Source organism: Siphateles boraxobius, unplaced genomic scaffold (genome assembly GCF_051911475.1).
Source record: "Siphateles boraxobius isolate OS27281-9 unplaced genomic scaffold, OSU_SipBor_1 74, whole genome shotgun sequence".
NCBI classification, from domain to species: Eukaryota; Metazoa; Chordata; class Actinopteri; order Cypriniformes; family Leuciscidae; genus Siphateles; species Siphateles boraxobius.
This window is the reverse complement of record NW_027509202.1, coordinates 968557-1040645: the sequence shown is the minus strand read 5'-3', so window position 1 is coordinate 1040645 and position 72089 is coordinate 968557. Positions and strand designations below refer to the sequence as shown.

General features: G+C 37.9%; 5 protein-coding genes across 11 annotated transcripts in view; 2 read left to right on the top strand and 3 right to left on the bottom strand.

Moving 5' to 3' along the window:
* Positions 1-9867, top strand: part of cdc14b (cell division cycle 14B) — a 24944-nt gene extending 15077 nt beyond the window's left edge. For 4 of the 7 annotated variants that reach the window (XM_077217578.1, XM_077217577.1, XM_077217579.1 and 1 more), the window contains exons 13-16: positions 2740-2787; positions 3929-3982; positions 4082-4262; positions 9629-9867. In XM_077217578.1, the coding sequence (XP_077073693.1) occupies positions 2740-2787; positions 3929-3982; positions 4082-4262; positions 9629-9631 (286 nt within the window). In that variant the 3' untranslated portion in view covers positions 9632-9867. Of the gene's footprint in view, positions 1-2739; positions 2788-3928; positions 3983-4081; positions 4263-9413; positions 9480-9628 lie in introns of all 7 variants that reach the window. The other 3 variants (XM_077217583.1, XM_077217582.1, XM_077217581.1) reach the window with 2 other exon arrangements.
* Positions 9868-11389: 1522 nt separating this feature from the next.
* Positions 11390-20971, top strand: znf367 (zinc finger protein 367). Its single transcript, XM_077217571.1, has 5 exons — positions 11390-11897; positions 14744-14894; positions 14981-15100; positions 17491-17629; positions 19560-20971. Exons 1-5 carry the CDS (start codon positions 11622-11624, stop codon positions 19789-19791), a joined length of 918 nt encoding a protein of 305 aa, XP_077073686.1. The 5' UTR covers positions 11390-11621; the 3' UTR covers positions 19792-20971.
* Position 20972: 1 nt separating this feature from the next.
* slc35d2 (solute carrier family 35 member D2) lies at positions 20973-25375 on the bottom strand. Its single transcript, XM_077217570.1, has 12 exons — positions 25006-25375; positions 24865-24898; positions 24687-24773; positions 24540-24607; positions 23764-23835; positions 23342-23410; positions 22989-23091; positions 22648-22740; positions 22509-22576; positions 22345-22423; positions 21329-21411; positions 20973-21249 (listed from the first exon to the last, which is right to left on the bottom strand). Exons 1-12 carry the CDS (start codon positions 25149-25151, stop codon positions 21129-21131), a joined length of 1023 nt encoding a protein of 340 aa, XP_077073685.1. The 5' UTR covers positions 25152-25375; the 3' UTR covers positions 20973-21128.
* Positions 25376-28692: 3317 nt separating this feature from the next.
* ccl27a (chemokine (C-C motif) ligand 27a) lies at positions 28693-32632 on the bottom strand. The gene is made up of 3 exons (XM_077217576.1): positions 32550-32632; positions 31203-31329; positions 28693-29108 (listed from the first exon to the last, which is right to left on the bottom strand). The coding sequence occupies exons 1-3, from the start codon at positions 32611-32613 to the stop codon at positions 29015-29017; spliced, it is 285 nt and encodes a 94-aa protein (XP_077073691.1). The 5' UTR covers positions 32614-32632; the 3' UTR covers positions 28693-29014.
* Positions 32633-37419: 4787 nt separating this feature from the next.
* Positions 37420-54091, bottom strand: avp (arginine vasopressin). The gene is made up of 3 exons (XM_077217556.1): positions 53972-54091; positions 45628-45832; positions 37420-37565 (listed from the first exon to the last, which is right to left on the bottom strand). The coding sequence occupies exons 1-3, from the start codon at positions 54089-54091 to the stop codon at positions 37426-37428; spliced, it is 465 nt and encodes a 154-aa protein (XP_077073671.1). The 3' UTR covers positions 37420-37425.
* Between the last annotated feature and the right edge of the window lie 17998 nt (positions 54092-72089).

Sequence of the window (72089 nt, the reverse complement as noted above, 5' to 3'; positions counted from 1 at the left end):
CAGCTCTCAGAGAGGCGGGGCTTAGAGAGACTGAATCTTTGATCGAAGCGTTTCAGACACTGAGGCGATTTTATTTCTAACGACTTTATTTCAACTATTGATTTCCTTCTCTGTCGGCTTGAGTGAGTTCACTAGTGTAACAGCGCAGCGCTTCTGTGTTGTACGCTATCACACTACGCTAACTCACTCGAGCCCACAGAGAAGGAAATGTACAGGTATAGTTGAAATAAAGTCGTTATTTTTGTTTGTTTTTGCGCACAAAAAGTATTCTCGTCGCTTGATAAACTTAAGATTGAGCCACTGTAGTCACTTGGACTATTTTAACGATGTCTTTAATAACTTTTCGGGGAACAAGTTTCAATCCCTTAGAAGCCTATGGAGGAGTGATCCAGCTCTCAGATTTAATCACAAATATCTTAATTTGTGTTGCGAAGATGAACGAAGGTCTTACGGGGTTGAACAACAATTACTGACAGAATTTACATTTTTGGGTGAACTAATTTTAATAGCATAATAAGGGCACTTTAAAGCACATGGTTCATGTTGTAATGAGGCAGAAATGGAGTGAATGTGGTTTTGACTACAGATCCGTCCAGTGTGCAGTGATGGGAAAAGACTTCTGTCTTCCTTCCTTGTTTGTGTTGTGTTCTGAATTTCGCCCCTGTGTTTAGATGGCCGCTAGCTTTGCTGCTCTCTGCTCTCTGTAGCGTTGTCTTCTGCTGGATGTTGTTTGGCTTCCCTTCCGTCCATTACTGTATAGACGGGGTGGGATTGTAAATGATTTCTCCCGTCACTCTCTTAGCCCTTCTCTGGACTGGAACGCTGTAAGTGTCTCGACAGATCATCCTTTACAAATATCACAGGCGTCCTGAAAACTGAGACGGCAGTGTTTTATTCCTTTAGGAACATGTCGGTTTGATTTTACGAACGATAAGCTCTATTTTCAGCATTTGTGGTTTAATGTTGAATATAACCAACAATAAAGTCCCTCTGTAGCCAATAATTGTATCCCTTAAAACTCATCCTTGATCTCCAAAATTACATATTTAAAAGTTTTTTCATTGAAAGTAATTTCTTTATGCCTTAAAATATCTTGAATGTAACTCGACACCCTTGCCTCATTTAGTATGCACGGTTCTATGAATATGCAAATGAGCCCCGCCTCCACTCACTCACTCACTCAGAGATCCACTCGTTGACGATCACACGTTGATCTGATTGGTTACAAGGTAGTTTGTGACGTCAGAAACACCAGCGATTTCAAAGCGTGTTTTTGAGACTGTCTTTGGTTCACTGCAGTTTTAAGCAGAAAATACTCAGCAATGCTGTCGACTTATGAATTTACACATGGTTTGTCTTAAAGCATATTAAAAACACCACATAGACATATAAACAACATTAAAAGCTGGATTCTCAACACAGGGGGACTTTAGTCACATATAATCAGAATTCCAGTAAAGAATTTGCAATGCCAGTAAAATTTTCAACAAAAAAATGCCTGTTTAGGTCATGATTATGAGATAAAAAGTCGAAATTATGACTCACTCAAGTCAAAATTGACGACACACTTGAAATTGACACAATTGTATTTTATTTCAAGTAATGCATTTTTTTTTCTTTTTTTATGTACATAACCAGGTTAATAAGTGACTTTTGTGGCTGTACTTTTTAAAACTGTGCAACCCAATTTTTTATTTAAATTTTGTCTTAAATCTGAGGGACAAGTGATGTATTTTCTGTGGTAATGGACATAATGACGCACATGATGCTGTCAATAGAGCTTAAAACATGTTAAACCTGAAACAATCCTTCAACTTCACTAGAGGATTATTATTATTATGATCTTTTGAAATCAGATTCATGAGGTTCATCTAATGCTTCAGTTTGGTGTGTTGAGTTTTACGAGGGTGAATATGATGTGGTAACTGAACAAGCTGAATTTTGTGAATATGTCATAAATGTAATGCATTGATCCTTGTATTTTTCCACTTTGGAGTTTCAACAAATAATTCTGCATGTTTCAGGATTTCAATAATTATCCTTTAATCCGCCCTTTTTAACACTGCACAGTACACACTTCAACAATTAATTCTGAAACATGACATATACTTTATGTAACTGGACAGTTTTTGACGTATGTACATGTGTGTTTTGTGTCTCTCCCTCTTTATCTAAATGTCTTATGGAGGTTTTCTCCTTGCTTTAAAGCCCTAAATGAGCTAATATGACATAAAGCTGCTTTGAAACAATGTTTTGTGGGAATGAATCCACATATAAACTTCTATATTACAACGACACCAAAATCCATTTGCATTATTCCTATACATTTCACAAAAGCTCTTTTAATTGCACCAACAAAATCATAATGATAAAAACAATATCAAATAGCAATGAAATGTAATGCATATTGAAGTGTAATCACTTCCTCTATAATCACTAAAAAGCTGTCAATCATCATAGTTCATCGCGATCTCACAAAGTTCAGTTATAATCAATGAAGCTGACTGAACTATTATTTCTGAAGATAATATGGTATTTAAAGTTACTCTTGTAGAGATCATTGTTCCTATGAGCTGAAAATGTTTCGTTATGGAATGCGTGAATGCCCAAATCCACAGAAATAATGTTTTTTTGCTCTCAATAATTAAGTTTGCTGAATGACGTACAATAACGTACAGCGGCGGCTGTAGAGAATGCTTTTAAATATTTATTAATATTTTTTTTTTTCTTTACTTGCAGGTTGGAAGAAAATACAATTCACACCAAATCAACATCAAGGTCATTAAGGTAACTTTTCTTATTTATTTGAATAAACCTGTGTACTCTGTAATTATATCCTTGTTAAAAGAAATACAGAGAATATTACTTTTGCCAAATCTCTAACATGGGGCGATATCATATTCCTAAACAGAATTATTTTGCAATTACGTATGCAAGGTTGTAAGTTGAACCCCTGAGATTAGTTAATATATCAATAATAATACAATAATCAACACATTCACATCATCTCGTTATGTAGCTGAACAAATAAAACGCTTTTTTTTTTTATTTACTTACATTTTTAATATTGAATTATTTATAGCATTGGTGTTCGATTACTGACAAATAAATTTGTTACTTATTTAAATTTTTTATTTTCATTTTAAAATGTATTGAAATTTTCAATAATTATTTTGAGCATTGGTATTCGATTACTGACAATCAATTTGTTTTAAGTGAGTTTATTTATTTTGATTTGTTTTTATTTTAAGATTATTTAAATGTAATATTTAATTATTTAAACCATTGGTATGCGATTACGGAAAAACGATTTGTTTTTAAGCGAGTGTTTTATTTTGATTTATTTTATTTTAAGATTATTTATTTAAATGTAATAAATATTTAGAGCATTGGTATTTTCGATTACTGACAAATAATCAATGTGTTTTAAGCAAGTATTTTGTTTTTAAATTTTTTATATTTTATTAATTATTTATAGCATTGGCGTTCGATTACTGAAATCTTTTTTGTATTTTTTTTAATACTAATTTAAATTTTTAATATTTCATTATTCAGAGCATTGGTATTCGATTACTGACAAGCAATTTGTTTTAAGTGAGTTTTATTTTAAGATTTTTTTATTTAATTTAAATATTTAATTATTTAAACCATTGGTATTTTCGATTACTGACAAATAATCAATGCGTTTTAAGCAAGTATTTTGTTTTTAAATTATTTAAATTTTTTATATTTTATTAATTATTTATAGCATTGGCGTTCGATTACTGAAATCTTTTTTGTATTTTTTAAATACTAATTTAAATTTTTAATATTTCATTATTCAGAGCATTGGTATTCGATCACTGACAAGTAGTGAATTGATTTAAATGTTTATCGATTATCAACTGTGCACATCTTTGATTATAATCTGTAAAATATCTTCATGCAGCTCGGATAAGCGGAAACGAACTCGTGCGTCGCTCGGATCCAACAGGACCAGTAGGTGAGTAATTCAATGAGGTTTATATGCCTTTCTGCATTAAAATCACTAAAGCAACTTGAGCCAAGCTCTAGTGTGATGATTGACGTTTTCCTTTCACAGCCCTTTACATTCAAGGCTCGCTAAATCTTTAGGTAGCTTGCACGTAATGGCCTGTGAAACGGAGGGTGTGTTCTCTGACGTTAGCGCTGGCTCTATGGCCGACAATAATTTCATCAAGCAGTCGAACTTAACGCACTTAAAGCCGCACCGGACTTACTGTGCCATAAGTTCCCTCAGCTCAGTAAGTCACAGAAACCCGTGTGATCGGGGGTGTAAACGCTCGTATTTCCGTCACGTTTTCATCTTTCCTGCATGACTTTGACGGGCTGAGCGTCTCTCGTCTTTGCTTGCACGCTATCATGCTATCATGGATGACTATCATGATTCAGTCTAAATTAGTGCTGGGCAACTATTAGTCGCATCCAAAATAAAAGTAGCATATAATTCAATTCAATTGAAGTTTATTTATATAGCGCTTTTCGCAATACATATAGTTTCAAAGCAACTTTACAGTAAATGCTTGTTTAATGTCTTTATATAACAGAAATATGAAGAGTTTCTCAGTACACTGCAAAAAATTACTGTGGTAATACTTTGTTTAAAGCATATATATATTATATATTATATATTATATATTAGGGTTGTGCAACGATTAATCGCATCCAAAAGTTTGTTTACATAATATGTGTGTGTACTTTGTATAATTATTTTGTATATATAAATACACACACATGCATGTATATATGTATTTAAGGCAGATGTGTTAATAAAATATTTATATATAATATAAATTGTGTAAAATTTATATACATGCAAATATTTTGTTAAATATATACATGCATGTGTGTATTTTTATATGTATGTGTATATATATATATATATATAAAGTAATTATATACAGCATACACATATATTATGTAAACACAAACTTTTATTTTGGATGCATTTAATCGCGATTAATCGTTTCACAGCCCTAATATATAATATATATGCTTTAAACAAAGTGTTACCACAGCAATTTTGCAGTGTACTGAGAAACTCTTTATATTTCTGTTATATAAAAACATGAAACAAGCATTTACTTTAAAGCTGCTTTGAAACGATATGTATTGCGAAAAGCACTATATAAATAGATAAATATAATTTTGGATGCGATTAATCGTTAATTCAGTGTAAATGACTCCTCCAATATCAGTGGCTTGGCCGTAAGCATGAGTCCGGCCCCGTTTACACCTGGTTGATCGTGCGTCTCAAACGTTCTTCAAAAATACAGTAAAAATATGAAATATTATTGTGATTTAAAACAGCTGTTTTCTATGTGAATATATCCACAAGTTTCCTACGTCCCATGAGGCCTTGCGTCAAAAGTGGGCGCGTCTTCCGGTTCGAAGTAAACAAGCGAGACGACACTCGTTCATTCATTCAACAGTTGACCGTCATTCAAGATGTAACGTTAGCGATCCAAACTCGCTAACGATGTGGGAACATAACCTCAACGAAATTAAAAAAGGGTGAAATAGCAGTAACTTAGGCTACTAGGGATGGGCATTCGATTACATTTTCTTAGTCGATCGACTGACGTTATAGGCTAAACTAATATTAATATTAAAATTTATTATTATTTAACTTTTTATTAATTAAAAATACAAATACAGCGTGTTTTTCCACGATGAATTCTTTATTACTAGAAGATCAACTTGTGGCCGTTAAACTGGACGTTCGGTTTGGCTAAACTCTGGAACCTGCCGCTGCGAGCCGGCGTTTCTTAAACAGAGACCCTCGTTTGTTCCTAAATAATAATAAAAAAAGAATCATGTTAAATATGCTGTAACATACGCGATATAAAACCGAAATCGATCCACGAACCTGTGTCGCGGTGTGTGAAGGCAGAATTTCAACTCCAGATCCAATAGGCTATAGCATATCTTTAAATTACTATTAGTTGCCTATTATTTGAAGTTAACATTATACAATACAATACCACAAAAAATGCATTTAATCTATTAAAACTTCTGTTTATATATCATACTCCATTAATAAAGGAGCCCAGACATTAGAAAAATATAACGCATGCATTTTATATTTAATATGAGGGAAATACACATGCGTTACGGACGTGACACAAAAAATCGTAAAGTTTTAGGTGGCAAATTTTTTTTTTTTTTTGTAATTCTGTGAAATGTGTGAATTACACTGCGCAGGCTAAAGTAATACTACCCACTGGATGAAGAACGATTGGCTCTCCACAGAAAATAAAATATTCATTTTATTTTATTTTTCGTGTTCGCATTTATGAGGAGAAAACAATGTTACGGACGTGACAGTTCCCTGAAAGCGTTAGCCTACTAAAAGACTGCTTTAAAACTTTTACAGACCTCAAACAGAAAGCACTAAGCCTTTCTTTAAAGTTAATTCACAATTGTGTCTTCATTTTAATCAATGTTTCATCAACAAATTACCTGGATTTAATAAATAATAAGTAAATATAGCAGACAATAATATCACCACACGGAGGCGCCGGCGCCTGAACTGCAGCTCGTCTCATAAATGAACCGAAACTCAGCGTAGTTGCCTTACGGACCTGAGAAATATATATATTATCTACAGAACGCTTGAAATGTCTTAAACGGAACAATTCAAAACGAACGAAAACTATATAATCCGTATGAAATGTGCGTTTTTCTCCGGCGCGTTCACTACTGTGAAAATCGCGAGTCAGCATCGGCACAGAAAACACTTGTTTATTAATAAGTAGCCTAATTAAAATGTATCATTGCCAGTGTTGGGAGTAACGCGTTACAAAAGTAATGCATTACAATAACATATTACGTTTTGCTGTAACGCAGTAGTGTAAGGCATTACTAATCAATTTTCAGTAATATTTTACTCGGTACAATTTCGGTAAGGCTTGCGTTACAACATACTTTTAGTTTTAATCGTAAAACAAACAAACAAACAAAAAAAAACAGCAAGACCGCCAGACATTAACGAATGAAAGATGCAAGTAGGATAAATTACATGTTCGTGGTCAGTCAATAGCCGCGTGTGAGGTCCAAGTCTGTAATTAAAGACTAAATGGCAGCGTCTGATATATTTGTATAGCGATTTATTTTTGACAGGAGTGCCGTGAGGTATGATTTCAGCCTCTGTGCTCGCGCTGGCCAGAGGAAAAGCAGCTAATGGTGAAGATGGCATGAAGAAGATTATACATTCGCGAGATGGACGTATGCACATTAGGCTATTCGTTCTGTGTTTTCTTTCTAAACAGTTAGGCTATGTTAATGTGGTATTTTTCATGTTTTCATCACGCAATCATGTTTTTGATGCCGTGGTGACGCGTTCATGTAAGGACGGCGGCGCTGCCGATAAAGCACCTAAAAGCTGTCACAAAGAACCGGCAAAAGCAATGATTATGAATATGTCAAATATAGCAAGGAGACATGTTGATTGTTTATTAATAAAGTCGAGATGAAGTTGACGATGCTGACTCGCGATCTTCGCAGTAGGCTAGTGGATGCACCAGAGAGAAATGCACATTTCATTTCATAAGCAGAGAGCAGTCTGTTTTCTTTCGTTTTGAATTGTTCTGTTTACAAGTAGACATTTCAATATAGATATATTTTTCAGGTCCGTACAATTAATACAAAACGAAATTCACTTTAAAGAAAGGCTTCTTGTCTTCTGTGTAAGGTGTCTGTGAAAGTTTTATAGCAGTCTTTTAGTGCCGCTTCAGAGCGGTCGCGTCCGTAACATTGTTTTTTCCTCATAAATGCGAACACGAAAAATAAAATAAAATGAATATTTTATGTTCTGTGGAGAGCCAACCCTTCTTCATTAGATTTGCGCAGTGTAATTCACAAAATTACAACAACAAAAAATCGTTGCCTCCTAAAAGTTAAAGATTTTTTTTTTTGTCACACATGACTGTCGATTTCCCTAATATTAAATATAAAACGCATGTGTAGACTGATATTTTTCTAATGTCTGGACTCCTTTCAGGGAGGAGCCTATGGATAAACAGACGTTTCAATATTTTGGTATTAATGCATTTTCTGAGAATTTATATAATTATATAAGTTTTGACTGCAAGTCTGCAAATGTCATGTCCATAACGCTGGAATTCCCAAATTTTAAATAATTTATCCTCAACTAGTTTTGTGGTGTAGCTCTACATATTTTATAATGTTAAGTTAACTTCAGATAATACTAATAGTAATTTAAAGATGTGGTAGCATTGGATCTGGACGGTATGGATAACGCTGGGAGTTGGAAGGGGTGTGTCGCCATTCTGCAGGTTCATGGATCTGAGTGTCGCGATTTCGGTTTCATATCGCATATCGTTACAGCCCTAGTCATTTTAGAATGTAAAGTTCTACTTCTGTATAGTTATTTTTGTGAAAGTAACTCAAAAGTAATACAGGAGTAATGTAACGCATTACAATTCTGAGACAGTAATATTGTAAGGTAATGAATTACTTTTAAATAACAGTAACAAGTAATATATAATGTATTACAGTTTGGAAGTAACTTGCACAACACTGATCATTGCTATATTTTACATATTCATAATCATTTATTTTGCCGGTTCTTTGTGACAGCTTTTAATGTGTTTTATTGGCAGCGCCGCCCTTACATGTTACATGAACACGTCTGCATCAGCACCGAAAACATGAAGATGTTTATATAATGGGGTAATTGTAGGCTATAATAAAATTGGCCACTGAATTAGCACATGTTGTCCATGAGCTCCGTAACGACATCTCTCATAAAGGTCTGCGACTTAGTTTAAATAGTAAAAAAATGATCCGAAAAAAAGAGAAAACACCTAGCCTCTTTGCTAAATAAACGCCATTGGTATGCTGCTTCCACCTCCTGACCGGAAGATGTTCAAAACAGCGTTTATTCGGAAAATATTCTTTTGTAACATTATAAATGTCTTTACTGTCACTTTTGATCAATTTAATGCGTCCATGATGAATAAAAGTATTCATTTATTTTTTTATTACCCCAAACTGCCTCAAAAATATGAACACTGATAATAATCATAAATGTTACTTGAGCATCAGATCATCATATTATAGTGATTTCTGAAGGATCATGTGACACTGAAGACTGGAGTAATGATGCTGAAAATAAATTACACTTTACTATATATTCACATAGAAAACAGCAGTTTTAAATCACAATAATTCACATTTTTACTGTATTTTTGATCAAATAAAAGCAGCATTGGTGAGCATTAATCTAAATCCCTCCAAACTTTAGACCATTAAAGACGTGTTAATAACACCAGCTGTAAACGGGCCTCTGAAACATTAACCGGGTCATAGATTAGTTTTAGTTTTAATGGGTTTTTATCTTTTCACTGCCTTTGCAATCGTATCTGTAATAGACGATCTCTGTGCAGAAGAAGGAAAGTGCTTCACGCAATGCCATCGGTGCGCTTTCAGAGACCATGGTATCAGGTTTCCTTCGTTTCTTCCTCTTTAGCTTCCTTCTGCTTTTTAATTATGGAGCGTTCCTCAGCATTTAAAGCATGTGCACATTGTGTTCTTGACATTTTTGCACACATTGGTTTGGTCTTTAAAGCATCTCTTGTTTTCACAGTAACTCCATCTCCAAAGCCCGAGCTCCTCTCCTTCGCTGAGACATCGACTGCGCTGATATTATTACTCCAGTTTTACTTCTCTACGGTTTTCTGGGTTCGTCTACGTGATCTACTGTCAACAAGGAATCAGTGTTTATTGAAAAATCAGCATTTTTATTTTAGAAACTGGAAAAAAAATAGTTGTTTTTTTTTATCAGAGAAAGCTTTAAGCGTCTGTGAAGTTAGACTTTTTATCTCATTGTAAAAATATCATGTGTCAGAAGCTGCCTTTGTTATTATGCATTACTAATATTGTTTTTAATACTGTATCTAGTACTTTATTAATTCTATTAACTGTAAATGATCGAATGTGAATCATGACTATAAGCTGAAATTTGATAGATTTTTTTTTACTGTAAATAATGCATACCTTTATTTTGATGACAATTTAAATCATGATAATTTCACATGTGTATGTATATGTATATATATATATATATATAATAGGAAAGGATTTGAGTCATATCCCTTTCAATAAATCCTTTCTGCAGTTACTTCTGGTTAATGATTGAACGTCGTCATATTTCTTACTGTATTGATTTATAATAAGGGTTTAATCAGATTTACTTTTGGACAATTTCTATAATAAATATAACTCTTCTAGTTATGCCTGATCAGCTCTGAAATGTTTAATTGACTACAAATCAGTGTCTGATGTGATGGCAATCATTACAATTTTTAAAAATCCTTATCTAGCAGCCAAGAACAAAAGTAAAAGAAATTGAAATTCTAGATTTGGTATTCTTGTTTATACTATAGTTTGAAAAGCTAAATCAAATGAAATGTAATAACTTTACAGAGAATTTAAGCATGCATATCTGCCAAAAATCACAATAATTGCAATTCTGTATAAAAAAAACACACACACAAACATGGGTTTATTCTTCGACAGCTTCATCATTTAATCCCTAAATAAAGAATATACCGTAAATTAAAACTATGGAATTCTTTACAGATCGAGATTAGGGAAGAAAAATCTCTTAGCATTTTTAGATCTTACCTTAACATTATTTTTTTATGGTAACTTTTAATTGAATATTTGTATCAATTTTTCATTGTGCATCATTTTTTATGGTGTATTTTTGTTTTATTTGTTTCTGTAAAGCATTTTGAGATGTACGGTTAAAGGCGCTATATGAAAAAAGGGTCATCATACGGCAAAAAGTTTAAAGTCACAATCAGATAGACATTGCTAAAGATAGTAATGGGAAATATGGAAATTATTTCAAAATACTGCAGCTGTTGCACGCAGAAGGGCATTTATCTTAAGAAAACAATAATTAAAGGGTTTTCATGCATCACATTGTATGGAGACAGCTGCTAAAACACAAAAGACGGTTTGATTACGTAACTTTCGCGCCACCGTCATCGCCCGCCTTTCCCTTTAAATCGATGTAAATGTAAACATTATGCGCGGGAGACGTTTAGCAGCAGGAAAGAATTAACAAGAACCCGCCCCTAAACTACACAAGATTTCATGTGATTGGATAACGGTCACGTCTGTCAGAAAGAGCGCGCTCTGCCATATTTAAAAGTGTTGGACAGAACGTTCAGAGTCAAGCAATTGTTCGCGCTCTCTCATTGGCTACTGTGCGCTGAGCGAATCTCACAGCGTGTGCTCATTGGTTGTTCGGCGCGAGCGCTGTAACGTCCTCTTTAACGATTGGCTGGACGCTGCGCTCGGGCGCGATTTCCAACGCGGGAAAATACCGAGTGCGATCGGGTCGCTGTATCAAACTCCTGCCAGTGAGAGCGAGCGGAATCAAAGGCACCGCGCGCTGGAACAGTGATACATGTAACATCGGGAATGACTGACTTTATTATTAAACAACTAACGGCGGCACGTTAACGGCGGGATATTCCTTCCAACTGCACTTACTTTCACTTTGGATTTTTTTATAAATATTTTAAAAACGGTTTTAAGATCCAGGTTTTTTACTGCACTTATTGGAAATGGCTGACAGCAAACATCAAGTGATATTTTGTAACGATTCGCCAAAAAGAGTTTTGGTGTCCGTGATCAAAACGACCCCGATCAAACCGAAAGCGGATTCTCTGATGCCCACCAGCCCCGGATTCAGTGATTTCATGGTTTATCCGTGGCGTTGGGGGGAAAACGCGCACAATGTGACTCTGAGTCCCGGTTCGGGCAGCGGAACCGGATCACCGACCCGAAACAGCGGTTCTCCCGCCGAATCAGATCTCAACTCCTGCCCGGAACACTTAAAGGTGAACTAAATCACTATACCTTACAAGCACTGTATAAATAGCAATGCATTCTGTTTTATATAGGCTAGCCTAATACTAGCACATGGTTATAATTTATTTGCGTTTATTAAATCTAAGCTTTGAGTTTTTATTCTGTTTAACGCATGATGCACATTAATTTCTGCATACTGTATGTAAAACGCGCGCGCTGAATGGGGATTTTAAATTTCCTCCATTGTGAGGCAGCTGGAAGTTTGGCGTGATGACGTCAGACGTGCGCGCCAAAATGTTACCGAATATTGGTTCTAGAAAACTCCACTTGCCACATAATGACACATTTATATGTTTTCATGTGCATGTTATTACGGTAAGTAACCCTTTACAATAAGGTTCATTAGTTAACATGAACTAGGGATGAACAATACTTCTACAGCACTTGTTAATCTTAGTTAATATTCATTTCAATTTTTATTAACTACCATTAACAAAGATTTAAAAACAAATGTATTGGTCATTGTTAGTTCATGTTAGTTAATACATTAATGTTAACTAATGAACCGGATTGTAAAGTGTTACCACTATTGTTCTCTAGTTTCAGTTTTAATCATATTCATCATAATATGTGGCGTTATGTTACTATACTGTTATTATTACATAATTACAATGTGTTTTACATTTGTTTATCAGGTATGGGACTTTTAAAATAACATTATTGTAAAAATAAGTAGGGAAACAACCGAATCAATGATCTAGCTTCAATATCAGCTGTACAGAAGATAATAGTGTCTTTATTCAGTTCAGTTGATTGTCTTTAAAGGGATAGTTCACCCAAAAATGAAAATTTGCCCATGATTTTCTCACCCTGAAGTCATCCTAGGTTTAATGACATTATTCCTTCAGACGAATACAATCAGAGTTATATTAAAAAATGTCAAGCTTTATAATGGCATTGAATGTTTTGAAGTCCTTAAAAGTGCATCTATCCATCATAAAAGTGCATCCATCCATCATAAAAATGCATCTATCCATGATAAAAGTGCATCCATCCATCATAAAAATGCATCTATCCATGATAAAAGTGCATCTATCCATCATAAAAATGCATCTATCCATGATAAAAGTGCATCTAACCATGATAAAAGTGCATCTATCCATCATAAAAGTGCATCTATCCATCATAAAAGTGCATCTATCCTTCATAAAAGTGCATCTATCATCATAAAAGTGCATCTATCCGTCATAAAAGTGCATCTATCCATCATAAAAGTGCATCTATCCTTCATAAAAGTGCATCTATCCATCATAAAAGTGCATCTATCCATCATAAAAGTGCATCTATACATGATAAAAGTGCATCTATTCATGATAAAAGTGCATCTATCCATCATAAAAGTGCATCTATCCATCATAAAAGTGCATCTATTCATGATAAAAGTGCATCTATCCATCATAACAGTGCATCTATCCATCATAAAAGTGCATCTATTCATGATAAAAGTGCATCTATCCATCATAAAAGTGCATCTATCCATCATAAAAGTGCATCTATCCATCATAAAAGTGCATCTATCCATGATAAAAGTGCATCTATCCATCATAAAAGTGCATCTATCCATGATAAAAGTGCATCTATCCATGATAAAAGTGCATCTATCCATCATAAAAGTGCATCTATCCATCATAAAAGTGCATCTATCCATCATAAAAGTGCATCTATTCATGATAAAAGTGCATCTATCCATCATAACAGTGCATCTATCCATCATAAAAGTGCATCTATTCATGATAAAAGTGCATCTATCCATCATAAAAGTGCATCTATCCATCATAAAAGTGCATCTATCCATCATAAAAGTGCATCTATCCATCATAAAAGTGCATCTATTCATGATAAAAGTGCATCTATCCATCATAAAAGTGCATCTATCCATCATAAAAGTGCATCTATCCATCATAAAAGTGCATCTATCCATCATAAAAGTGCATCTATTCATGATAAAAGTGCATCTATCCATCATAAAAGTGCATCTATCCATCATAAAAGTGCATCTATCCATCATAAAAGTGCATCTATTCATGATAAAAGTGCATCTATCCATCATAAAAGTGCATCTATCCATCATAAAAGTGCATCTATTCATCATAAAAGTGCATCTATCCATCATAAAAGTGCATCTATCCATCATAAAAGTGCATCTATCCATCATAAAAGTGCATCTATCCATCATAAAAGTGCATCTATTCATGATAAAAGTGCATCTATCCATCATAAAAGTGCATCTATCCATCATAAAAGTGCATCTATCCATCATAAAAGTGCATCTATCCATCATAAAAGTGCATCTATTCATGATAAAAGTGCATCTATCCATCATAAAAGTGCATCTATCCATCATAAAAGTGCATCTATTCATGATAAAAGTGCATCTATCCATCATAAAAGTGCATCTATCCATCATAAAAGTGCATCTATCCATCATAAAAGTGCATCTATTCATGATAAAAGTGCATCTATCCATCATAAAAGTGCATCTATCCATCATAAAAGTGCATCTATCCATCATAAAAGTGCATCTATCCATCATAAAAGTGCATCTATCCATCATAAAAGTGCATCTATTCATGATAAAAGTGCATCTATCCATCATAACAGTGCATCTATACATGATAAAAGTGCATCTATTCATGATAAAAGTGCATCTATTCATGATAAAAGTGCATCTATTCATGATAAAAGTGCATCTATCCATGATGGATAGATGCACTTTTATCATTTTTACGTGAACTATCTCTTTAAAGTGCTTGCGTTTGCATATGGATCGTTCTGTCATCAGTCTAACATGCTTTTTCCTGGTTCATTATTGCAGGATGGGATCCGGCGTGGACGCCCGCGGGCCGAAACCGTTCGAGAGCTGATCAACGAGGGAGAAAACTCAACCAGTCGCATCCGATGCAACATCTGCAACCGGGTCTTTCCCCGGGAGAAGTCCTTACAGGCACACAAGCGGACACACACCGGTGCGTGACGCTACACTGAGCCCTGCGTCATGTTCGTTTACCTTCAGATGACAGAGCGAGTGTTCATTTTCCTGGTTATGTTACAGGGGAGAGGCCGTATCTGTGCGATTATCCGGACTGCGGGAAAAGGTTTGTCCAGAGCGGACAGTTGAAGACCCATCAGCGCCTCCACACCGGAGAAAAGCCCTTCGTCTGTTCGGAGAAAGGTGAGCGTTAGGAATGAAAGAAAGTGGAATTGGTGTTGAAAAGTGAAGTCTTTATGTCCCTATTGTGTCGTATATTTGAATGAAACGCATCTGGAACTAGAACAAATGTGGGCGGGGCTTGATTTAGCCTGTTGGGAATTGATTGGATGGTTGTGGTTTGCTATTGGCTGATCTCATGTGAGTGACAGGTTGCCCCGCCCACATCATCAGAAGAGATTCAAGATTACCAGGAACATTATTTTAACATTACATTTATATTTTAAACGTGCAATATACCATCTGTCCCCCTGTAGTTACAAATTTTAGTTACATATTTGATCTCCAAGATGACATATTTTAACGTTTTTTCCTTGAAAAAAAATCTTTGTGCCTTAAAATATCTTGATTGTAACTCGACACTCTTGCCTCATTTAGTATGCGTGGTTCTATGAATATGCAAATGAGCCCCGCCTCCACTCACTCACTCACTCAGAGATCCACTGGTTGACGATCACACGTTGATCTGATTGGTTACAAGGTAGTTTGTGACGTCAGAAACACCAGCGATTTCAAAGCGTGTTTTTGAGACTGTCTTTGGTTCACTGCAGTTTTAAGGAGAAAATACTCAGCAATGCTGTCGACTTATGAATTTACACATGGTTTGTGTTAAAGCATATTAAAAACACCACATAGACACATAAACAACATTAACCCTTCGGAGTCTTGGGCTATTTTGGCCGTTTTTGAGTACTTTTATTTTTTTTAAATTTTGCAACATAAAAAAATGTTTACCATACCAATATGTGGTATAATTGTTTTCAGCACAACATCACCTATATGATCAGACAATTAGTTTTTCACTTTGATGTACTGTATCAACATACTGGACCCAAAATCACACAAAAAACACAAAATCCGAATAGAAAAATTATAGCTTTTCTACTACAAAAAACACAAACATGCTCAATGAAGCATTTTAAAAGGTTTAAAATGTAAACACAAGTTGTAAATGTCAACATATACAGGTACAATTCAGATATAATCAACCTATATACAAAAAAATATGATTTACAAAAAAAAGCGTGTGTAGCCATATGCTTTTTTTCTTTCTTTTTAGCTCATCCACTTTTTAAAACATGTTGTACACACAATTATACAGAGAGCTATATTTAAGGCCTTGCGTTCCCAGAGTATGAGGGTTCACAAATAGTGCAAATACAACATAAAAAATGTAAAATTGAGATAAAATTAAACTATATTCAGCAAAAAGCAGGTGTGGCAATAGGCGTTTTTTCTTTTCTTTTTTGCTTAGAAACTCTACAAAACACTTCATGTACAATTACACAGATAGCCACATTACAGGGCTTTCATTCCTTGAGTAAGAGGGGTTCCTCAATAGTGCAAATATACCATACAATAGGTAAAATTAACACAAAATCAAATTATACATACAACTATTTACAGCAAATATCAGGTGTTTTTTATTTTTATTTATTTTTATTTTTTTATCTGTGCCTCTCCTCAAAACAGTTTAGCTAAATCTACTCCTAAACTACCTAAACTATCTACACTACTCCTAAACTACTCTCAAAATCTACTCAAACTCTTCCAAAAACTAGCAATAATCTCTCTCTATATATATAACGTATATATGTCTATCTTTATCAACTCCGTAAATCCTCTGCCTTTCAATTTCGCTTGTTTGCTCAGTTTGCTCCTCCTCCATTCCCTCAAACGTGCAGCCTGAATAGCAGAGTCAGCAGATTCACACATTTTTCTCCGTTTTGTTTTATGACAAAAACCGACGAAGTTATTAGAATAAATGTAACGCCTGTCGCCACACATCTGGCGTTCTTTTACGAACGCTTCAGTATTTTTTTATATAAAGTTTAAATGATCATATCTCCGTTTTTACTTGGTCTATCAACACAAAACAAAAAGTAAAATAGAGTTTCAAGCCAGCACTTTCGACAGAAGTGGACGGCAGCGCTCAATGTGACTTTGTTTTTATGCTTCAACGTCTTAAACTGGTCATGTAACTTGATCACGCCGGCGTGATCGGCGACCCCGAAGAGTTAAACGCTGGATTCTCACCACAGGAGGACTTTAAATAAGTGCTGATTTCATTTAGTAGTTTTGTGTATTTGTCACAGTTTTATGTTTCAGTATTAATGCCTCAATATACTCGTGGCAAATTTTTTTTTCGAAGTTCAAAATACCTGAAAAGGTTCACTTAGTTTTAGCCTGATTTTGTTCAAAATGAGTTCATTCTTAAATTTTCCATGAAGTATATTGAGGCTTTGATGTGCTAGTATTGTGCTATTATTATTATTATCAGTGTAGACCTCAGCGCTGTGATATCTAAATGCTGGAGTTTCTCTAATGTCAAGTCATTTCTTTGTGTGTTTTAGGATGCGGTAGCCGGTTTACTCACGCTAACCGCCACTGTCCCAAACACCCGTACGCTAGACTGAAGCGCGAGGAGCCCACGGGCGGCCCGGGACAATCACAGGGAGCCGATAACAAGGCCGTGGCCGAATGGCTGACAAAGTGAGTAAAACATCAAGAAACACTTAATGAAAACTAGGGGTGCCGATAAACGCAATTATCTGTGCTATTATTGTGTAAAAACAGCTGATGATCAGCTGACCTGTCAATCAAAAGGGGGCGGAGATACGCACCAGAGCTCATGAATTCAGTAAGTGTGCGATATGAATGTTTTCTGTTTATTGGTAAACATGTTGATTACGGGTGGAGGGGAAAATTTATATAGCATAGTATCGCGATATTGTATCATAAACAGATGCAAGTGTTGATATTTTCAGGGATTGAATGTCATGTATTGCGCATGATTCATCCTAAGCTCTGTGTGTATATTGCTGCAAATAATAATAATTTAACATTTTTCTTTCAGACTGTAATTTTACATACCATGTATTCTTGCTTATAATATATAATACTGTAATAATTGGTCCATCCCCCAAAAATATTGAGAATATGTTAATTAGTTTTATTAAAATGTTTATGTATTTTTAGTGCTTCAACTTATTTCAGTTTATTGCCAAGGCAACGTTTCTCATTTTGGTTTAGTTTGTTTTTCAACTAATATTTATATATTTTTTCAATTAATGTTAACGCTTTAGTTTAGGGTCCAATTCTCACTATGAACTAGTTGCTTATTAAGCAGTAATGAAGAGTTTATTGAGGCAAAAGTCTCTACACCCTTGCCTCATTTAGTATGCGTGGTTCTATGAATATGCAAATGAGCCCCGCCTCCACTCACTCACTCAGAGATCCACTCGTTGACGATCACACGTTGATCTGATTGGTTACAAGGTAGTTTGTGACGTCAGAAACACCAGCGATTTCAAAGCGTGTTTTTGAGACTGTCTTTGGTTCACTGCAGTTTTAAGGAGAAAATACTCAGCAATGATGTCGACTTATGAATTTACACATGCTTTGTGTTAAAGCATATTAAAAACACCACTGGAATTTGCAATGCCAGTAAAATTTCCAACAAAAAATGCCCTTTTAGGTCATGATTATGAGATAAAAACTGACTTACTAAGTCAAAATTGGCAACATACTTGAAATAAAATACAATTGTGTCAATTTCAATTAATGCATTTTTTTTTAGATATTTAAATGTACATAAGCAGGTTAATAAGTGACTTTTCTGGCTGTACTTTTTAAGACTGTGCAATCCAATTTTTAATCTAAATTTTGTCTTAAATCTGAGGGACAAGTCATGTATTTTCTGTGGTAATGGACATTATGACGCACATGCTGCTGTCAATAGAGCTTAAAACGTGTGTTAAACCTGAAACAATCCTTCAACTTCATTGGAGGATTATTATTATTATCCTCTTTTGAAATCAGATTCATGAGGAATTTACACATGGTTTGTGTTAAAGCATATTAAAAACACCACATAGACATATAAACTACATTAAAAGCTGGATTTCCACCACAGGGGGACTTTAAAAACCCAAGAATTGTTTTGATTTTTGACTTTTCATTCAGTAGTTTTGTGTACGTCTTTGACACAGCTTTGTTTTATATTTCAGTATTAATCCCTCAATATATACTTGTGACAAAGTTCTTTTTGAAGGTTTAAAAATCCCTGAAAAGGTTCACTTTGTTTTGGCATGATTTTGATCAAATCAAATAAAAAGAAAATGTATAAAGCACATTTAAAATCAACCTTGTTTGGCCAAAGTGCTGTACATGAAAGAAAAACAGGAAGGAAAAAAATTTATAGAAAAATTGAAATAAAGATTAAGACAATGAGGACAAGAGTTGAACGCACGAGAAAAAAGATGAGTTTTAAGCATGGATTTGAATTCAGTTAATGTGGAAGCAGTTCTATCATGTAGTGGCCGGTTGTTCCACAACTTAGGCCAGCCCACGAGTTAGTTAGTTCAAAACGAGTTAGTCATTTAACGATAATAGTAACCCGGCCTTGTGCTTGTTTTGTCAGATACTGGCAGACGAGGGAACAGCGATCGCCCGCGCCGGAGAAAGGAAAGACCACTATCGAGGATCAGGAACAGCAGGATCCTCTAGACTTCCTTCCATCGGACGAAGGTGAAGAAGACGAGCAGGAGGACGAGAAGAACGCGGGAACGGCACGCCGGCGTCTCCAAGAGCAAAGAGAGCGTCTCCACGGGGCTCTCGCGCTCATCGAGCTAGCTAACAACCTCTCGGCCTGAGAATAACACCAGACGTGGACTTTCCTCGCGTTCGGGTCACATAAGCTACAAGCACCTTATTTTGCTTCCTATTGTACCTTTAGGCTGCTATGATGGTAGATGAATATCATTATGAAGAATGTCGTTTTGTTTTCTCCGCTTGTTAAGCAGGTGAGACGTTGTTTTTTGTTTCGTTGAGCACTTTGTGTAAATGAGTGTTTCTCTTTTTGGGTTTGTGGGTGGAGTTGTTGTGTATGTGACGTTATTTTTTTTAAAGGATTTTAGTGTGCGTGTGTGTGTTTTGAAACAGGGTGCGCTGATCGACCTGCTAAAGATGAAGACTTGTTTACGGAGGATCGCGTAGTTAATGGCTGGCTTTCATATATACGTAGACGTGCATTAGTCCGGTTCGCTTCCATCACTTTGGTCACGTTTAATCATGTATTTATTCTATTTAAAGCAGTGTTGAGCGCCACCTGCTGTCAGCCGTAGGCGATGAGGGCTCAGGCTTTGCAATAACGTCAAACTAACCAGCTTTAAAACGCATCTATGTGTCGTAAGGTACACGTTTATATGCTAGCGTATGGGTAAAAACCCTATAAACTGAAGCACTTACAATATTAATCTATTACTTTTTGTCTCACGTCAATAGCTCAACTATAGACACTTCCAAAGAGAGACGATCGAATGAGATTCTGGATGGGAAACAGCACTTATATCAGTGTCTTCGTAATCCGTAACACTACATTCTGTTCACGTGCTACATGCAATTTAGCAGTTCATGTTACGTTAATTTGGATTAATGCATTTGCAGATTTCATGCAGTTAAATTCAGCGTCTTTCCTCTTTATTTGGTGCGTTCGTGTGCGAAAACTGGAAGATGTTTCTGATCAAGTTAATTAGATATTTTTTTGGTTTTATATATGGCTTTTTGAGTTTTATTTGTCCATTTTATAACTGAAATAATATATCCCCCCACCCCAAAACTCTCAAAAAGCCGTGCATGATGTACCTTATAAAAGCGAAACGATCCCAGGCGATTACGTCACGACCGCAGAATGTAATCGAGTGTTTTGTTTTTGAGACGTTCTGTTCGCTGTGCTGAAAGGACTTTGTAAATTTGTACGCTGGCTTTTTTTTTTACCCATTAGCCGAACTTAGTGTTAGCACTTCAAGTCCTAATTAAATGATATAAATCGGTCTTGGTTGTCATGTTTTTTTTCTTTTATTTAAAAAAGGGTATAAAACATGGAACAGGTTTGTATGTTCATCAAGCAGCAAGTGATTTTCCTCTCAAAATGTAAATATTGCACTCAATAAAAAAGACTAAACATTGAGATGCAAACTATCAGGCTCTATCATGTGTTCTCGGGATGGTCGTCTGTGATGTGAATCGTTGTGTCTGGGGACGGTTTCACGTTTGCTTCAGAAGAGCTGCTGCTGAACGTGATGTAGGAGTACATCAGTCCGGCTGAGATGCTGAAACATGGAAACACTGGAGCGTTAGGAGACAGACGTCAGTGATGTGGTGGACATGTGACTTGAAGACGTTTCCTACCATATATTCAGGCCTATAAAGTTGGTCCATGAGAAGATATAGTCTCCACCAACAAACATGCCGATATACATCACAGCAACATTCTGAGGAAACAAGACGACTTATCAATATATGTGATTGATGAACTAGGGATGCACCAATATTAAAATTTTGGCCGATATAATTCTTTATATTTGAAAGCCGATAACCGATATATTGGCCGATAAATCTAAATCCACATTTTTTAAATATTTTTTGAGGGCCTGATTACAAAAACAAAAGTCTCACCATTCAATATATGTTCCAAACACATAATTATAATGTTCTTATTATAATTTTATGTAGCCGATATGACTGAACATTTTGGACTTAACCATATTTTCCTTTTTTTAAGTGATTTTAATCAAATTTCAAGCAATTCAAAACCATCATGTAGAACAGTGCGCATATGAAGAGTCTCAGCTGAAGGAAATAATACATTATTTATCAGCTTTAATATATCAGGCAAATTTTCGTATCAGACCGATATCGATATGGTGGCCGATATATCGTGCATCCCTAATGTAAACATTTTACATAAACTACCATTCAAAAGTTTGAAGATCATGATGATGATTTTGAAAAAGGTCTCATTTGCTCACTAAGGCTGATCAAAAATAATAAAAACAGTGAAATATTATTATAATGTGAAACTGCTGTTTTCTCTGTGAATATATAGTAAAGTGTAATTTATTCCTGTGATCAAAGCTGAATTTTCAGCATCATTACTCCAGTCCTCAGTGTCACATGATCCTTCAGAAATCACTATAATTTGATGATCAAGAAACATTTATGATTATTATCAATGATGAAAACAGTTTGTGGAAGCTGATTCTTTGATGAATAGAAAGTTAAAAATCTTTTGTAACATTATATATGTCTTTAATGTCACTTTTGATCAATTTAATGCATCCTTGATGAATAAAACTGACCCTAAACTTTTGAACAGTAGTGTACATTAAAATAATAAAAATACTGTGTATAATAAGTGAAGATACTTTAATTGCTCCAACGACTGTGGTTGTTAGTGCCGTGTTGTAAAAGCTGCAGAGGATGATAGAATACATCAAAATAAACCTGAAATGGGATAAAAGATTGTAGTTACTTATAAATATATATCATCCAATTATAAAAAAAGCATCAGAAACCAATGATAACTCACCCCATGATACAAGACAGTAAAAAATAAAATATGAATGTAAAAGACAGCCATCCTTCAAAGGCAAGGGCCTTAAAACAAGGAGAAAAATATGTTGAAATTCTCTAATCTGAATTCTTTTATCCTTCATGTTCTCACTCACCTTTTGTAAATCTCCAGTGTAAGCGCTCACCAGGACAGTTGGTATAATAATGATAAATGCATTATAAAACAGAACTCCATATTTCCCGAGGTCCTGGAATGACAGAAGTGTTTGCATTCAGGGTTTGGCTTTTGTAAAGTTTGCACTGCATGACGTTCAGGTGTTTTTTTAACCAAATCTTACAAATCAATCACTTTTATTTGATAAGAACGAGTCGCATTGATCTGTCAGTTCCAGCACATGCATGTATCAGATACACAGAGGTCAAAGCAATCGTTCTTGAGTTATAATCGCATTATTATTTACAGAAATATCCAGCGGTTGCTGATAACTGAAAGTACCTCCATTCCCAGTTTTTTCTTGGTGTAAACGCCACTGGCGGCCGTGAAGACGTCGTTCAGAAGAACAAAAGTGTAACCTTCCGCGTTAAAGGACAGATCCGAGCTGAAAATTCAATGCACGTTTATTTGTATAGCGCTTTTCACAATACACAGCAGTTTTACAGAAAGATGCATATTACAATTTTGATCTGATATCAGAAATTCAGAAATTTACATATACAAAATCACAGATAGCGAAAAATGTATGAATTTAAACAATGTAATAATTAAAGGCAGAAACATTGAAAACATGCGGTTTATTTACATGCACATCTGTCATGTATGAATGATTTGTGCGTGTTCTTCGACTATACCTCGCTGCGACCAAAGCGCCCAGAACTATCGCCAGAACACTGAACACCAGCGACGAAGGGAAGGTTTTTCTGCACAAACACACACAGTTTAAAGAAAAAATCATTTTAATTCATATAAAAAAAATATTATCATCATTAATTTTTAATTATAATCATCAAACACAGAAAAAAGCACACAAAAAACACATTAAAGAAAACAGCTCTTCTCATGGACCATAACAATAAAGAATACGTATCCGGACGTAACAAATCATTATATAATTCTGAACATTTGAATCATTAATATAATGATATTATAAATTATAATATTAATTATGATCATTAAACAGAAAAAAATGGTATGGTTTCAGGGACCATAACAATAAAGCCTATGTCTCTGGATGTAATAATATTAATATAATATTATAAATGAGAGTACATACCTCAGTATCCTTGATTCCATAATCATTGTGAGTAAAATGGTGAATTTTCTGAGCACGGTGAACATGGGTAAACTGAGGAACGCAAGAACATCAGCTTATTACATTTTACATTAAATGCTGTTACACTATGTAACTTTTTAGTTCAAAGTCAATGATTCTGAGTCAATACATCATCAATCATTATTCCAAAACCGATATGAACATTTTGGCCAATACCAATAACCGATAATTCTTTATATTTAAATGCCGATAACCGATATATTGGCTGATAAATCTAAATCAACATTTTTATATAATTTCTGAGAGCCTGATTACAAAAACAAAAGCCATGTCCTTAACACACACTTACAATGTTCTCATTATGATGTTGTGTTGACAGACTTGTGCTGCACTGGACTGTATTTTCCTTTTTTTTAAGTGATTTCAATCATATTTCAATCAATTCAAAACCATCATGTTGAACAGTGTGCAGCTGAAGGAAATAATACATTGTTTATCGGCTTAAATATATCGGCCCGATAACGATAACATTACAAATGAACATACATCCGCCTATCGTGAATCTCTGAGAAATACAACTGTTCATGTTAGTTAATGTCAGTTCAGGTTCATTTAATAATGATAGTACAACTTTAGATTTTAATAATGTATTACAAAATTAATTAACACATAACTAAGATTAATAAATGCTTTGACAGTATATTTCATTGTTAGTAAATGCTGTATACTAATGTTAACAAATGGAACCTTGTTCTTTTTATTTCTTATTTATTTACCTCAGTTTCTTTGTTCCTCCCAGTCCGGTCACATGATTGCCCACGTACAGCAATGGCAAAGGAAAAATCTATATAAAAATAATATTATCAATAAGCAAAGCCGTATAATAAGTGTGATTAAAAACAAAATGACACACATTACATTACCTTTCCAGGGATACTTTTGTCAAAGTCCTGAAAATGGACCACTTTGTTCATTTTGGCAACAAACAGAATGATGATTGTTGCTGTCATCTATGACAAAATAAAAACAAAATAAAAACTGATAGATTTCGTGTGTTGTTAATGAATAACATTTGATTTTTGTTTTTAAAATGTTTCTCACCTGCCCAATTCCAAGAAACATAAATGAGGGAAACCTACCATTTACAATAACACACATCATAATGAATTAATTAATCATACTATTATTATGTATGAAAAACATATATAAACATGAACATGCACTATGAAAGCCGGCACTTACTTGTACTGGGTTAAAATACATTTATTCACCACGATGATGAAAAACGAACAACAGGCGTAAAACAAGGCGGAGAAAAACTTCATGAATTTAGTGTGTTTAATATCGTCGTTTAACGTCATCTTTCTTTCGGTTTCTTTAGTCTCCATTAATCCTCATAGTTTTCTCTTCCTTCGGCGGTCTGGAGATTAACATGTTGTTCTTAGTGACCTAAACCCGAAGGGTAAACACACTAAACGGGTTATTTGATCACTCGTCATGATGTAAGAGGAGGTTCAGGAACGTTGTCAGTTAATGATTGAACGACAATGAAGAACGAGTCGACAGGTCTAGTAGAATGACTAACATCTAATATGACAGGGGGCGTGGTCTCAGAGAGGGCGGGGTTTAGTGGAGCGGAAACGGTCTGTGTAGAGATTTTTCTCTCTGTGGCTCTGGGTCTGTGGTTTGTGGAAGCCCGCCCTTTCACAAACTGTGATGACGCAGTTTTAACGGTCATCATCAACATCGTAAATCATCATGTAATCAACATTGTAAATACAAAAAGTTGTATATATGTGTGTGTGTGTGTGTGTGTGTGTGTGTGTGTGTGTGTGTGTGTGTGTGTGTGTGTGTGTGTGTGTGTGTGTGTGTGTGTGTGTGTGTGTGTGTGTGTTTGCTTTTAAATGTATGTAGCCTACATTTATAACAGTATATTTTTTATTATATAACCTTTGCATCAAATTACAATAAACTAGTTAACGCTGTGGGAGTGGCGGTGTAAAGTTGACATCTTTCTCTCTTCAGACTGCCTGCCATTATTAATCTTTCGTTACTAATCTCTTTTTCCTCTTTTTGAAAGTTGTGGAAACACTATTGTGGAGTTTTACTTTTGCTATTTGAGCAAATGGGAACACAAGAAATATATTTAATGTAGTCTCTCATTCAGTTTCTGAGAAACCAATGTGAAAGAAATCAAGTTTTGGTAAATCTTATTTTATAAAATATAGATTATAAAATAAGTAACAGTCAAAACTGAGGTAAAAAGTCGACCTTGTATGTCATAATTTTGAATTTTCACGTCATAATTGTGACTTTTAATTACATAATTTTGACTTATGTCGATTATGATTTACAAAAGAGAAAGAAAAAATTAATTTGGCAGAAATTCCATAATGAATTGGATACGTTCAAATAATAATTGTCCTATTTTACATTAACATTGAGTGTAAATTCGGTGGCTATTGTTTAATAATAATTAAATAATAATATTTTTTATACATATAAAAGTAGTGTTTGCTGCAGCTGAAATAAAATTGGCCTGTTCCTGATTCCGCCACTAGATGGCAGCGGTTGCCGCGAAATCGACGTCATTCCCTTGTGAGCCACAGTATGTGCTGTTTAGTGTTCACTATATAGGGAATAGTGAACGAGTAATGATTGCAGGCAAGCATCAGTCTCTAGGTTGAGCTTTTTCTCAAACTGTCCATACTAACAACATCACTATGTTGTTCAAAAAAGCTGCGTGAAATAATATTTTGTAAACGAGTGTCATAGATCACGTGACTCTCAATTTCAGCTGCTGTTTGGAACATTTCGAAAGTACACGAGATTTTGAACAAACCAAAAATGTGTTCAATGAATGAAAACGAGAGATTATAGAGAGAAGATCTGACAGACAGACAGACAGACAGAAGCTGATCCACAACAACCGCTAAAAACTCCAGAGGCCTGTTACACAAAGCTGGTTTCAGTTGCTAACCAGGTAAACTCGAGATTAGTTTGACCAAACTCTGGTTTTTCGGGCTCAAGAAGGTGGATTGGTTTCGGATAACCTGCTCCAGAACAGGTTTTATTCTGAATCAGAGATTCGTAGGCCAAAACTGGACCAGTGACGTGTATCTGATGCACTAAAGCCACGCCCCCCTTTATCTCTCGCTACAAATTAAAGCAGTTTATAGTGAAAAAAACTTTCACTACATTGGTTTCGGATAACCTGCTCCAGAACAGGTTTTATTCTGGGTCAGAGATTCAAAGGCCAAAACTGGACCAATCAGTACAGTGACGTGTATCTGATAATAAAGCCACGCCCCTTTATCTCTCGCTCAAATTAAAGCAGTTTAGTGAAAAAACTTAAGAGACAAAATTGTTATTATTATTTATATTATATGAATTATAATTAGCCTACTTTTAATTCATATAATACAGTCATATAATTAGTATAGCCTATTAATTGACAAGTAAGCTAATATTAAACTTGGTTTTAATATAACACGCTACATTCATATATAGACCTAATGTTTTTAACGTGTATTCATTTGTCCTCTTTGTGAACCTATACTTATTAGGCCTATTTTCTAACATCATGCATTGATATAGTCAGATATTTGCTGTCAGCTGCTTCTCAAACGTGTGAGAGTTTATTCCTGCGCCTACGTTTTTAATTTTATAGTTATATTCATGAATATAAGTGAATGGCGTCTCCGTGTCTCCGCGTTCAGGTGCACGCGCTTAACAGTTAAAGGAATAGTTCACTTAAAAATGTAAATTCTGTCATTTACTCAAACTCAAGTTGTTTCAACCCTACTGAACAGATATTTTGAAGAATGTTGTTGGACCCCATTTGACTTTCTTATAATTTTTTTCCTACTATAGACCTTATGTAGCAACGCCTCTTTTCAGCGCTGAGCTCGTTGTCTTTTGACTTCCGGTCTGTATTTTCACAGCGATCTTGCGTAGTTATGAATGAACGGCTCGTTAAAAAAAAATCCAAGGTCCATTTGTTAAGACATATGCTTTACAATGCTTATGATAAACATTACAATACTCATGATAACTTTCGTTAACTCTACAATAAGTAAATCAACTTCACCAGCTAATTACTGCTGGACAGCGATGCCATAGAAATATTCAGAGCGAACGCAAAACCGGAAGTTCAAAGACAATATTCTAAAGATGGCGGCGCCCTCGTTTCTCTGGTGCATAAGGTCTATAGAAGTCAATGGGGTCCATCAACTGTCTGGTTACCGACATTCTTCAGATTATCTTCTTTTGTGTTCAGCAGAAGAAATAAATTCATAGAGTAGCCTAAATGATGACAGAATTTTCATCTCTATGAATTGATTGATTTATTGATTGATTGATTATTGTTTCTTTAGTTCTTTATTTATTGATTTATGGATTCTTTATTTTTTGTTTATTTCTTTCTTTATTTTTTGACTTATTGATTGATTATTTATTGTTTATTTATTTATTGACTGATTGATTATTTATTGTTTATCTATTTGTTTATTTATTAACTTATTGATTGATTGATTATTTATTATTTATTTATCGACTGATTGATTGATCATTTATATATTTCTTTATTTATTAACTCATTGATTGATCGATTGATTATTGTTTATGTAATTCTTTATTTAGTGACTGATTGATTATTTGTCTTTTTTTATTGACATGAACTTATTGATTGATATTTATTGACTTATTGATTGATTATTTATTGTTTATTTATTAATTGATTGATTGTTTATTTATTTATTGACTTTTTGATTGATTATTTATTGTTTATTTATTTATTGGCATTAACTTATTGATATTTATTGACTTATTTATTTCTTTATTGACTTAATGATTGATTATTGTTTATTTATTTACTGGCATTAACTTATTGATTGATATTTATTGACTTATTTATTTATTAATTGATTATTTATTGTTTGTTTATTTATTGACTTATTGATTATTTATTGACTGATTTATTTAGGCTATTTATCAACTTATTGATTGAGTGTTTATTCATTTATTTATTGACTGTTTGCAATACTTTCCTAATCAAATCGGGTAAAATTATCATCCGACTCATCATTTCTTTTACATCATGGAACCATTTCACTGCGGTGAAACATTAAAAAACTGTTAAGAAAAAAATATTTTATTTCATTAAAAAAGAAGATCATACAAAGAATATATACAGTATGTTGTAGTTAATAATGTCTGGAACTATCCATGACTCCTGGATTATAGAGATGATTCAAGCCCGCTTGGGTTTGCGATTCTTCTTGATCTTCTCCAAGTGTTTCCTCAGTTTGGGATGAGCACAGATCTTTTTGTTTCCGATGTATAATCTGGAGAGCAGGAGACACAGTAAATACTGGAGCACATGATTCATACGTGTTTGTGCTCGTTTAACTCATCTTTCCCTCGGGTCATTTTGACCCGAAACTCATTTAAAAAAATCAAATTAAACATTTGAGTGTTTCTTTTGAGTTTCATTTGAGTCCAAGACCCCGGGACTGTTGTCGCACTTGAACCACGAATATAAACACACTCAAAAAAATAAATTTTGCCTCTTTTAATTAATTAAAATAAGCAAAAGTAACACGGTTGTTTAATATTTTGTCACAACTTAATTTAATTGTGTTCAATCAACCTAATATATTTAAAACAGAAGTTTACTTAATTAATTTGTGTGAAAACTACCTGAATTATTTTTGTTGACAACTATCTTGGCAGTGGATCTGTAGCTCCCAGCATGCTTTGCAAGGGACTGCATTAGGAGGGTAAATTTAGGGATTAAAATGTTATTTTATGTGTTTTCCAGTAAATGGCAAGATGTTGTTAGTTGATGTTAGTATTTAATGTTCAGTTATGCAAGAAACTTAGAGGACTTTATGTAATGTTTTTGAATTTTGTGGTTACCATTATGCAGAAGAGTGACGACTGTGTTTAGGGTGTGCGAACTCATATACACATTAAACCTCACTTGCAGACTTACAGAAGTCTTATCTATAAATAGTATATAAATTGTTGTTCTGATTAAATTGAATGCTAGTGACCACTAGCCTGGTTCTACCAGACTCTCGTACATTTCATTTGTACAGAGAATCTGGCACCGCCCCATTGACAAGCGTTATCTTCCTTGTATAGACGGTTATTCTATTGAAGTCTAAAACTATTGGATCTGCCTAGAGTCACTCTATAATCTGCCATAACCAATCGCTGACGTTTGGTCGTGACGTATGTCTTTTCCCCAACCCCGTGGGAGGATGGCCATAAACACAAAACTAAGCAAATATTGTTCTTGCTCCGGCTTTAACTTCTTGATATTCGGCAGCGTTGCCACAACGGACCGAATGGCTTCGCTCGCACTTTTCTTATTTTGAACTACAACTCAAAATAACGCACGAGTCGACATCAACGTCATCGTTCTCAGCCACTCCCTCTGTTCGCTGATTGGCCCGGTAAAAAATTGATCGGAGAAAACCAAAGTCTACAACGCAATCCCAGACGTAGTACTGAAGGAAAATGAAATTGAGCGGAAGTGTGTAGGAGGGCGGAGCCAGGCTAAGTGGCTACTATCATTGGAAATACTATAGAGCCAAACTAGCTAAAATTATAATGTTGTTGATTTTAGGCAGGACAAAAATTAAATCTAGGTTACTTGACAAAAACTTTATCTAGTAGCAATGACACAATTATTTTAGTAGTCTTGACCAAATTAATTTAAGTTCATACAGCAAGATTACAACAAATCATTTCAAACAAATTCGATTTTGTTGGATAAATATAATTCAATTTCGTGGAAAAGCGTTCCTTAATTTAATTAAGTTGGTTCAACAGATTATTTTTTTGAGTGCAGTTTTGTGTTTAAAAAATTAAAAAGTAACAATTTGAGCCCCTTAGGAATGAATGGAATGCGAGGAATGCTTCAGTACACATAGAAAAACCTAAAAATAATAAAACTTTGCCAAAAAAAAAAAAGTATAATGTCTACATGTGTGTCTGAATGCATTTGCGCACTGAAGAGAAACTGACTTTAGGACCCAGAGGAACATTTACTCCATATAGAGATATAAGCCCATCTAGAGTCATGAAATATCATCTTATACTATTTATTTATTTTCCACAAGAGGTCTGCAAAGACACACAATGTAAGATATTTTGAGCTAAATTAAAAGGGTTTAACATGAAATTGTGTTATTTTTTAATTTAAGTTGAAAGAATGTGAGGAATGTGCTTAAATACTGTTTATTTATTATGTATTGGTCAAATCTAGTAATTTAAAGGTAAATTTAAAAAGAATGCATTTAAAAATAGAAAAAAATTGTATAAAAATTAAATAAAATAAGCTTTCTGGACAAAAAAAAAATTAAGTAGGACTATAAGTTGAGGACTTGGGGTGATTTTGAAGAAAAGTGGAGTGAAGGATAAACACTCACATCAGTGCATCAATCTCACAGCGGCCAGATCTGCTCTGTGTCTCGTATTTCCTGACATTACGAATCATCGGCCATGGGATTTTCTTGGAAACAGCCAGACAGCATGTGGGAATGGCATTGGTACCCGCTGGAACAAAAAGCAGGATCTTCTATTGAATATCTGTGTTCAATATAAAACCCTGTTGCAACAAAGACCTCCTGTACGATGTTTTTCAGCTCAGAAAACAAGAATGAGAAACACAGACACGTTTTTAATTATAGAGGGCATGTTTTATATTCTCTGCGCCAGAGCGATGCATGTTACGACGCATTTTACTGTGTATTTATGACATACAGAAGCTTAATAACTATATGTACTAAAGCCTTTCATTCACAGTAGAGCATCATGTCCTCGATTCCCAGGATATGCATGAGCTTAATGAAAGACTCGTGCACAATGCTTTGCATTAATGCACGTTACTTTGGATAAAAGCAACAAATGCATAAATGTGAATGTAGTAAACTGCAAAATAGAAGTCAGAATTACATATTACAAGAGAGCAGAAAGAGGAAAAATCAAGTGTTTTATTTTTGCCTAGTATTTTTGTCTTGTTTTCCAGCACAAATAGCCTATCTAAACATGCTTAAATCAAGAAGCAAAATTACTGAAGATATTAAGTCTGAAAAAAGAATCAAAATGAAGGGATTTTTTACTTAAATAAAGAACAAATATCTGACCATGAAATCAGAAAAATAAACTTAATTCAAATGGAAAATGCGTTTTTACCCGATTGCCAGAAAAAAAATGCATTGCATTAATGTACGTCATTTTGCATTAAAGCAACAAATACATAACTATGTAATAATCTGCACTAAACATTTAATAGAAGTCAGAATTATACGTATAACAAGAGAGCAGAAAGAGGGGAAAAAATCAATGTTGTTGGTTTTTCTTACGTTTTTTTCCTCAGTGTTTCCGTCTCGTTTTCCAGCACAAATATCGAAACATTCTTAAATCAAGATACATTTACTGGAGAAGCTGAATGACTGAAGATATTAAGACATTAATATTAAGACATTAAAGATATTAATTAAAAATGAAGTGAGTTTATACAAATATCTGCCAATGGAGTCAGAAAAATAATCTTAATTCAGACTCAGAGGGAATTTTTTTTGACCCTATCGACAGACATTTTGCACAAACTTTCTTCACTTTGATCAGTTTTTCATTAAACAAGACTTTTTGTTTTGCTGCTTCTCCAGCCTAAATGTATCTTGATTTCAGAATATTTAGATATCTGTGCTGGAAAACGAGACAGAAACACTGAGGAAGAGCATCATGTTGTGTCTAATATTGACTGTTCTGACCTTCGGTGAGGAGGATGATGGCGACACACATGAGCAGGAGGAGGGAAGATGATTTCAGCTCCATCGTTGAAACAAGAATGACAGTGAATGAAGACAGAAAGATCATTTTAAACACACAAATTACGCAAATCCTGTTCCCGCCCTCATCACCTGGCCTGTCTGAACTCATAAATCACACCAAAGAAAATATCTTTTATATGAAACATTCCCCTGCAGCACATCATCATTTCCAGCTGAGGTTGGTTTTATTGATCTGGATTTGCTGCAGGTGATGCGTGACATGAGCACATAAAGGTAAATTATGCGTGATGAGGAGTTTCTCAGGTGTGTGTTGATTGTTGATTTCATTACGGACAGTTGTAATGCGTGTCTTATGGGTGTGTCGCAGTAATTGTGCTGTCTATGTTCAAGCTTGTCTGTTTTATGCAACTTTCTCTTTTAATATTGTTTCACTTTTTACCTTCCAAGAAATCCTGCTCTTTAGAATGTGAAAGTCATATCCAAAACTTAATTATTATTATTATTTTTTTTTTTTTTTTATCAAAAAGCTTGGCCATGGAATAGACGTCCTCTTAAAAGATGCACTCAAAATAAATGTGAGAAAATACATCTGGACGAAATATGTGCCGGTCAGAATTATTTGCCCTCTTTGTAATAAAAAATATGGCTGTAAAAAAACTTAATCTGCATTGTTATTCCTTTTGATGAGTTTATTAAAACAAATAGCAAAATTCTAACCTTGAAGTAAAATAATTGAAAGTGTGTGTGTGTGTGTGTGTGTGTGTGTGTGTGTGTGTGTGTGTGTGTGTGTGTGTGTGTGTGTGTGTGTGTGTGTGTGTGTGTGTGTGTGTGTGTTTTGGGGGGGAAATCACATTATGAAATAAAAGTGTTTTTTTCCCAAAACAATTATATTCCCCCTTTTATTACATACTTTTGGCAACCTCCATTTTTCCAAGATAACAGCTCCGAGTTTCTCCTATAATGCCGGATGAGTTTGGAGTTTCATCTTTGTTTTGATTTTGATGTTTGTTTTTGGATCACTGTCCTTCTCACAGGCGTAACTCTCGGAAAGCAGGGCGCGCGGAGGCTTACGGGCCCGGACCAATCAGGGGCCCGAGTGACTGGAAGATATTGATTGACAGCCGGGGCGCCCTATCGCATTTTACTATTTTAGTCCGATCGCTTTTTACTTTATCGCGAATTTATTTGAATAAATAATGACAACAACATATATTACTGAACATTAAATACATGTGTGAAACGAACAATGGTGGATTTGGGTGTAATGTGTTTCGAATTGGAACAAATTAAAGGCAGGGTAGGTAGAAATCCCCAAAATTACTTTTTTCCAAATTTGTTTAAACTGTCTTTATATATCAATGCATAATTAAAACGTAAGTACTCTGGAAAAGAAATTATAAAATTCGAGTGTATGTAGTCCTCTCAGGACTGCAATAAACACAGCTCATTATTCCATTCGGGACCAAAAAAATGATTGGCTGGGGCGACTGTCACTCTCCCTCGCTACCATGGATACCACCTCTGCTGATACAGGAGCAGCCCAAATGCGCGCACCCGTTTGAAGAGGCACGGAAGCTAGTAATAACAATTATGGCAGAGAAAGAACAGTCAAAATTCTCAGTACCTGCATATAGAGGCAGCGAAGTCAAACAAGTTAAAAAAAGGTAGACAGTATTTGAAAAGGTTATGAACAAAAAGTCTTTGGATAAATTAAGAAATCATATGAGAGTCAATATCGGCGGGCTTTCCAGCGGTGGCGACAACTGAGGGATCTCAAGGGGCTGAAAAGTGACTCCATGATGGCTTTATTTCTGCTGGACAGGTAATCTTGCTGTTTTCATTTTGATAAAACTTTCAGAACAGCCAGAACGTGAAAAAACTGCCTAAACTTTGTTCATATGTTCACCGTGAACTCTACCTGGTCCGTTTTTTCACGTTTGGTTTGTTGTTATATGCTTACAGTGTTGTGCCTGAACACGTTCATTGAACGATAGTTCAAGGAAAAAAGTATTTTTGGGGATTTCTACCTACCCTGCCTTTAAAGGTGCAGTGTGTGATTTTTAGCGACATCTAGCGGTTCGGTTGCGAGTTACACTGAGGGCTCAGCCCACTGCTCACCCCTCCCTTTCGAAGAAGCTACGGTGGCTAAAACTGGACAAACATCGTCGTCTGACACAGCAGAGAATAGCCAGAGTAAGCCAAGAGTGTGTAACTGTTTCTGCAGTCCATTATAAACCACATCATGGATAAAGTTTACAAAGCCATAGTCAGATGAGGATCATGGGTCTTAATATATAATATAATAATAGTAATCAGCTGATTGTCTCACAAACGTAACCAGCACATTTCCCCCCACATAGCAAACCCATAATACAGCGAGGGAAAAGAACCACATGAAACTATGCAACTATATATTTTATCTAACAGGAAAATAAACGTTTAGCTGACTAATATGAGCTGTTACTGTGGCTGAGCTGGTTAAAGCGTTAAGCCTTGTTTAAACTCGACGCGTCCGCATGAGCCCAAAGGTGCGTGCGGCAAAAATGGCATGATTGTAACAGCGCGCGCGCCTCCGCATCCCCTAGACACCATTTACTACACACAATAGGCTTTTTTTCTTCGATTTTGAAAACTCTTCGCGATCGACTTAAAATGCTTCCAAGATCGACGGGTTGGTGATTCCTGTAACTGTTTTACGGTCAATGACAAGAGTACTAATCAGCTGTCTCACGAACGTAACCAGCACATTTATCCCCACATAGCAAAGCCATAACACAGCGAGGGAGAAGAACTAAGTTACATGAAACAATCCAACTACATATTTTACACCACTGACAAGGGAAAAGTCACTACTCACGGTGTTTATGGCTAGCTTCTAGCTTTCTGCGGCTTCTCTTTCAAGGTAGTGACGAAACGCGCTCTGTAACGCTGTTTGTTCGCTGTTGGCTACGGTAGAAACATGACGTCACAATATGTCGACCTTCATAGAAGGGGATTTCCGCGTCTATGTAGATATAAACGCCTCATTCTAAGGTAATAAAAACATTACGGTTTATTAGGTAAGTTCTTTATACACCACTGAACACATAGTTATGGATGTCATATTGCATTTCTGTTAATAGATACTCAATTTTTTTACACATTGCACCTTTAACATGCACATTGCCTGCAAAACAGTAAAAATATTGAACTCTAAGACGGATCAATATCACAATATCGATATGGAGTCGTCGTCAAATAACAAACACAAAAGTGGCTTTCAAAAGCGAAAACGAAAAGAGGAATTTGAGAAATTAATGAGTAAATTACCAAAAATAGGAAGGAAGCTTAATCGCCAACTTCGCACAGAGGAAAGCCCGGGAAATGCAGCTATAATTTAAGTGAGCATCTTTTTTATGTATTTGGACCCAGGCCTATGTGTGTGTGTCATAGCAGTGAGTAACAGTGTGTTATGGTGCGCCGTCACCAGCAGTTTTTCTTCATGTGTTATGGTGCGCTGCATTCACCAGTGTTTGTTTGTTTGTTTGTTTGTTGTCGTAGGCTATACTCCTGTCATCTCATCTCTTATATGCTGTGTCTCTATGATCCTGTCCTCTTCATGCTAGCTTACTCGTGCACATTGTGTCATCGCGTGCTGTAGTAGGGGCCGTCTCGATAATCCTGCGTAAGGGCCCGGTGTTGGCTCGTTACGCCACTGGTCAGGTTGGAAGATCCAAACATGGCCCGTTATAGGATTTCTAGCAGAGGTTGTCAGGTTTTGATTTTTTTTATCAGTTGGTATTTGATCGAATCCAAGATGGCGTGTGTCTGAACAAGATGTCCAGGACCTCTGGCAGAAAGTTAGGCCCACAGTATTAAAGATACAGCAGAGTATTTCCTTTTACACATGGGGTACTTTTTATCCCTGTATGAACCAAACCCATATTTAGTGTTTGCTGCCCAAAATATATATATTTTTGTTTAATCCACAATGCAGTAATTGAGTGTACAACCTATACGCTCAACGGCTAGAAAATACCCATAATGCACTGTGATGGTCGCACTTAATGAATTCCCCCGTCTCACCAGAAGATGGCGCTGAAGCTGAATATATTTATTTATTCATATTCTGTATTTAAAATATGTGTAGAAAGTTTGTATATGTTGGTATGAGTCATTTATCACATCGAATGTAAATGACTAAGTTAATCCGAACATTAGATAACTGCCAGCCGATGCATTCTGATTGGATGTGACGACAGACACAGTACGGTGGCTTGTAATAAACAAACTGCATAATCATTCAACCAAACGGCCTACAGTATATGTGTGTTTACAGTGGAACAAAAGACTATCTTGTCAAGTTGAAATAGGCTGCATTTGTTTAGCTTTAATTCTTGCATGCTTCTTTCATTTAGAGTCTTTTTCATTAGTATGCAACACTTTTTGTCCTTTTCTGATGTTTGTGGTACAACATTTGAATGAATTTGATTTTTTATCTTTATTTTAAAGTCATTAAAGCATAAAGTCAAGCATCCTGTGCACTTGATTTATGTTTAGGCCATAAAAGAGTTTCAAACCTGCTTGTCAGGATCTGCCAAAGACAGTTAGAGGATCAACAGGAGCTTCCAGAAACGCCCGGAGGCTGGTTTCAAGATGTTAAATGTTGAGATATTTGTATTATAATCATACAAAGGCTGTAATGAGTCATGTCACTTTTGGGACAATAAACTCAACCCAAAGTGCTGAAGATAACAAGATTAAGAGAACTGCGAAGACAAACGAGCAAACCAGATTCACGTTCACATCCGTTTACTACATACAGTATTTAAAAGTTGAGCAACACGTGTGAATGAGTTACAGACACAGATCACGATCAGAAGGGCTTCTGTCTCCTCGAGGCCAGATTCAACAGATGGAGGAGCATTTCTCCTGAAACACTCTTCAGTCCAACGCTGTCTTCAGCCGGAAGAAACCTGACGTCTTCAGAACATTCTGGATCCAGAGAACATCCCTCTGCCGGATTAAAAACACGCATTAGCTTTATCTGTCCGAGAATCTGTGGTGTGGGTCTGTATAACGGCCCTATAATACACACGCTTTTCATTTAAACGTCCTGCCCCACTTACCCTTTTCTCGGGTCATTTTGACCCGGAAAATAATTTTGAAAATGTTGTAATCATCAGAGGAGTCCAAGACCACACTTGAACCAGGAATACAAAATTATTTTTATTATAACGGATTCGAGGAGTTTTGTGGTTGAAATTTTAAAAATTTACAAATCCTTCCCTCAATTAGAGCCCCTTAGGAATGAGTGGAATGCTTCAGTAACTACAAATGCTAAAACTTTACCAAAATCTTTTTTTTTTTTTTACAATGTCTACATGTGTATCTGAATGCATTCTGAAAAGAAACTGACTTTAAGACCCAGAGGAACAGCTCATTTACTTCATATTGAGATATAAGCACATCTAGAGCCATGAAATATCACGTTATATTATTTATTTATTTTCCACAAGAGGTCACAGTGTTGCCAACTTAGCAATTTTGTTGATAGATTTAGCAACTTTTTAGACTACCCTAGCAACTTTTTTTTCAAAAAGCACCTTGCAACAAATTTAGCAATTTTTAAAATTTATTTGGCAACTTTTTTAGCAACTTTTGGAAACTGACTCTAATCCAAACAACACGCCGTACAAGCTAGCGAAATAGACTTGAGCGGTTCATTCATAATTCCTTAAGATCGCTGTGGAAATGTGGAAATCGCTGTGAAAACCGGAAGACAAAATACAATGAGCGAAGGGGCGGGGCTATAAGGTCTATGTGAGTAATTTTATTTGGTGCTTTTTGTGCATTCACTCGCTTGAAGCGAATTCGCGTCTGACGCCCGAATTGGTGTCTGTTCGCGGCGCGTTAACCAATCAGGAGCCTGCTTGCTGCTGTCACGTGGTGAAGTGCCATGATAAACGCAGCTGGGATAGATCGCCTGTAGTTGGTGCCCTGGAGGGTGATCCTCGCTCCGATGCGGGACAACTGGTTATCAAACTGGGCGCGGGCCAGGCGGAAGTACGCCGTCATCCAGGCGCAGCTCCTGGAGCAAGTGGCTAAACCAAACTCGCCAAACTGGGCACGGCGACGATGAACCCTATGCCGCTGTTCTGCTCTCCAGAGTAAATACAGATCAGTGACTCTCGATGAATGCTCGATCAACATCAGCCATCTTGCAAACAGACAATCGCCGCCTAGCACTCGCTCTTCCCACAAGAAGCGAATTTCGCCTTGAACGCGTTTAATTCGCTTCAAACACTCGCTTTATACAGGCGTCTATTTCGCTTTAAACACTCGCTTTATACGCGCGTCTATTTCGCTTAGAGGAACAGCTCATTTACTTCATATTGAGATATAAGCCCATCTAGAGCCATGAAATATCATGTTATATTATTTATTTATTTTCCCCAAGAGGTCACAGTGTTGCCAACTTAGCAATTTTGTTGATAGATTTAGCAACTTTTTAGACTACCCTAGCAACTTTTTTTTTCAAAAAGCACCTTTATACGTGCGTCTATTTCGCTTCAAACGCTCGCTTTATACGTGCGTCTATTTCGCTTTAAACACTCGCTTTATACAGGCGTCTATTTCGCTTCAAACGCCCACTTTATACGTGCGTCTATTTCGCTTTAAACACTCGCTTTATACAGGCGTCTATTTCGCTTCAAACGCCCGCTTTATACGCGCGTCTATTTCGCTTCAAACGCACGCTTTATACGCGCGTCTATTTCGCTTCAAACGCTCGCTTTATACAGGCGTCTATTTCGCTTCAAACGCTCGCTTTATACAGGCGTCTATTTCGCTTCAAACGCCCGCTTTATACGCGCGTCTATTTCGCTTTAAACACTCGCTTTATACAGGCGTCTATTTCGCTTTAAACACTCGCTTTATACGCGCGTCTATTTCGCTTTAAACACTCGCTTTATACAGGCGTCTATTTCGCTTTAAACACTCGCTTTATACGCGCGTCTATTTCGCTTCAAACGCTCGCTTTATACAGGCGTCTATTTCGCTTCAAACGCTCGCTTTATACGCGCGTCTATTTCGCTTCAAACGCCCGCTTTATACGTGCGTCTATTTCGCTTTAAATACTCGCTTTATACGCGCGTCTATTTCGCTTTAAACACTCGCTTTATACAGGCGTCTATTTCGCTTCAAACGCCCGCTTTATACAGGCGTCTATTTCGCTTCAAACGCTCGCTTTATACAGGCGTCTATTTCGCTTTAAACACTCGCTTTATACAGGCGTCTATTTCGCTTTAAACACTCGCTTTATACGCGCGTCTATTTCGCTTTAAACACTCGCTTTATACGCGCGTCTATTTCGCTTCAAACGCTCGCTTTATACGCGCGTCTATTTCGCTTCAAACGCCCGCTTTATACAGGCGTCTATTTCGCTTCAAACGCTCGCTTTATACAGGCGTCTATTTCGCTTCAAACGCCCGCTTTATACGCGCGTCTATTTCGCTTTAAACACTCGCTTTATACAGGCGTCTATTTCGCTTTAAACACTCGCTTTATACGCGCGTCTATTTCGCTTTAAACACTCGCTTTATACAGGCGTCTATTTCGCTTTAAACACTCGCTTTATACGCGCGTCTATTTCGCTTCAAACGCTCGCTTTATACAGGCGTCTATTTCGCTTCAAACGCTCGCTTTATACGCGCGTCTATTTCGCTTTAAACACTCGCTTTATACGCGCGTCTATTTCGCTTCAAACGCTCGCTTTATACAGGCGTCTATTTCGCTTCAAATGCTCGCTTTATACGCGCGTCTATTTCGCTTCAAACGCTCGCTTTATACAGGCGTCTATTTCGCTTCAAACGCCCGCTTTATACGTGCGTCTATTTCGCTTTAAACACTCGCTTTATACAGGCGTCTATTTCGCTTCAAACGCCCGCTTTATACGCGCGTCTATTTCGCTTCAAACGCCCGCTTTATACGCGCGTCTATTTCGCTTCAAACGCCCGCTTTATACGCGCGTCTATTTCGCTTCAAACGCTCGCTTTATACGCGCGTCTATTTCGCTTCAAACGCTCGCTTTATACGCGCGTCTATTTCGCTTCAAACACCCGCTTTATACAGGCGTCTATTTCGCTTCAAACGCCCGCTTTATACGCGCGTCTATTTCGCTTCAAACGCTCGCTTTATACGCTCGTCTATTTCGCTTCAAACACCCGCTTTATACGCGCGTCTATTTCGCTTCAAACGCCCGCTTTATACGCGCGTCTATTTCGCTTCAAACACCCGCTTTATACGCGCGTCGATTTCGCTTCAAACGCCCGCTTTATACGCGCGTCTATTTCGCTTCAAACGCTCGCTTTATACGTGCGTCTATTTCGCTTCAAACACCCGCTTTATACAGGCGTCTATTTCGCTTCAAACGCCCGCTTTATACGCGCGTCTATTTCGCTTCAAACGCTCGCTTTATACGCTCGTCTATTTCGCTTCAAACACCCGCTTTATACAGGCGTCTATTTCGCTTCAAACGCCCGCTTTATACGCGCGTCTATTTCGCTTCAAACGCTCGCTTTATACGCTCGTCTATTTCGCTTCAAACACCCGCTTTATACAGGCGTCTATTTCGCTTCAAACACCCGCTTTATACAGGCGTCTATTTCGCTTCAAACGCCCGCTTTATACGCTCGTCTATTTCGCTTCAAACACCCGCTTTATACAGGCGTCTATTTCGCTTCAAACGCCCGCTTTATACGCGCGTCTATTTCGCTTCAAACACCCGCTTTATACAGGCGTCTATTTCGCTTCAAACGCTCGCTTTATACGCGCGTCTATTTCGTTTCAAACGCTCGCTTTATACGTACGTCTATTTCGCTTCAAACACCCGCTTTATACGCGCGTCTATTTCGCTTTAAACGCTCGCTTTATACGCGCGTCTTTTTCGCTTAAACGCTCTTTTTTACGCGTGTCTATTTCGCATCAAACACCCGCTTTATACGCGCGTCTATTTCGCTTTAAATACTCTTTTTTTACGCGTGTCTATTTCGCTTCAAACGCTCGCTTTATACGTGCGTCTATTTCGCTTCAAACGCTCTTTTTTACGCGTGTCTATTTCGCTTCAAACGCTCGCTTTATACGTGCGTCTATTTCGCTTCAAACGCTCTTTTTTACGCGTGTCTATTTCGCTTCAAACGCTCGCTTTATACGTGCGTCTATTTCGCTTCAAACGCTCTTTTTTACGCGTGTCTATTTCGCTTCAAACGCTCGCTTTATACGCGCGTCTATTTCGCTTTAAACGCTCGCTTTATACGCGCGTCTTTTTCGCTTAAACGCTCTTTTTTACGTGTGTCTATTTCGCTTCAAACACCCGCTTTATACGCGCGTCTATTTCGCTTTAAATACTCTTTTTTTACGCGTGTCTATTTCGCTTCAAACGCTCGCTTTATACGTGCGTCTATTTCGCTTCAAACGCTCTTTTTTACGCGTGTCTATTTCGCTTCAAACGCTCGCTTTATACGTGCGTCTATTTCGCTTCAAACGCTCTTTTTTACGCGTGTCTATTTCGCTTCAAACGCTCGCTTTTTACGTACGTCTATTTCGCTTCAAACACCCGCTTTATACGCGCGTCTATTTCGCTTTAAACGCTCGCTTTATACGCGCGTCTTTTTCGCTTAAACGCTCTTTTTTACGCGTGTCTATTTCGCTTCAAACACCCGCTTTATACGCGCGTCTATTTCGCTTTAAATACTCTTTTTTTACGCGTCTATTTCGCTTCAAACGCTCGCTTTATACGTGCGTCTATTTCGCTTCAAACGCTCTTTTTTACGCGTGTCTATTTCGCTTCAAACGCTCGCTTTATACGTGCGTCTATTTCGCTTCAAACGCTCTTTTTTACGCGTGTCTATTTCGCTTCAAACGCTCGCTTTATACGTGCGTCTATTTCGCTTCAAACACCCGCTTTATACGTGCGTCTATTTCGCGTTAAATACTCTTTTTTTACGCGTGTCTATTTCGCTTCAAACGCTCGCTTTATACGTGCGTCTATTTTGCTTCAAACGCTCTTTTTTCCGTGTGTCTATTTCGCTTCAAACGCTCTTTTTTACGCGTGTCTATTTCGCTTCAAACGCTCGCTTTATACGTGCGTCTATTTCGCTTCAAACACCCGCTTTATACGTGCGTCTATTTCGCTTCAAACGCTCTTTTTTACGCGTGTCTATTTCGCTTCAAACGCTCGCTTGATACGTGTGTCTATTTTGCTTCAAACGCTCGCTTTATGTGCGTGTCTATTTCGCTTCAAACGCTCTGTTTTCCGCGTGTCTATTTCGCTTCAAACGCTCGCTTGATACGTGTGTCTATTTCGCTTCAAACGCTCTTTTTTCCGCGTGTCTATTTCGCTTCAAACGCTCGCTTTATACGTGCGTCTATTTCGCTTCAAACGCTCTTTTTTCCGCGTGTCTATTTCGCTTCAAACGCTCTTTTTTCCGTGTGTCTATTTCGCTTCAAACGCCCGCTTTATACGTGCGTCTATTTCGCTTCAAACACCCGCTTTATACGTGCGTCTATTTCGCGTTAAATACTCTTTTTTTACGCGCGTCTATTTCGCTTTAAATACTCTTTTTTTACGCGTGTCTATTTCGCTTCAAACGCTCGCTTTATACGTGCGTCTATTTCGCTTCAAACGCTCTTTTTTACGCGTGTCTATTTCGCTTCAAACGCTCGCTTTATATGCGCGTCTATTTCGCTTCAAACTCTCTTTTTTACGCGTGTCTATTTCGCTTCAAACGCTCGCTTTATACGCGCGTCTATTTCGCTTCAAACGCTCGCTTTATACGTGCGTCTATTTCGCTTCAAACACCCGCTTTATACGTGCGTCTATTTCGCTTCAAACACCCGCTTTATACGCGCGTCTATTTTGCTTCAAACGCTCTTTTTTCCGCGTGTCTATTTCGCTTCAAACACCCGCTTTATACGTGCGTCTATTTCGCTTCAAACACCCGCTTTATACGCGCGTCTATTTTGCTTCAAACGCTCGCTTTATATGCGCGTCTATTTCGCTTCAAACGCTCTTTTTTCCGCGTGTCTATTTCGCTTCAAACGCACGCTTTATACGCGTTTCTAATTCGCTTTAAACGCTCTTTTTTCGTGCGTCTATTTCGCTTCAAACACCCGCTTTATACGCTCGTCTATTTCGCTTCAAACGCTCTTTTTTCCGTATGTCTATTTCGCTTCAAACGCTCTTTTTTCCGCGTGTCTATTTCGCTTCAAACACCCGCTTTATACGTGCGTCTATTTCGCTTCAAACACCCGCTTTATACGCGCGTCTATTTTGCTTCAAACGCTCTTTTTTCCGCGTGTCTATTTCGCTTCAAACACCCGCTTTATACGTGCGTCTATTTCGCTTCAAACACCCGCTTTATACGCGCGTCTATTTTGCTTCAAACGCTCTTTTTTACGCGTGTCTATTTCGCTTCAAACACCCGCTTTATACGTGCGTCTATTTCGCTTCAAACACCCGCTTTATACGTGCGTCTATTTCGCTTCAAACACCCGCTTTATACGCGCGTCTATTTTGCTTCAAACGCTCGCTTTATATGCGCGTCTATTTCGCTTCAAACGCTCTTTTTTCCGCGTGTCTATTTCGCTTCAAACGCACGCTTTATACGCGTTTCTAATTCGCTTTAAACGCTCTTTTTTCGTGCGTCTATTTCGCTTCAAACGCTCGCTTGATACGTTTGTCTATTTCGTTTCAAACGCTCGCTTGATACGCTCGTCTATTTCGCTTCAAACGCTCGCTTGATACGCTCGTCTATTTCGCTTCAAACGCTCGCTTGATACGCTCCTCTATTTCGCTTCAAACGCCCGCTTTATACGTGCGTCTATTTCGCTTCAAACGCTCGCTTGATACGCTCCTCTATTTCGCTTCAAACGCTCGCTTGATACGCTCGTCTATTTCGTTTCAAACGCTCGCTTGATACGCTCGTCTATTTCGCTTCAAACGCTCGCTTGATACGCTCGTCTATTTCGCTTCAAACGCTCGCTTGATACGCTCCTCTATTTCGCTTCAAACGCTCGCTTGATACGCTCGTCTATTTCGTTTCAAACGCTCGCTTGATACGCTCGTCTATTTCTCTTCAAACGCTCGCTTGATACGCTCCTCTATTTCGCTTCAAACGCTCGCTTGATACGCTCGTCTATTTCGCTTCAAACGCTCGCTTTATACGCTCGTCTATTTCGCTTTGGACGCGCACTTGGATTCAAGATGTTCAAGCGTCAAACTAGACGCGATAGAAGCGAATTTGACGCTCAATTCGTGTTCGGTGTGAACAGCGCCGGGAGCGCCGACCATTTTACCCGTCGTTAAACTAGCAGAAGTGGATTCAGACACACATTAAGTGCGCTTGTGCTGTGCCCTTTATTGCCTTGTCCAAATACCCAGACTTGCAGTCTTTGCACTTGACCACTTGTCTACTTGTACGACGTATTTACTCTGTGTGGCCCAAGTGTTCAAGTTGGCGTAAAGACTGAAAGTGTGTTTAAAACTTTTGATTACTCGATGGGACACACTTATAGTCCTGCAAAAAAAAACACTTGCAAGTGTTTATAGAGCTTTTATTTATTATATTTTCAATGCTTTAAAATAAACATCTACATGTCTGTTAAGAAGTTGCTATTTAACTAAATGAAGACTTTTGTGGTGCTTCTAATTAAGTGATTTAAAACAGTTGCAAATGTTGTACAAAATAAGCCAAACACACCATACTCATCTTTGCACCAATAAAATTTATCTTTTACTACCAAATTATGTGCATCTAATTAATTTAAATTTCAGTGTAATGTTTTCCTCGACACATGAGTTCCCGAACATAAAGCATGATGGGATACGCTTAAGATAGTGTGGGTTTTGTGTGTATTAAGTGCACTGGCATTTTTAAGACATGGGACAGACGCTCTCAAGTGGCCAAGACCGCAAGTGTGTGTTTTTTTAACAAGGCATTAGACCATGCGCTTAGATCGTTCAAGTAGTGCCCTGTGTGTGTGTGTGATGTGTGACACGAGGAGGTGTTTTGCTCACCCGAGTGGCAGCAGACACCCGGAGCGGCACACAGGCCCCCTTCGGCCCCGCAGGGCGACCCGCTCGACTCACAGGCTCCGGGCAGGACATTCTCCTCCATGCAGGTCAGCGTCTCTGGAGACCCGAGCAGACACCCGAGCCCGGCTCCACAGCAGATCCTGGGGCCCACACACCGGCCCCTATTCCCAGGACCACACGCCATACACTACACGCACGCACGCACACACACACACACACACACACACACACACACACACACACACACAAACACACACACACACAGGCGCGCACACACACACACACACACATGCACACGCACGCACACACATGCACACACAGGCGCACACACACACACATGCACACGCACGCACACACATGCACACACGCAAACAGGCATGCACACACACACACGCATGCACATACACACACACAAGCGCGCACACACACACACACACACACACACACACACACACACACAATTGCTTTGTCATTACAATCTGCTAAAATTATTAAATTGTGACACAGTTAAGTTAACATAAGTCTGTAAAAGAATAATTGAATACATTTTTTCATAAAAAATATTTAATATTTTTAATAACAATTTTATTATTTATAATAATATTTTCCTTTTGTAAATTGACAATAACATAAATGTCATGTTAAGGAGGTATTATAATGATATTAGTTATTAGATATTTATTTGTATTAATTTATTATTTTTCTTTCATTCATATTATTAATTAATAGTTACATTAAACTGACAAACCATTATGAATACAATTTTGTTCTTGCACTTATTTGTTATTTTAGTTTTTATTAATATTTTAAAAACATTTTTATATTTTCCATTTTCTTTTTGATTTTAGTTCAGTTTTGGTAATTTTTAAAAAATGTCTATATAGTTTTATCAGATTTTTTATTTATATATATTGTTTCTATATAGTCCTGTGACATAATGTAATCATAATGTCTATACATTTCTTCTCTTAATTTTTCCTTTCAGTTTTAGTTTATTTTAGTACATCAAATAAATATTTTTTTAACATATTTTCCATTTTCTTTTTAATTTTAGTTCATTTTTAGTAAAATAATAAAACATTGTGTATATTATATGTATATTGTATATGATATACACATGGAGCCTTGTATATCATAAATGGCCTACATGATATACAATATTGCTATTGAATCATCTTGAAACATTGATAAATATTTAGTTATTAGCTAATAGTTTTTAAGCAGTTCTGCATATATTATATAGATTATTTCGTGAACTCGCAGATGAACCTGAAACAGAAGATGGAGGGATGGAGTGAATGGGAAACCCATTTCTGTCAAATTATTAATGTTTTAAATAAATCTTTACTTCTATATTTTCCATTTTCTTTTTAATTTTAGTTCAGTTTTAGTAATTTTGTAAGTTTTTTTTAATGTCTACATGGTTTTTTGTTTGATCAGATTTTTTTGAATGTCTATATATTTTATTAATTTTTCCTTTCAATTTTTTATTTTATTTAAATATTTTCCCTTTTCTTTTTAATTTTAGTTTAGTTTTTAGTAATTTTTTTGTTTTTTGTTAGTTTTATTAGTTTTTTTAAATGTCTATATTGTTTTCTATATTCATTTTTCCTTTTGGTTTTAGTTTGTTATTTTAGTACATCAAGTTAAACTAAATGAAGTTGCTAATAGTTTTTAAGCAGTTCTGCATATATTATATAGATTATTCTGCGAACTCGCAGATGAACCTGAAACAGAAGATGGAGGGATGGAGAAGTGATGATGATGATGGAGTGATGGTGATGGTGATGATGGTGATGGAATGATGGTGATGATGATGATGATGGAGTGATGATGATGATGATGATGAAGTGATGATGGAGTGATGATGATGATGGAGTGATGATGATGATGATGATGATGAAGTGATGATGATGGAGTGATGGTGATGATGGTGATGGAGTGATGATGATGATGGAGTGATGATGATGATGGAGTGATGATGATGATGGTGATGGAGTGATGATAATGATGATGGTGATGATGATGATGGTGATGATGATGATGATGAAGTGATGATGGAGTGATGGTGATGATGGTGATGGAGTGATGATGATGATGGAGTGATGATGATGATGATGATGATGAAGTGATGATGATGGAGTGATGGTGATGATGGTGATGATGGTGGTGATGGTGATGGTGGTGATGATGGTGATGGAGTGATGGTGATGGAGTGATGATGGGGATGGAGTGATGATGATGATGGTGATGATGAAGTTTTGATGATGGAGTGATGGTGATGATGGTGATGATGGTGGTGATGGTGATGGTGGTGATGATGGTGATGGAGTGATGGTGATGGAGTGATGATGATGATGGAGTGATGATGATGATGATGATGATGATGATGATGAAGTGATGATGATGGAGTGATGGTGATGATGGTGATGGTGATGATGGTGGTGATGGTGATGGTGGTGATGATGGTGATGGAGTGATGGTGATGGAGTGATGATGATGATGGAGTGATGATGATGATGATGATGATGAAGTGATGATGATGGAGTGATGGTGATGATGGTGATGATGGTGATGGTGATGATGGTGGTGATGATGATGATGGAGTGATGATGATGATGGTGATGGAGTGATGATGGGGATGGAGTGATGATGATGATGGTGATGGAGTGATGATGATGGAGTGATGATGATGATGATGATGATGATGAAGTGATGATGATGGAGTGATGGTGATGATGGTGATGATGATGATGGTGATGGTGATGATGATGATGAATGATGGTGATGGTGATGGTGATGATGGAGTGATGATGATGATGATGATGATGATGATGATGATGGTGATGATGATGGTGATGATGGTGATGGTGATGATGGTGATGGTGATGGTGATGATGGTGATGGTGAAGGTGATGATGGTGATGGTGATGATGGTGATGTTGAAGGTGATGATGATGATGATGATGATGGTGATGATGATGATGGTGATGATGATGATGATGATGATGATGATGATGATGATGATGATGATGGAGTGATGGTGATGGTGATGATGGTGATGGTGATGGTGATGATGGAGTGATGATGATGATGATGATGATGATGATGATGATGATGATGATGGAGTGATGGTGATGGTGATGATGGTGATGGTGATGGTGATGATGGAGTGATGATGATGATGATGATGATGATGATGATGGAGTGATGGTGATGGTGATGATGGTGATAATGGTGATGGTGATGATGATGATGGAGTGATGATGATGATGGAGTGATGATGATGATGGTGATGATGATGATGGTGATGATGGTGATGATGATGATGGAGTGATGATGATGATGGAGTGATGATGATGATGGTGATGATGATGGTGATGGTGATGATGGTGATGGTGATGGAGTGATGATTAAGATTAAGATTAAGAAATACTTTATTGTCCCCGAAGGGAAATTTGTTTTGGACACTGTCCATTCCGTAGCTTTTACAGAAACGGCACAAAAGACAGTTCACAACATTTCCTTAGCACGTCCTCTCCCGAACATTCCCTCATATACATTTAAATAAGTACATATATGTAGTAGTAGACACAGTAACGCCTTCCACACAACTTAAATATTGCATACTCCATAGCACACATTAAAATTACAATTAACATATTGCACTCTCCCTAAGGCCCATAAAATACGCAATTGCACACTCTATAGTACCCATAAAATACACAACTGATGTATTCCACAAGGCCTATCTGATACACAGTTATCATACTGCACACTAATAGCACCCCTAGTATACACAACTTATATATTGCACACTCCATCTGGCCTACAAAATACACAATTGACATATTGCACATTCTCTATGGCCTACAAATCGTTACAAATGACATATCACACACCTCAACAACCAACATATTACACACCCCAAAACCTACAGATTGCAAAAAGAACACATTACACACACTACATAGTAGAGTCAATGAGCTTAATGGACATAGGTACGAAAGAATTTTTATAACGGTTTAACCTACATTTAGGAACTCTAAATCTTCTACCAGAGTGTAAAAGCTGGAATTCTGAATGGAGGATGTGTGTCGGGTCAGAAACTATTTTTTGTGCCTGTCTGATAACCGACTGCTCATAGATTTTCTGTTTTTGACCCCCATAATCTTCATAGCTGTCTTTACTTGACGAGCGATCTGTGATTTTGATTGTACTGTCAGGTTACCATACCAGCTTGTAATACCGTACTTTAAAATACTCTCTAATATTGCGTGATAGAACAACAACATACATTTTTGTTGTACTACATACAATCTAAGTCTTCGTAAGAAATGCATCCTCTGCTGGAGTCTGGAGCAGACAGAGATGTAAATAACATGGTCCTTCCAGGTCAGTGCATTATCGATGTGTACACCCAGGTACTTCTAGGAGCTAACCTGAGTAATGGGTACACTGTTAATTACTACAGGCCTGGTGTCACCTATAGCTTTTGGGTCAAACACCATCTCCTCAGTCTTGGTTACGTTTAGCATAAGATAGTTATCATCGCACCACTGAACAAATTCCTCAATTTCTGTATAATACGCGGCTGGACTTTTATCTTTACCAAGGGTTGCTGTATCATCGGAGAATTTAATAATATAATTATCAATATGGTGTCTGAGGCAAACGTTAGTATATAATGTAAAAAGGGCTGGTGAACTGGTGAACACCAGTGCTGATTGGCCTGGGCTCCGTAAGAGCATTATTCACTTTAACTTGTTGAGTACGATTTGTTAAAAATGAAAAATAACAGTTAAGAATAAAATAATTAACATTCATGTGTTTCAGTTTCTGAATGAGCATGTGAGGCTGTATAGTGTCAAAAGCCGAACTAAAATCAACAAATAAAATACGTGGATAGGCTTTGGGGTCTTCAAGGTGTTTACTGACCAGATGTGAAATGCTACTGATAGCGTCGTCTGTGCCACGCCCCTGCCTGTAAGCAAACTGAAACGGATCTAAAAACGCACCAACATCTTGTTTAAGAAATGACACCATTATCTTCTCAAAACATTTCATAACAATAGAAGTTAGCGCCACAGGCCTAAAATCATTATTCACCTTTGGGCATGGTTATTTAGGTACCGGTGTAATTACTGATGATGATGATGATGACGAAGATGATGATGATGATGAAGATGATGGAGTGATGATGATGATGATGGAGTGATGATGATGGAGTGATGATGATGATGATGATGGAGTGATGATGATGGACTGATGATGATGATGATGGTGATGATGATGATGATGATGATGGAGTGATGATGATGATGAAGTGGTGATGATGATGATGATGATGATGAAGTGATGATGGTGATGATGATGATGGAGTGATGATGATGATGATGATGATGGAGTGATGATGATGGTGATGATGGTGATGATGATGATGATGATGATGATGAAATGATGATGATGGAGTGATGATGATGATGGTGATGGTGATGATGATGAAATGATGATGATGGTGATGGTGATGATGATGATGGAGTGATGATGATGATGAAGTGATGATGATGATGGAGTGATGATGATGATGGTGATGATGATGATGATGATGGTGATGATGATGAAATGATGATGATGGTGATGGTGATGATGATGATGGAGTGATGATGATGATGAAGTGATGATGATGATGGAGTGATGATGATGATGGTGATGGTGATGATGATGATGGTGATGATGGTGATGATGATGATGATGATGATGGAGTGATGATGATGATGAAGTGATGATGATGATGGTGATGGTGATGATGATGAAATGATGGTGATGGTGATGGTGATGATGATGATGGAGTGATGATGATGATGAAGTGATGATGATGATGGAGTGATGATGATGATGGTGATGATGATGATGATGAAATGATGATGATGGAGTGATGATGATGATGGAGTGATGATGATGATGAAGTGATGATGATGATGGTGATGGTGATGATGATGATGGAGTGGTGATGATGATGGAGTGATGGTGATGATGATGGAGTGATGATGATGATGGAGTGATGATGATGATGGTGATGATGGTGATGATGATGGAGTGATGATGATGATGGAGTGATGATGATGATGGTGATGATGGTGATGATGATGATGGAGTGATGATGATGATGATGATGGACTGATGATGATGATGATGGTGATGATGATGATGGAGTGATGATGATGATGAAGTGGTGATGATGATGATGATGATGAAGTGATGATGGTGATGATGATGATGGAGTGATGATGATGATGATGATGGAGTGATGATGATGGTGATGATGGTGATGATGATGATGATGATGATGATGATGAAATGATGATGATGGAGTGATGATGATGATGGTGATGGTGATGATGATGAAATGATGATGATGGTGATGATGGAGTGATGATGATGGAGTGATGATGATGATGAAGTGATGATGATGATGGAGTGATGATGATGATGGTGATGATGATGATGATGAAATGATGATGATGGAGTGATGATGATGATGGAGTGATGATGATGGAGTGATGATGATGATGAAGTGATGATGATGATGGTGATGATGATGATGGAGTGGTGATGATGATGGAGTGATGATGATGATGGAGTGGTGATGATGATGGAGTGATGATGATGATGGAGTGATGGTGATGATGATGGAGTGATGATGATGATGGAGTGATGATGGTGATGATGGTGATGATGATGATGGAGTGGTGATGATGATGGAGTGATGATGATGATGGAGTGATGGTGATGATGATGATGATGATGGAGTGATGATAATGATGGTGATGATGGTGATGATGATGATGGAGTGATGATGATGATGGAGTGATGATAATGATGGAGTGATGGTGATGATGATGATGATGATGAAATGATGATGATGGTGATGGTGATGATGATGATGGAGTGATGATGATGATGAAGTGATGATGATGATGGAGTGATGATGATGATGGTGATGATGATGATGATGATGGTGATGATGATGAAATGATGATGATGGTGATGGTGATGATGATGATGGAGTGATGATGATGATGAAGTGATGATGATGATGGAGTGATGATGATGATGGTGATGGTGATGATGATGATGGTGATGATGGTGATGATGATGATGATGATGATGGAGTGATGATGATGATGAAGTGATGATGATGATGGTGATGGTGATGATGATGAAATGATGGTGATGGTGATGGTGATGATGATGATGGAGTGATGATGATGATGAAGTGATGATGATGATGGAGTGATGATGATGATGGTGATGATGATGATGATGAAATGATGATGATGGAGTGATGATGATGATGGAGTGATGATGATGATGAAGTGATGATGATGATGGTGATGGTGATGATGATGATGGAGTGGTGATGATGATGGAGTGATGGTGATGATGATGGAGTGATGATGATGATGGAGTGATGATGATGATGGTGATGATGGTGATGATGATGGAGTGATGATGATGATGGAGTGATGATGATGATGGTGATGATGGTGATGATGATGATGGAGTGATGATGATGATGATGATGGACTGATGATGATGATGATGGTGATGATGATGATGGAGTGATGATGATGATGAAGTGGTGATGATGATGATGATGATGAAGTGATGATGGTGATGATGATGATGGAGTGATGATGATGATGATGATGGAGTGATGATGATGGTGATGATGGTGATGATGATGATGATGATGATGATGATGAAATGATGATGATGGAGTGATGATGATGATGGTGATGGTGATGATGATGAAATGATGATGATGGTGATGATGGAGTGATGATGATGGAGTGATGATGATGATGAAGTGATGATGATGATGGAGTGATGATGATGATGGTGATGATGATGATGATGAAATGATGATGATGGAGTGATGATGATGATGGAGTGATGATGATGGAGTGATGATGATGATGAAGTGATGATGATGATGGTGATGATGATGATGGAGTGGTGATGATGATGGAGTGATGATGATGATGGAGTGGTGATGATGATGGAGTGATGATGATGATGGAGTGATGGTGATGATGATGGAGTGATGATGATGATGGAGTGATGATGGTGATGATGGTGATGATGATGATGGAGTGGTGATGATGATGGAGTGATGATGGTGATGATGGTGATGATGGTGATGATGATGATGATGATGGAGTGATGATAATGATGGTGATGATGGTGATGATGATGATGGAGTGATGATGATGATGGTGATGGTGATGATGATGATGGAGTGATGATGAAGGTGTATTACCTGTCTGAAGGGCTCGGATCTCTTTCCTCCTCTCGGGCAGTTCTGGATGTAGCAAGCGGACGAGAGCGCTGAGAGCGCGAGCACACAGAGAACACACACGCGCAGCAGAGACTCAGACATCTCTCACACACACACACACACACACTGATGCTCCGAGACTTATATACACCTGCAGCTCCTCCTCCTCTCACACACACACACTGAGGCTGTCTCTCTGAACAAACACACCTTCACCTGCGAGAACACATCGACCTTCAGGTTATTCTCAGTAGTTTTGCTCCAAAATGAGTTTCACATCAAATCCACAGGCTTTTTTTCAGAAACACAATGGCATATGAGTGGAGGTCAAAGGTCATCACTCACGGTGGAAAACTTTTAAACATCAGAGGATTAATATACTGTACTGCTGCACTGAAGACTTCATATTTACATATATACTTCTTACAGTCACTTATATACATATATATATATATATATATATATATATATATATATATACACTGCCGTTCAAAAGTTTGGGGTCGGTAAGATTTTTAATGTTTTTAAAAGAAGTCTCTTCTGCTCACCCAGGCTGCATTTATTTGATTAAAAATACAGTAAAAAATGTGAAATATTTTTGTCATGTAAATCATCTGTTTTCTATGTGAATATATAGTAAAGTGTAATTTATTCCTGTGATCAAAGCTGAATTTTCAGCATCATTACTCCAGTCTTCAGTGTCACATGATCCTTCAGAAATCACTATAATATGATGATTTGATGCTCAAGAAACATTTATGATTATTATCAGTGTTGAAAGTTGTGGCCAATATTTTTCGGGAGGAAAAAATAAAAAATAATAATTGGGGGGGGGGGGGGGGGGGGGGGGAATAAAATAACACTTTTATTCATTAAGGATGCATTAAATTGATCAAAAGTTACAGTAAAGACATTTATAATGTTTCAAAAGATTCCATTTCAAATAAATGAAATAGAACTTTCTATTGGTCAAAGATTCCTGAATAACTGTTTTCAACACTGATAATAATCATAAATGTTTCTTGAGCATCAAATCATCATATTATAGTGATTTCTGAAGGATCATGTGACACTGAAGACTGGAGTAATGATGCTGAAAATTCAGCTTTGATCACAGGAATAAATTACACTTTACTATATATTCACATAGAAAACAGCAGTTTCACATTATAATAATATTTCACAATATTACTGTTTAACTGTATTTTTAATCAAATAAATGCAGCCTTTGTGAGCATGAGATACTTCTTTTAAAAACATTAAGAATCTAACCGATCCCAAACGTTTGAACGGCATGTTATATATATATATATATATATATATATATATATATATATATATATATATATATATATATATATATATATATATATATATATATATATACACTATATGCTTTATTGTATTAAAGCAAACAAAACTAAAACTAATCTAAAAGGTAAAAGACTTGTGGAACACATGGATCAGTTTGTCGGGACTGAATGTGTTAATATTTCGAGAGGAAACTGAGTGACAGCAAAAGTGTAGAAGGTCAAACCTGCAAAATCACAGATATGTGATTCATCCGAGCTCAGACTAAACAGTGCAAACACTGCTCAGTATTCAGAGCTGCACAAACACTAATCTAATCCATACTGTTTATGCTCACGCAGGACAAGAAAAGCACAATTTCATAAATAACACGTGGAGAAATCAGACGTGCTTCAGGAACATGAACTGTAAATGAGCGCAGATAATAAACTCATCAGTAATCATAAAAACGAGGTTCAGTCACCTTATTTAAACCGATATGCAACAACAGAAATAATTGTCATAATGAAATTCTGCACGTACAGTATAGGCTAAGTTATTGATTATTGTTTATAATGAGACTTAGAGATCAGTGACAGGTTTTAGAGAAGCTGATCATTATTCCCTGAGAACATTATGTATTTTTACTGAATAGACAAACATTTTGGCTTTGCTTCTAAAACATTATGACACATCATCAGAATAGAAGACAGTGGTTTGCATCAAAGTTTATTATTTACTCCATTATGATCTCGCATTCATGAAGAAAACATCTTCATCTGACGCTCAAATGACGGCAGAATTAGTCGCTATGAAGAGAATATCTGGATATTTATGTTGAGAATCGATCAGTTAAGGGATGTTAGGGATTTTCAGGAGGGATGTATATGTATCAGTGATATTAAAAATACATATATCAAATGATTTAAATGCACATTGAAAAAAATGACTTTCTTCTATTTCTTGTTTTCCAGCACAAATATTTAACCTCTCAAAAATGACCGACATTTATTTTTTATTTCAATGAAATTAAAGTATATTTTAGTTCCATAATATTTTGTATTTTTAGGGGATTTTATGGTACCAAATTATATTTACGCTGTATTTAAAATCCATTTATTCCCTTTTTGAGCATAGACCTGTACATCTAATTTCCAACTTAAACTGTGATAAATCTTGAATGCTTTAGAGCACAAACTTAATGCCTGGCTCACACTACAGGAGTTTTAAAATCCTAACCGATTTTGAAATCTGGTTGCACCACACACTTAAGGAGAATCTTTGCAGATTTTCTTCCCTCAAATCTTAAACATGCTCACACTACAAGATTTGAAAATCATGGCGCATCACACACTACAAAATGTTAATAAGATTATCATGCCAGATATGATTCCACCATGATCACGTGATCTCACGCAACAGATCGGAAGCGGAAAAGTGGATGTAAACTAAATATCTGTCCTTCAGATCAAGTCATATTTGAAAAATATGCCGTGACCAAGGGAAAGCGAAATCTTAAAAAAAAAAAAAATCATCCTTTTAACATTTAAGGATATTTCTAATGAATGGCGTCATCTCTATGAGGTGACGTGTCAGCTTCAGCGTTGCCTTGCCCATGCGCCGGAATGGGCAGCTGAGCCTTATAAAGTGGAGCTCAAAGTTAAAATGAAATGTTAAAATAATTAACAGCTTGTTTCATTACATATATATTAGAATGAATCCGAATTTCTTTGTTAATTCAATGGAAGTGTATGACTCACTCAAAGGCAGTCTCTTGCCGCCACCTAGTGGCCTAATTGTGTAACTGGACTGAGTGACAGCCTGTCTATAACACGCAGAGACGAGCAATGCCGATACTGGTGAAATATCAGCAAAAAGCCTCTCGTTTGGTGAGATTACAGGATCGTAACTAACTGTTATATAACAATGATCTAACAAGCTTGTGTCAGGTTTATGTTCTGTTATACTATGTGGACCCTTATTTTGACACTGTATCTTCTGTTTACTCCACTTTCTTTTGTTTCGGTTTCATTACTGAACATGTACTAGTCTTCGTGCCTGCTGACAACAGTGTAACACTTTTATTTAGCAATAAATAAATAAATAAAGATAATACCGCATATCCTTTTTAAGGTCTATCTGCATATCACGCTGATGAGTCACTCAAAATTACATCATTCCTTCACCACGACAGCCCTACTTGTTTCTTATTGGCTATTGTGACAGTACTGACGTAATCACAATCTTGCTCATCCCGATTAATATCAAACATGTTTGATATGATCGGGGCGAGCCCGATTTGTGTGAGAGCAGATCGGGGGGTGCAAGATTCGATCTGTGAACGCCTCACATTACCAGATAATCTGCGCCGAACATCGGAACCGATCGAGGTCCTCGACAAGATATTTTCTCCGATTCACGGGAGGGGGAAATCGGGCATAAATCGGCCTAAAACTCCTGTAGTGTGAGCCAGGCATAAGTTTGATCTCTTTTCAAAGACACTTGGCAGATTATTGCTGAAGTGAAAAAAGTTTTAAAAAGAGAACTTAAAAAAAGTTACAGAATCTTACGTTTATTGTTATGAAAAATTTGCAAAAATACTATTTTCAATTTTTATATGAAATTTATATTTTCAAAAACACGTTTTACTTTAAAACTGTGAGAAAATCAAAGCCATAAATCTAAACAAGTTGTGTCCAAAATTTCAGCTTGATTTCTCAGTAAATGATCTCCAGTAGGAGTAAAATCTCTGTGTGGCAGGGGCAGCTGCCACTCGACACGCCACTCGACCTACCACTCGATCTGCTCCTCGATCGGCCACTCGACGCGCCACTCGACCTGCCACTCGAGCCACCACTCGATCTGCTCCTCGATCTGCCACTCGACGCGCCACTCGACCTGCCACTCGACCTACCACTCGATCTGCTCCTCGACCTACCACTCGACCCACCACTCGATCTGCTCCTCGATCTGCCACTCGACCCACCACTCGATCTGCTCCTCGACCTGCTTCTCGACCTGCCACTCGACCCACCACTCGATCTGCTCCTCGACCTACCACTCGACCCACCACTCGATCTGCTCCTCGACCTGCCACTCGACCCGCCACTCGATCTCCCACTCGACCCGTCATGGATATATGCGCCTACCTCAGGACCTTACACAATATAGAAGGTGTTTTTTAAACAAAATGCAGCGCGTATCCCCTGTAGCTTGCGGGCAAGCACGGTACGCACAATAGGTCAGTATTCACCATTAACTAAACGTTTTTCACCTGCCTTACAGCTACAGACACTCCGACTGATGCATATGATCAAATTTACAGATAGACATGCATCCCGCGTTTACTTCTACTCTTATTTAGCTTATTTAGCCTACCTATTTGCCACCTTAGGCTACTTTATATTTTTTCTGGAGCGCAAGTCTTGACACCTAAGCGTCGTGCCAGCCTCAAGATCTCTCACTGTTTAAATCTACCAGACACTCAATTATGTGCACGTCTGCAAACAGACAGTAAAATACTGCTCTTGTTTGCGATCTTATCTTACGTTTTAATTTTCGTTCATAATGGAGCGCGTGTCGGCTCCACCTAAGCGCCGTGCCTGCCTTAAGATCTGTCACAGTTTACATGTAGGCTACCAGACACTCCGATTGATGCACATGTGCAAACAGACAGTGTAATCCTGTTTTTATTTATCTATATGTCATCTTATCTTGTATTTTATTTCGTCTTTTTGTCCATAATGGAGTGCACGTCACGTCACCTATTAGCGTCGCGCCTGCCTCAAGATCTCTCACTGGTTACATGTACCAGAAACTTGATGCACATGTGCAAACAGACATCATCTATTTGCCATCTTATCTTTTATTTTATTCGCTCTTTTTGTTCATAATGGAGTGCGCGTGTCGGCTTATAAGCGTTGCGCCAGCCTCAAGATCTCACGCTGTTTTACCCTGCCCACAGAGCTCACCACAGACAGACTGTGACATACTAGCACTGCTCCAAGATTCAGCACCCAAGGATGACTTTCTGGAAAACAGTCAAGGAAACCAGGACAGCATATCATAGCCTCCAGGGTCCGAAATTAACTTTTTGGCTCACCTGCCACGGGGACTGGTAGATGAAAAAATCCACCAGCCAAGCATATTTTTTACCGGCCAAAATAATAAACAGCCTTTTTGTGTCACATATACATTCATTTCAGTACATTTAATTGAGATAAGTATTATGTTGAATGAATAAGAGTACATAGAAGTCAAATCAGAGCAACAAATATAAGACATGGAAGATGTGAGCATGGAACTAGTGCTCATAACAGTACATTTGAAGGTTTTGTAAAACTATCAGATACTTTACCGAAAGTAAACATAAAATTATGTTTTAAAATTATATATACACACACACACACACACACATTTAGCTTTTTTGTTTGTTTGCTGCATGGTAAGAAAAACAGTATATATACCCTGTATTTGTTAAATCATGGGGTGCGTCGACACGCGCAACCACACGCGCCTAAAGACATATTTCGCTGAGCAAGCACAATGAAGCAAGGCAAGCGAAAAGAAGTAGCTACTATGTGGGACCATTTTGACAGAAAGGGCGACGAAGTTACTTGCAAAGTATGCTACGTGGTATTAAAATAGCAGTAGGCCTAGTGCAAGTACAATGCAATATCACTTGCGAAGCAAACATTCACAAGCAAATGAAAGGCGCTTTCCGAAATTGGCCACTCTAGCGAGACGTCATCTCTGTATTCCCGGGACATCTGTGCCATCGGAGATCCAGACTCACCCCACATCATGTAGACATATTACTTTTTTAAGTAAAAACTAGACAAGCTGTGGATTGAGTTAGGCCTGCTATTTTTATTTGACGAAAAAACGTAGTCTGATGAAAATAAGCGGTTTTTTCAAAGCTTCAAACTGATTCAGTGTTTTCTTTTTGTCATCTTAATTTGTTAATTCTTTAAGTTAAAATAATATATTTAGTGTTGGTCCTTTTTGGGTGCTAAGAAGGTTCACACACGCTTCTTGAGGCACACACACACACACAAGGTCTCTCGCTCTCTGCAGTGCGCGCGCTACACGGTTTGGAGCACAGTATGAGCGCGCTCTTTCTTTCTCGCTCGCTCTAGATTCCTGGAGATTTGAACTAATTTACGGGCATCAGGCAGCCGCTATCAATATGCGGGAGACTCCCGAAACTTCCACCCGCCAGTGTGGCGGATAGCCTTTTGAGATTTACTCGCCAAACGGAAAATCTACCCGCATTTGGCGCTTGCTAATTTCGGACCCTGATAGCCTCCAATAACACCAGCGCAACAGGCCCTCTCAACAGACACGTTACTCCTCTCTCCAGCATCTCCACTTCTGTGCTTCTCAGAGAAAATGGAACAACTGGTGTATGCTGGAACTAGACCATCCCACTCTTTTGCTGCGAGCCCCCAGATACCTCTCCAAAAAACGCCAGGCCCCACAACCACCAAAGCCTACGGGCCCAGCTCGCCCTCCCCCTCCTCCTGTGAGAGCTCTTCGGCCTCTGCCACAGCGCCAGGGCCCACACCCTCCTCCAGCGGCTCGAGGTGAACCAAAAACAACTGATACCAGCTCTCAGTGATATGTGTCGGGTCCCCGCTATGATAACAATAACTTTCTCAAATGTTTACAGAACAAGCGGGTACCCAGTGTGCCTGTATCTGACTCTATTGCTGTTCGATTACATGATAGAAAGTCTAAGGCCTTCAAAAGCCGTACAGCAAACCCATCTAATCTGGTGCCTATTACACGACATACCAAGATTGCTGTGGGGACAAAAAGTTAGACTGTTAAGTTAGCACTTTTAAACATCCACTCACTTAAAAATAAATCACTTCTAGTCAACGACTTAATAACCACATACAACCTGGATTTTATGTTGCTAAATGAAACTTGGCTAGAAGAAAGTTGCAGTGCAACAGTCCTCAATGAAACAGCCCCTCCTAACTTTACTTTTATGAGTGTCTGCAGAGCTGTCAGAAGAGGCGGAGGTTTAGCTGCTCTTTATAAAGATGTCTATCAATGTAATCAAATATCATTTGGGAATTACCCGTCTTTCGAATATCTGGGTATTGTGTTAAAAGGTGCTCTACGCATTTTACTTATCATTATTTACAGGCCTCCAAAATACTCTCCAGCCTTTGCTGAGGACTTTACAGAACTGTTATCAACAATTTCCTCAGAGTTTGACTGTTTTGTCATTGCTGGAGATTTTAACATTCACATAGATAATGCAGAAAACAATATGGCAAAAGAAATCAAAACTATTTTAAAACTTTTGATCTGACTCAGCATGTACATGGACCCACACATAATCGTGGACACACTCTAGATTTACTTATCAGTAAGGGTCTAAACATTTCATCGATTGTTATTAAGGATGTAGCACTGTCTGATCATTTTTGTATTTTCTTTGATATATTGATCTCTCCTGCCATTGAAGCTAGATCTGTGTCTGTCAAGAAGTGATGCTTAAATGAGAACACTAGTGTACTATTTATGAAGGCTATATCTTTAACACCAAGCATATCGGCTGACTCTGTTGATTTTCTCCTTGATTCTTTTAACTCAAAAGTTAAGAGTGTAATTGATGATATTGCTCCTGTGAAAGTCAGGAAGAAGAATGGCAGACAAAAAGCACCTTGGAGAAACTCAACAGCAGTGCAAAATATGAAAAGACAATGCAGAAAAGCAGAGCGCATGTGGCGGAAGACAAAACTTGTAGTCCATTATAACATCTACAAAGACAGCATCCATGCTTTCAATAAGGAACTAAGCAAAGCTAGACAGACTTTCTTCTCGAATATTATAAACAGCAATATAAACAACACGCGCACTCTTTTTGCTACTGTAGAGAGACTGACAAACCCCCCAAGCCAGATTCCCAGTGAAATGCTCTCAGTGAGAAAGTGCAGTGAGTTTGCTTCTTTCTTCTCTGAGAAAATCAATAATATCAGAAAGGTGATCAGCTCATCCTTGAGTTGCGCTGGTGTCAGGCAGATCAGACAACAGCCTGAGAAAGGAGCCACTATGTCTGATTTCAAAGAAATTGATGGCAAAATTTTGGAAGAAACCGTACAGCACCTAAAAACATCAACCTGCGCCCTTGACGCACTTCCCACATCTTTTTTCAAAAATGTGTTACACAGCTTAGAAGTAGAGGATGACACGGGAGTGGATTTTCACTCCTGTCCCGTCCCACTCCCATAGAAAGAAATCTTGTCCCGTCCCACTCCCAGACCAAAGTTTAAAAAATAATCCCATCCCATCCCGCTCCTGGTAAATTGACTCCCACTCCCATCCCGCTCCTGTTTAAACTGACTCCCGCTCCTGTACCGCTCCCATATATTTTTTCCTTCAATTAGTGTTTAGTTAATACATAGAATTTGATTTAATCTGCTCTCCATCCTGTTTTAGACCAGCTGCTGAGCCCGTTTCTAGATTTTCTCCAGAAAATGGAAGACAGCAAATAAAAGAAAAACAGTACATAGTTCACACCATGTCTACAATAGTTAAATAAACCCAAACAGCACATAAAGCTGCATTTTACTCATTTATTGTTGAGTAAACAATACATTTATAGTTTATATTTATATATATTTTTTATTACATGTTAATTGAATTTTCATCAATTATGCTCTTGCATAATGAGTCCATCTTAGCTATATGTTGCTGTGTAGGAACAAAAGTGCATCTACATTTTCTGGATTGAGGGTAGAACGCCTCTCCTCTATCAGTCTTCCCGCAACACTGAAGCTACGCTCAGAAGGAGTACTTGTTGCGGGGATAGCTAGCAGCCTCTTGGCAACTGGTACGAGCCCACCTGACATCTCCCGCCAGAAGTCAAGAAGACACTGGAAACGTGTCAACTTAGTGTCACTCATGTATTGCAGCACCGACTGGCGACCATGTGACTCCATATCACCACTGTCCTCCTTCCTCTCATCCTCTTCTACACAACTTGCAAAAAAGTTATGCACCTCCATAGCTCCTTGCTCTGGGGGTGGATCTTCAGGAAAAAAGACAGATTATTATAGAACATTGTCATTTACAATCTAGTTCTTTGTAGTCTAACATACTCAATTGTCTAACACACCTATATTAAACATTACCTATAAGGTAATCCTCACACCTGTCCTGTATGTGTGTGTCACTCTAAATAAATTAAAATAAATTTTGTCATTTGCTCTGCAAATGCTGTTGATGCTAGTGTTATTCACCCTCTTTCTCCACAAGGCCTCTCACTCTCTCATCTGTCCCTGCTGTTTCTGTGAGTGCTGTCAGGGTGCTGATGACCTCCTCATACTCCTGATCGTTGAGAGTTTTCCTCAAGAAACTCCTCAGGCTTGGAGAGAGAGCTGTGGCTACCTTATGGTACAGGTGGACTTTGAATTTCATCTCCACTGCCTGGGCTAACTTCCCTTTCAGCTAGGGGAGGAGGAGCATGACGATACTTGCAACATCATTGCACTGCTTATGTTTGCTACTTGAATGACCACCAACTAAATGAAAATCAGAAATGTATTGTATTACCTCTTTTACAATCACACTGTCTCCATCCTGGATCGACAAACCCCTCAGTAGAGTAGCCTTGGTCGGGAGGACAAGGTGAAGGGTAGGTGTCTGATCAGTGGAGAGATGCCTGGTTGCCTCATCGAAAGGTTTCAGGAGTTGGATGATGTCTTCAAGAAGTTCGCAGTCTATGTTGTTGAGGTAACGGAGCTCGTTTCGGCGAAGCAGGATGTCATGCAGCCTCCCAGATCTCAGAGCATCATTAACAGATTGGAGCATTGCTAGTCTGGTATTCCACCTCGTCTCCACAGATTGCTTCAGTGACTGGTCCAGTGCTTTTTGCAACCTAAAATATAAAGAGATTGCACAAGAAAAATGGATGTTACGGTGACATAAATTCCAATTCATTGGCCTCTATTTTGGGAAAACAACATTTATTTAAAAAAAAGAGATTTATTTAAAATTGAGTAAAAAAAACAAAGACCTGTGCAGGTATAAATTACAGTAGCTTCTTTTTATTTATTTCACTTTAATTTCTTTCAAATTATATAAGCAGCTTTACCAGGAAGACATAAAATTGTATGCTATTTTACCCTGCTCTTTTGAAGTGTGTGACAAGGGTCTTTGTGTCCTTAAACAGCTTGATGATGTTGCTGTGCACTGGGTTGTTCTCGTCCAAGTGGTCAAATACATGTTTTAAGATTAAGTTGATATTATGGCCAGCACAGGAGAGTCGGACATAATCCTTGAATGCTGCAACCACATTTGAGCCATTATCCGTTACAAAAGCGGTGTCGTTGCTCAGGATGCCAAATTCCTGTGTGAGGTAAAAAAAAAAAAAAAAAAAGATTAAAAAAAGACTAACACAAAATCTTTGCAAAAAGAAGCCCAGATATAAGAGCATCAAAACAGAATGACTAACGGTCCTATAACTGAACAGAGAACTTTTCAATAAATATATATAAATTTACAATAAATTTATATTAGGACAAAACATACAGTGTTTTAACATGCTAATGCATATCAGCACAGGAGGACACTAAGATATGAAAATATGAAAACTATTTTTAAAAGTTTGAAATTTTTATGAAACGTTTTCCTTAATCTATCAAAAAAGTAAAACTGCCTCCGACACAGAGAGCAGCAAATGCAGCTGCCTGCAACAAACTGATGTGCAGTACAGTAAGGGACAGTGACACACACATGGCTACTGTTGTATTTATTGATATATTTCGCTTATTGTATAATTTTTCTTGTAAACATGTTTTTTGTTGTCGTTACTGTTGCACTCTGTTCTCATACTTTTCCCAATTTTATCATTAATTAGCAATATTAATTACATATGCCTTGTGGATAAAGATGATCTGATTTGAGAGACAGACAGACACACGGAGAGAGATACCTGAAGGATTCTCTCCACAGTCCTTCTGATGTGGTCACTGGATTTAACACCTTCCATCTCCCTTGTGGCCAGAATCCGGTTTACCATCTTCCAGTCAAGGATGTAATGCACTGTAACAGTGATGTAGTGTGTGTTGGTCCTTTCCTCTGTCCAAAGGTCTGTGGTTACAGCATGGTCTCTAGTCTGCATGAAAGGAGGAATTATATTTTTAATGGGCCACAAAATATCTTACATGTAAAAAAGATTACCAGTTTAGAATATGGAGATATTATGGCGTTTAACAATTGTAAGGAAAATCTGGTGTATAGGGTTTAGAATCTATAGATCACAGACTACAGCGTGAGAGGTACAATTTATGTATAAAAATAGTGCAGAGTGACATACCTGACGGAGCTCCTCCATGACCAGCAGTTTAATTTTCTCATACTCCCCTTCTACGTGACGGGAAACTGTGCGTGCACATGGCAGTATGTCTTCCACTTGCACGTTACTTCCATATTTGGCTCCAATGTCGAGCAGCTCCTGTGCTACGTTGGTAAAGCCTTTCCCCTCTACCACAGCAAAGGGTCTGAGATCTTGGCTGCACATGCGAGCAATTTTGTCGGTCAGACGAGACTTGACACCTGACGGCAATTTTCGCTTGATGAACGAAGCGACGCTTGGCTGTTTCTTCCCCGAATTTGCCTTGCAAGTGTGCCTCTTCAGACCGCTCGTCCCTGAATCACTTGCGTACTTTACTAAGACTAAGCATGTCTTACAAGCAGCGTACATCGTGCTATCACCGTCACATTCTACCCTCATAAACTTAATCAATATTTCAGACTTTCCGACCAGTTCTGTGAACTTAATAGATATGTCATTACTTCTGACTTTGCGCTGTAAATCATTTTTTGCCACATCGGCTTCTCCGCGGCTGTTAGCTCCCTCCATCACTGCTCTTTGAATTTCGGCGGTAAGCCGTGACAAAAAGCACTGATGGCTTCTGGGACGGCTGGGTCGTGTAGTTATTTTTTAATTCGTTACATTGTAGGCGTATTAAAAGGAAACTACAAAATGGTGCATTTACTTTTTTCTTTTTTTTTGTCGTCTTTGCTATTGGTTGATTCCCGCTCCCGTCTGCTCCCGTTAACCATTTATCCTGTACCGTCCAAATCCCGTGATTAATAGCAAAGATGACTCCCATCCTGCAGGAATCCCACGGGAATCCCGTGACCCGTGGGATTCCCGAAAAAATGTCAGCCTCTACTTAGAAGCAGATCTCCTAGAAGTGGTAAATGCCTCACTTCTCTCTGGGAGTTTTCCGACCTCCCTGAAAACTGCAGTTGTCAAACCCCTCCTGAAAAAGAGCAATCTGGATAAGACCATATTAAACAACTATAGACCGATCTCCAATCTTCATTTCATAGGCAAGATCATTGAAAAAGTTGTGTTCAATCAGCTGAACAAATTCTTAAGCTCGAATGGATACTTTGACCATTTTCAATCTGGTTTCCGACCACACCACAGTACAGAGACCGCGCTCATAAAGATAATAAATGATATTCGCTTAAATACTGATACAGGCAAATTATCAGTGCTGGTACTACTCGACCTCAGTGCTCCATTTGACACTGTCGATCACAACATACTTCTTGACAGGCTGGAAAACTGGGTCGGGCTTTCTGGGATAGTCCTAAAATGGTTCAGGTCATACTTACATACATACAAAGATCCAAGATGGCGCCGCGGATGGCTGCCTCGGTGTGGAGCTCTCCAGCTATTGTGTTGTTTTTGTTAGTTTGTTCTGCGTTTAGTCATTCTTTTCCTATCAGTTTCACCAAAGACGAACTACTGGACATTAGGAAACACACACCAGAAACCTTTTCTACAGTTTTTGATTATTCGGACGTTTTGCTGGACATTCTCGTAGGAGGGGCAGCGGTGTTGTTCAAACGCGCAGTCAGACGCAAACGCGGGAAGCGAGCCGGCGCGCTGGTTAAACTCCGCGAGCGCGGCCTGCGCACTGCACTCCCCAGCATTCATCTCGCGAATCTCCGATCCCTTCCTAACAAAACGGATGAACTTCTTCTCCTCACCCACACTAACAAGGATTTTTTAAACTCTGCTGCTTTGTGCTTCACTGAAACCTGGCTGAGTGAAGCCATACCGGACAACGCAATACATCTGCCGGGCTTCCAGCTGTTCCGAGCGGATCGCATCGCGGAGCTAACGGGGAAAACGAGAGGTGGTGGATTGTGTTTCTACATTAACGAAAGTTGGTGTTCAGATGTAACAACACTGAAGAAGATGTGCTCTCCTAATTTAGAGGCACATTTCATAAACTGTAAACCCTTCTACTCGCCTCGGGAATTTTCCTCTTTCATTCTCGTGAATGTTTACATCCCTCCAGACGCGTGCGCGAGCGCGGCGCTACAACAGCTGGCTGAACAAATATCTGAAACGGAACAAAGGTACCCAGACTCTCTTTTAATCATTCTTGGGGATTTTAACAAAGCAAATCTTTCCCGTGAACTACCAAAATACAGACAGCACGTTACATGTCCCACCAGAGACAGTAATATACTGGACCACTGTTACACCACAATAAGAAATGCATATCACTCCGTCCCACGGGCAGCTTTGGGGCTCTCTGATCACTGTTTGGTTCATCTCATACCGACCTACAGGCAGAAACTGAAATCAGCTAAACCTGGAATAAGGACTGTGAAAAGATGGACTAATGAAGCAGAGCAGAATCTACAGGCCTGCTTTGATTGCACTGATTGGACTGTTTTTGAAGCTGCTACCAATGATCTGGATGAGCTCACAGATACTGTAACATCATATATAAGTTTCTGTGAGGATACATGCATTCCTACCAGGACATTCTTATCATTCACTAATGATAAACCATGGTTTACTGGGAAACTCAAACACCTTCGTCATGCCAAAGAGGATGCTTACAGAAGTGGGGATAAAATCTTGTATAACCAGGCCAGAAACAGATTGACAAAGGAGATCAGAGTTGCTAAAAGGAACTACTCTGATAAACTGAAAAACCAGTTTTCATCCAACGACCCATCATCAGTCTGGAATGGCCTGAGGAACATTACCAACTACAAGTCACCATCCCCTCGATCTGTGGACAATCAACACCTGGCTGACGATTTAAATTCATTTTACTGCCGGTTTGAAAAGCCCTCATTCACACCACACACCCGGTCTGATCTGCACTTCACACATTCAGCATCACCTCCTGTTCTCCAATTATCACTCCCCCCTCCTGCCATCCAACCTGAGCTTAAGGTCTGTGTGGAGGACGTGAGCCGAGTCTTCAAAAAACAGAAGACTAGGAAAGCCTCAGGCCCAGACGGCATCTCATCTGCTTGTTTAAAAGCCTGCGCTGACCAACTGGCCCCGGTCTTCACGCAGATCTTCAACAGATCATTGGAGCAGTGTGAAGTTCCCTGCTGCTTCAAACGCTCCACTATCATTCCTGTCCCCAAAAAACCCAAAATCACTGGACTTAATGACTACAGACCTGTCGCTCTCACGTCTGTGGTCATGAAGTCGTTTGAAAGACTGGTGCTGGCCCACCTGAAGGACATCACTGGACCCCTGCTGGATCCCTTTCAGTTTGCTTACAGAGCAAACAGGTCTGTGGATGATGCAGTCAACATGGGACTGCATTATATCCTGCAACATCTCGACAGACCAGGGACTTATGCAAGGATCCTCTTTGTGGACTTCAGTTCGGCCTTCAATACCATCATGCCTGGTCTTCTCACAGCCAAACTGACCCAGCTCTCCATACCATCCTCGATCTGTCAGTGGATCACCAGCTTCCTGACGGACCGGCAGCAGCGAGTGAGACTGGGGAAACACACATCCAAGACACTCACAATCAGCACTGGTGCTCCCCAAGGGTGCGTTCTCTCCCCACTGCTCTTCTCCCTGTACACTAATGACTGCACTTCTAAAGACCCCACTGTCAAGCTCCTGAAATTTGCAGACGACACCACTGTCATCGGTCTCATCCGAAACGGTGACGAGTCTGCTTACAGACTGGAGGTTGAACAGCTGGCTGTCTGGTGCAGTTATAACAACCTTGAGCTGAACACGCTCAAAACAGTGGAGATGATCGTGGACTTCAGGAGGAACAGCTCAGCACTCCTCCCACTCACCATCATGAACAGCACTGTGGAAGCAGTGGAGTCATTCAGGTTCCTGGGCACTATCATCTCTCAGGACCTGAAGTGGGACAATCACATTGACTCCACTGTGAAAAAGGCCCAGCAGAGACTGTACTTCCTTCGCCAGCTGAGGAAGTTCAACCTGCCACAGGATCTGCTGATTCAGTTCTACTCAGCCGTCATTGAGTCTGTCTTGTGCGCTTCCATCACTGTCTGGTTTGGTTCAGCTACCAAATCAGACATCAGGAGACTACAACGGACAGTCCGGACTGCGGAGAGGATTATTGGTGCCCCCCTGCCAAACCTCCAGGACCTGTACTCTTCCAGAGTGAGGAAGAGAGCAGGTAAAATCATCACAGACTCCACTCACCCTGGACACCACCTGTTTGAACTGTTACCGTCAAGACGGAGACTCAGATCACTGGCCACAAGAACATCTCGGCACAGGAACAGTTTCTTCCCACAGGCCATTTCCCTCCTGAACAGTTAACACTCCTCCCAAGGCATATGCCTGTAAGTGCAATACTCCCACTGTTTAGTGCAATATCCCACAACTCAGGTGATACTTATATGTAGATTTATTTATTTATAATATTCAGAACACTGTAAATAGGTTCATAATCTGTAAATCTGAAAATGTCTATTCTGACTAAACCCAACTGTGATAGTTTTATTCTCATATATTTATATTTTTATTTTTTATTCTTATAATTTGTAGTATTATGTTTCATGTTGTATTTGTATATGTCCACTGGAAGCCTCAGTACCAAAACAAATTCCTTGTGTGTGCAAGCACACTTGGCAATAAAGCTCTTTCTGATTCTGATTCTGATTCTGACTTAGGAGGCAGAGGTTATTATGTGAGTATAGGAGACCATAAGTCTGAGTGGACATCCATGACATGCGGAGTCCCGCAAGGCTCAATTCTTGCGCCACTCCTATTCAACCTGTACATGCTCCCAATGAGCCAAATAATGAGAAAGAACCAAATCGCTTACCATAGCTATGCAGACGACACACAGCTCTACTTACACACACACACACACACACACACACACACACACACACACACACACACACACACACACACACACACACACACACACACACACACACACACACACACACACACACAGCTCTACTTATCCCTATCGCCTAACGATTACAGCCCCATTGACTCCCTTTGCCAATGCATTGATGAAGTAAACAATTGGATGTGCCAAAACTTTCTTCAGTTAAACAAAGACAAAACTGAAGTCATTGCGTTTGGAAACAAAGATGAAGTTCTCAAGGTGAACGCATACCTTCAGTCTAGGGGTCAAACAACTAAAAATCAAGTCAGGAATCTGGGTGTGTCTCTGGAGTCAGACCTTAGTTTCAGTAGTCATGTCAAAGCAATAACTAAATCAGCATATTATCACCTGAAAAATATTGCAAGAATTAGATGCTTTGTTTCCAGTCAAGACTTAGAGAAACTTGTACATGCTTTCATCACCAGTAGGGTGGATTATTGTAATGGACTCCTCACTGGCCTTCCCAAAAAGACCATAAGACAGTTGCAGCTCATACAGAACGCTGAGCAGAACCAGAACATATGAACACATCACACCAGTCCTCAGGTCTTTACACTGGCTGCCAGTTACATTTAGGATTGATTTTAAAAGTATTATTACTGGTATATAAATCATTCAATGGCCTAGGACCTCAATACATTGCAGATATGCTCAGTGAATATAAACCCAACAGATCACTCAGATCACTAGGATCACATCGGCTAGAAATACCAAGGGTTCACTCTAAGCATGGCGAGTCTGCTTTTAGCTACTATGCCAGCCGCAGCTGGAACCAGCTTCCAGAAGAGATCAGATGTGCTCCTACAGTCACATTCAAATCCAGACTCAAAACACATCTGTTTAGCGGTGCATTTACTGAATGAGCACTGTGCCACTGTTCGTCCGACTGTTCGCACTGTATTTTATGTTTTAATTATTCTGGTTTCATTTGATTATTTCTGTATTTTATCATTTATTCTAAACTTTTTTAATTATTCTGATTTCTTTTTGGGTTTTTACATTTCTTCAATGTTAAGCACTTTGAATTACCAGTGTGTATTAAATGTGCTATATAAATAAACTTGCCTTGATACTCTGATTAACAGCTGAAGGGAAAAGCAGACCGAGATTCCTCACTACATCGATTTGTTTGTTTTATAGCCTAGGGCTATCTGTTTTCCTTTATTTTATTTACTTCTTTTTTTGTGTGCAATTTATTGTTGTAATGATCATAATTAGGCTAACTGTGATTCTGAGATTCTGAGATAGGGCAATGGAAATGAATGTATTCTATAGCTCCCATCTTTCGCATAAGATGTTTGTGTGAAAAACTGGCAAAATAACAACTGGCAAGAAGCCTACAAAACATTGCTTTCATTGCAAAAATCTTTCAGTGAATGTTGTTCGGCTGCAGTTCCAAACGCTTCCACTAGAGGAAACTCTCTCAATGCGTCATTTCTGACTGCGAGGAGCACAAGTGTTAATATTATTTACAGGACCATTAACCTGTTCAAATCATGTCCATGATTTCTTTTTGTGTTCACATAGCAAGTGCAAAACCCTTTACCAAGTTACGAACCATTCCGATGATAAAAAAAAATAAAGTAAAACTTTTCAGTCAAAAATGACCAAAG

Excerpts from the sequence above, each read along its gene's own strand:
- znf367 (XM_077217571.1), top strand. The coding sequence starts at position 11,622 with ATGGCTGACAGCAAACATCAAGTGATATTTTGTAACGATTCGCCAAAA. Across the intron at positions 15,101-17,490 it reads CTTCGTCTGTTCGGAGAAAG|GATGCGGTAGCCGGTTTACT; the intron begins GTGAGCGTTAGG and ends TGTGTGTTTTAG. Across the intron at positions 17,630-19,559 it reads GTGGCCGAATGGCTGACAAA|ATACTGGCAGACGAGGGAAC; the intron begins GTGAGTAAAACA and ends TTGTTTTGTCAG.
- slc35d2 (XM_077217570.1), bottom strand. The coding sequence starts at position 25,151 with ATGGAGACTAAAGAAACCGAAAGAAAGATGACGTTAAACGACGATATT. Across the intron at positions 24,899-25,005 it reads TGTATTTTAACCCAGTACAA|GTTTCCCTCATTTATGTTTC; the intron begins GTAAGTGCCGGC and ends TGTAAATGGTAG. Across the intron at positions 24,774-24,864 it reads TGTTTCTTGGAATTGGGCAG|ATGACAGCAACAATCATCAT; the intron begins GTGAGAAACATT and ends ATTTTGTCATAG.
- ccl27a (XM_077217576.1), bottom strand. The coding sequence starts at position 32,613 with ATGGAGCTGAAATCATCTTCCCTCCTCCTGCTCATGTGTGTCGCCATC. Across the intron at positions 31,330-32,549 it reads CATCATCCTCCTCACCGAAG|CGGGTACCAATGCCATTCCC; the intron begins GTCAGAACAGTC and ends TTTTTGTTCCAG. Across the intron at positions 29,109-31,202 it reads TGTGAGATTGATGCACTGAT|ATTATACATCGGAAACAAAA; the intron begins GTGAGTGTTTAT and ends CCTGCTCTCCAG.
- avp (XM_077217556.1), bottom strand. The coding sequence starts at position 54,091 with ATGTCTGAGTCTCTGCTGCGCGTGTGTGTTCTCTGTGTGCTCGCGCTC. Across the intron at positions 45,833-53,971 it reads GATCCGAGCCCTTCAGACAG|TGTATGGCGTGTGGTCCTGG; the intron begins GTAATACACCTT and ends GCGTGCGTGTAG. Across the intron at positions 37,566-45,627 it reads GGGTGTCTGCTGCCACTCGG|AGGGATGTTCTCTGGATCCA; the intron begins GTGAGCAAAACA and ends TTAATCCGGCAG.